The sequence below is a fragment of the Garra rufa genome, chromosome 19 (assembly GCF_049309525.1).
Source record: "Garra rufa chromosome 19, GarRuf1.0, whole genome shotgun sequence".
Classification (NCBI taxonomy): domain Eukaryota; kingdom Metazoa; phylum Chordata; class Actinopteri; order Cypriniformes; family Cyprinidae; genus Garra; species Garra rufa.
Genome location: NC_133379.1, coordinates 37,907,913 through 37,980,001, shown reverse-complemented (window position 1 = coordinate 37,980,001; position 72,089 = coordinate 37,907,913). Strand labels below are relative to the sequence as shown.

Here is a 72,089-nt window from a genome sequence, read left to right as displayed (position 1 = left end):
TAGAAAATTTTAATTAAACAAATATATTTTTTAAAAAATGATAATAATCAAACAATAAAATGACAGTCTTCTGTTTTCCAAAAGCTAGTTTTCCTGAAACTTGAGAAGCTTTATTTCTTGGTTGGATTTTAAAAATGAAGGCTAATGGATTTTAAAAGTGTTTTAATACATTTTGAAAAACTATTTAATTCCCCTGACCTGTAGAGGCAGTACCACCAGGGCCACACAGATCATGACCACCACCAGCAGCTGAGACGGCCAGATCTGCGGCGTCACATCGCCGAAGCCCACCGTAGAGAAGGTCACGATGCAAAAATACAAAGCGTTAAAGAGAGACAGACTCTTCTTACCAGCACGCTCCAAATGCTGGATACCACACGTGCTGAAAGAGACAGAAACACTTCAGTATAGGTGATCAGAGACAGAGAGGAGGAAAGAACAAGCTTTGGATAAAGAGTAGAGGTGGGCGATATAACCATTGACGTAATGAAATCAGAAGAAAAACAGTTTATATTGTGGTTATGCAAGATAAATGGAAGGGATTGCCTTCCACCTTCCTTAGATACTGCTACTGTCAAATACAAGCTGTATAATGTAAATTAATTAAACGGAATAAATTCTAGTAAATTCTAGTAAGTATTAGTATGCCTTAAAAAATAGTAAACCTTAATAACCTTTACTATAAAATGATGTGTGCTGAAAGAGACCATGCATTTTTTTTATTAAAATGATTTCAAATATTAATAAGCAAAATGAAATGTAATTAAATTAAAACTAATTTTTATTTAAAATAACCCAAAAAAACTTGACATAAAAACTAAATTTGAATAATAAAAAAATATTCCAAATATTATTCAACAAAATGTAATTAATTTAAAAAAACGATTTACAAATAAACATAATACTGACAATAAAAAATGTGCTAAAAGAGACAATAAATAAAAAATTAATTTAATATTAATAAACTAAATTTAAATTAATTTTATTAATTTAACAAAAACTATTTAAAATAAAAATAATCTTGCAATAAAACAATGTGCTAAAAGAGACAGTAAATAAAAATGTAATTTTAATAAAAAATTATTTTAAATATTCATAAACAAAACTGAATTAATTTAATTAAAACCTATTTAAAATAAAAATAATATTGGCAATAAAACAGTGCGCTGAAAGAGACAGTAAATAAAAAAACTAAATTTTAATATAAAATAATTTCAAATATTAATAAACAAAATTAAATTAAAACTACTTAAAATAAAAATAATCTTGACAATAAAACAATGTACGGAAAGAGACAGTAAATAAAAAACTAAATTTTAATAAAATATTATTTCAAATATTATTAAAAAAATTTAATGAAATGTAAAAATTTAAAATAAAAATAATCTTGACAATAAAACAATGTGCTGAAAGAGACAGTAAATAAAAAACTAAATTCGAATAAAAAATAATTTCAAATATTAATAAATAATAATAATAATAATAATAATAATAATAATATTGACAATAAAATTGTGTGCAAAATTGAGACAGTAAATAAAATAAATAAAACAAATGTTAATAAACAAATAATTATTAATTATTAGTTATTAATCAAAAATTGTATCAAAAAATAAAAATAACAAAAAACAATTGTTGTTATAAAATGATGTGTGCTGAAAAAGACGTGTGTGAATATAAAAATACATTTCTAATAAAAATAACAAATGTGATTATTAATTAAAAAATACAATTAGATTAAAAAATACAACAATAACAAAAACAAATGGCATGTGCTAAAAAAGGACAGTATACAGAAAAAAATTATGGTAAAAAATAACAATATAGATCAGTAACATGAACTGGTAGTTTGCAAGTTAGCAAATACTCGTTTTCTAAAACTAAAGCAGCTTTATTCTTGTTTGGATTTTAAAAATGAAGGCGATGAGAATTAAACATGTTCAATTACCATATTTTAAATTAAAAAATGTGCCTATTGAGTATCATTGTACACATTTTTGGATATATCGCCCAGCCCTAAACCAGAAGCAAACTATTCTTACCCAGTGAAAACGAGACATAAAAGTGTGCAGATAAGAATGAGGACCTGGTTAAACATGGCCGAGTGTGTTCTCTGAATCGCCCGGTGCAGATCGTTCTGTAACACACATATATGTCTGGTTTCTGTACAGCACTGGATAGACATGGTGTGGATTTAATCAGGAATGGTTAACACTCACTATCATGCTCTCCAGAGCACACTTGGCCAGCCAGCAGTTGAGAAACACCGGGATAAACAGGTTTCTGAGTGGAGGCCAGAAGATCTGACACAGACAAAGAGTCAAAGTGGTCAGAGTTCATAGTCAGATGTAGTCTGGGATTTTGCTCTGAAGTCATTCTTACCGTTATGATGAAAGGGACAGTATTTAGCATCTCCAACAGGAAAGACACCTGAAACATCTGCTCCCAAATATTACCCTGAAAACACAGAAACATTTCAAACATTGTGGTTTTACACTGATGTGCCAAACAAAATGCAGCAACTACTGTAGATACTTCAGGTGTCAGATTTAGAACAAACAAAGTGTGAAAACGCAATAAACATGTTCACACTTTGCATAAATGCACAAACTCACCTTGTAGCTGAGGTACATTAGCAACATGGCCTCCATGAAACTGATAGATGCTACAATCACCTGAGGAAAATAATGTGGAAAAACAAACAGCAAAGAGTGTAATTTCAGCTCAAAGGACATTACACTTATTCATTTAGATGAAAAAGCCAACAATATTTGCAGTACTTAATTTTAAGAGCAAACCCAAGTAGTGCTGCAAATGCTATATAATGTGAAACACAACAGACTGGCGGCACCTGCTGGTCAAAATAGTGTAAATGCAATAAAAAAACTATAATGACAGCTTTAACAGCAAACCAATAACAATGTTGTCATGAAATGTGATCTATTAATCTATTAAATGTGATCTACAAATAATTAAATAGCAGTTTATATAACAGTTCTGAAAAATGTGTGTTTTATTAATATGTAGTCTTTGTTTTAGTGTTATTAAGCAGTACTTGTTAAACTAGGTTGATTAAAAGCAATTCAATATCATTCTCCTTGTTGTATTATACATGCAAAAATATTAAAATTCAATAACTGAATAAAAAATGAACCTACAGTATAAAACTGACCTGAAATCAGACTAAATCACTGCAAAAATAATTATTTGAAATTCTAAATAAAGATTATTGTATATTTTAGTATGTTTTCATAAAAAAAAAACCTGAAATAAATAAATACAATTTCAGTCTTTCTACTTTAAAATGTCATTTTAATTCAATGTGTTACTTGCCATTTCTTTGTAATTTCTTTTGTGAAATTTACTACAGGGTTCGTACAGATACTGTAAATTAAAATTCCAGGACTTTTAAGGACCTTTCAAGCTCTACTTTTCTGTCATCTAAGGTGTAAATGTATTAATCCATTAAAAACATGGTTACTATAGTTTAATAATTAACCATGGTTTTCCTGCACTATAAGTTAAACTTGTTAAATTTGTAGTAAAATTGTGGTTATACAAAAAACATGGTAATACACTTTTACTGTAGTAAATTAACCACGGTTAATTTTCTTAAGGGATTTGTACTTTCTGTATTTTTGTACTTTCTTTTTTAAAACTGTACTGCCTTTTTGGTTTGATGTTTTCTCTGTTTAATGCAAAAAAAAGATTCCAGAACCCACTCTGAAATCCTGATCTTAAAGAAATGATTCATATCAGGATTCAGTGCGCGGATAGCGAATCATTCAATTCACGAAATGATTCACAAACCCGCTCCGAAGTTCCGAATCAAATGATTCGCAAAAGGAGATTTCAAGTCCTGATCTAAATCATATGAATTCCGAACCCGCTCCGAAATCCCAATCTAAACCAAATGATTCTCCATACGCAATTTGAATACCCAGCTTCAAAAAGCTTTTCTTTAGACTCACCTGAATGGCCCAAACTGGTACTTTTCTGTCTACCCAGAATATCAGCTCCCTGGGAGAAAGAGGCAAATTAGACTGAATAAATTTAAGCATGAAATCAACCTCGAATCACATCTGCATAAATAAACCGCAATTTGACGCTGACAGCTTGTCTCACCAGTTGATCTCATTGGACTGCGTGGTGCTGTTGCAGTTGACGCTGTAGAGAGAGGAGGTGTGGGTCGCTTACTGTGACACATCAATCTATAGGGGCATTTTACTGCAGCATAAGAAATGATTCACTAATTTACTTTGAATTTTAAAAACATTCTCTAATACCAGCATTAATGAGCCATGGTAATCATGGTTTATAATACACTTTACACTCACAAACATTAAAGACATTTTTTTCACCTTCAAATAAACAGCAAATGTTTAGTTTTGGGTGAACTGTTCCTTTAAGGCATAGTTCTTACCATGTGTGGCGAACCTGGGCCGGATTGTCCGTCATGACTCTTATGATGTAAAGAACGCATGTCAAAAGCTTCAGGCAGAAGTTAAATATTCGGATCCTTAAACCTGGAGGTGAAAATTCAGTGCATTAACAGGCCATGAAACAGACATAGAGATAACAGGTAAATATCTACAGTTCAGTCTGACTTACTGGATCTTTGGTTTTTGATGAAGAAAAGTTTGAGCCTCTCTTTAAACGTGTTCTCATCCACATAAAACTCCACATGGACCCTGCATAAAGAAAAATAAAAAACAGTCCAATAACCTCAACCAATATCCAGTCAACAAATCACAATGAATGATGTGATATTAGCTACGTTTTTTATCCAAACTTAGAAAAACTGGAATATTGTGAATAAAGGACTATGTGTTCGAGATGTACAAAGTACAAAGTATGACAAAGTATCAGTATAAAATAATACAGCCCCTTTTTTCCCTACATAATAATTACTTGCGCCTCAGAGCATGCTGATGAATGCTGCAATAAACGCTGCTGATGAAACAAATGACAAACAATGTTATCTTGCAATCTCAGGTGTATGCCTGATGTTTGGGAATGCATTTGTGCGAGAAAATTAAACCAAATCATTTAGATTTGGCATTTTAGAATGACAAAAAAACAAAATTTTAGATGGTCTGCAATGGGACTGGTCCACTGGTAAGTCCAGTTACGCAATCAAATGATCTGCTGAGGCAAAGACACATTTTTGTTGCACACTGAGGAACTTATTCAATAAGTGTGTCTCCATGTTTATGTGGATGTTTTCTTACCAGATAACAAAAATGATCCCTCTAATTAAGTTTTTTATGCATATTTTAAGATTTTATGTGCAACCTGCCAGTTCTATCCAACAATTTTATGCAATATTACAAAATGGATGGCTTAACTGTTCCAATAGCTTTTGGGGACACTGTAATAACTTTACTTACGAAGCACGACAAATCATGAGGTCAAAGAGATGGTTTCAACCAACTGTACTAGCAAAATATACGCAGACAAATGGAGAGAAAACAAAAGTGGGAAAAGAAATGTTTGCCTTTTCAGAATCCTTATTTAGTCAGCGTGGGTGAAAGTGTGTATTCATGCATGTGGGTAGCTAAAATACTTTTAGAAAGTTGACAAGTCCTGAGGTGTGACATGCTAAACTGGATCTAAAGCATTTTTTGAATTATTTTATTATTATGCATGCATATATGTGACCCTGGACTACAAAACCAGTCTTGAGTAGCACAAATATGTTTGTAGCAATAGGCAAAAATACACTGTGTGGGTCAAAATTATTGATTTTTCTTTGGATATTAAGTAAAGATAATTTTTCATGAAAATATTTTGTACATTTCCTACCATAAATATAACAAAACTTAATGTTTGATTAGTAATATGCATTGCTAAGAACTTAAATAGGACAACTCTAAAGGATCTTTTTTGCACCTTCAAATTCCAGATCTGAAAATAGTTGTATCTCAACCAAATATTGACTTATCCTATTTAGTTTATTTATTCAGGTTTCAGATGATGTTTAAATCTCAATTTTATAAAATTGACCCTTACGACCGGTTTTGTGGTCCAGGGTCACATATTAGTACTATTTGAGATTAATAAGCAAAAGCTAAATCTGATTAAAATTGTGCAATATGCACACATTTTAACCTAAAATCTTGAAAGCAGATGCATTATGCATCAAACTCTCATTGATTCCAATGCATAAATCATGTTATATAATGTAAATAGAAATGCCGTCATCCCTATATATGCCATTATGTCTGAGTTTTACCATGCATGTGGCTGTAAAACCATTCGGTTTTGATGCATAAAGACTCTTTCGTCTTTCCAGCACTGTGTTTTACTCTGTTTACATAGTTGAGCACTAAGAGCAATTCTCTACATTACAATCCCAGGCATCTTCACCAGAGATGCAATGTGTCTGCCAGTTCCCATGGAGACCACAGGAGCGCTGGTTTTATTTGCCATCATAAAGTGAGACGAAGCCATCAACATTACGACCCCTGGCACACTGTCGTGTCCGAAATATTCCACGTCTCTGCTAGAAAACTCATGGGTGATTGTATTTAACATATAAACACTGCCAAACTAGTAATAAAGAATACTGAAAACTTTGACAACAACTGAAAAGTGAAGACTCATCAGCACCTGAAATACACCACAGCGTTCCAGCATAAGGAAAATGGCAAATAAGCCAGTCTCAGTGAACATCTCCACCTATTCAAACATGCAGAAGACTGCTGTGACTCTTAAGAGACGTCGTATCCTACCTCTGGCCGGCATCGCTACCAAAAGAGTCCAGCCTCCAGTTGACCAGAGCCGGGTTAACCCAGGACGGCACTGCATTTTTCTGTTCCATAACAGAGAAAACCCAGAGGCTTTCTAGACGAGGATGTGCGGCGATCTGAGCTGAGTGGATTGTTATGGAAGTACATAATCTACAGCGGCGCGGTTCAAAATAACCCGCCCACACGCTCTTGATTGCAGGCGCGCAAGCGTGCGCTTCCCTGACAGAGTTCTGCTCGGTCTGTGCTTTCTCTGTCGTCTATGTCTCTGCATTAGAATTTCAATGCACTTTAATTGTTTCTTACTTGTACTAGCATCCCTTTGTCTAATAGGCATGAGTTGGAGTTTTTAACGTGCACAGCAGCTGTTGCAAACCTAGCCTTAAATGCATTGTGTTAATGCACAAAGCTTATTAAACATACATACATACATGTTTTTTTTATATAATGATGAATGATTGTCGTCATAGCAACATGCCTCAAGCGTGTTTGTCTTTGTGATAGCGGAAAGTCACACAAGTGTATGTAGGGCTAACATAATGTGAACTTTGAATGAAGGAGCAACTCAAGCTCCAATTTAAATGTCAGTCAAATGAGCAATTCTTTGGTTTCTTCCAGCTTTCCACCTTGCTGCAATGCCCACCCTCTCTCTGCCTCCTGTTCTCAGGAAATTACAGATAATAACCTGCTCAAGAGGCTATTTCTGTCGATCTGGAGAGATGTGGCCGTGTGCCCACACACACGCACGACGAGACTTTTTCTTAACATTCAAGGGTTGCCAGAATCGAAGAGCCAAGGAAATACATTTTTGCTCTCTTGTTTAGCAGTTCAACACGACTACATTTTAATATGTGACCCTGGACCACAAAAACAGTCATAAGTGTCATTTTTTATTTTATTTGAAGCTTATACATCATCTGACTAAATAAGCTTTCCATTGATGTATGGTTTGTTAGGATTAGGATACAACTATTTGAAAATCTGTAATCTGAGGGTGCAAAAAAATTTAAATACTGAGTAAATCGCCTTTAAAGTTGTCCAAATGAAGTTTAAGCATATTAATAATAAAAAAACAATGTTTTGATATACACTGCCAGTCAAAAGTTTCAGATCAGTAAGATTTTTAATGTATTTTAAAGAAGTTTAAGCTCACAAAATCTGTGTTTATTTGACAAAAATACAGAAAAACATTTTACTATTGTGAAATATTATTATGATGTAAAATAATATTTTTCTATTTTAATATACATTCAAAATCGAATTTATTTCTGTGATCAAAGTTGAATTTTTCAGCATCCTTACTCAGTGTTCAGCATCACTTGATGCTTTGGAAATCATTCTAGTTTCAATTTGCTTAATATTTTTTGGAACCTGTGATACTAAGATTTACATTTTAAATATATGCTGTACGTTATAACTTTTTATTTGTCAAAGAATCCTGAAAAAAAGTATCACAAGTTTCCAAAAAAATATTAAGCTTCACAACTGTTTCCAGCACTGATAATAAATCAGCATATTAGAATGATTTCTGAAGGATCATGTGACACTGAAGTCTGAGAAATGACTGATGAAAATTCAGCTTTGCATCAGAGGAAACAAATATTTTAATGTATATTAAAATATAAACCATTATTTTATTGTAATAACATTTTGCAGTATTATTGTTTTTTTCTGTATTTTTGAATGCAGTCTTGCGTTTAAGAGACTACTTTAAAAAACATTAAGTCTTACTAATCCCAAACTTTTTAATGGCGATGTATTTATGATAGGAAATGTACAAAATCTCTTAATGGACATGAACTTTACTTGACATCCTAATGATTTTTTCGCATAAAAGAATAAAAGAATAATCAATCATTTTGACCCATACAGCGTATTTTTGGCTTTTGCTACAAATATAGCCGTGCTCTTTAAGACTGGATTTGTCATCCAAGCTCACATATTTTTCATGTTGAATGTTGACGCAAAACTCACCACCAAGATGCAACCATTTTCTAGGTGGTTGCTAAGTGAGTTTAGCATGCTGCAGTGCAATTGCTTACTTTACATACAATACAAACACACTCAGTGCATCTGAAATCACATACTAAGCAGGTGTTACATTTGAATTTGAATTTACTTCACAACCGTTCCAAAAAAACTTCTATATAGTATGAACATGGGTATGAATCAGTTTCAGACGTACTACATTTACCATGTTGATATGCTCAAATGTGAGCTACATCTTTAAATGCTTCTCTTACATTCACAAGTACTCTCCATTGGTCATCAAATATGCACTTAGAAGGCCATCCAAATACTTTTCATCTACTATTGTTTTAATACTATGAATTCATTGCGTAATCACATTGGAAAAGTCGTGTGTGGTTAGTTCTTCGTCTGTGTACTTACTTTGGTTAAAAAAGGTAGGGAAAGGACGAAAAATTTCATCTAATTTTCTCCAATTTCACAACATCGTTTTACCATTTTTTGTAAAGGGTGTTTGACTTTCTTTGCACATTGACTTTATAAACACTCTTGGATGACATGGGGGTGAGTAAATTATCAGTAAATTTACATTCTAGAAGTTGACTTCTCCTTTTAACATTATGTTACACCAGTTTTCCAAACTGGGGTTTGTGAATAAATTAGTGGCTAGTGTGTTCAGTTCTGTAAAAAAAACTGGTAGACTTTTCTTATGTATTAAGTGGAAGAGTTTTTTTAGAAAGGAAAATTTAAAGGAATTAACAAAATATTACCATCAAGTCAATACTATTTAACCATGTAGAGTATTACAATTATCTTAAATCTGATTATGAACATTTTAAAATGTAATATAACCATTATGTAATACAACCCGTTACCTGTGTTTTTCCAACCTTCTACCAGTGAAAGTGCACTGGAACGGCAGTCAAACCCGTGACTTCCCACTCATGAACTCGTACTAGATTGAAATACTCCCATTTCCGAGTTCTGACGTAACATAGCCCGCGAAACAACAATATCAGCCCTAATGCGTGCGGTGTTTATGCAAGTGGCACAAGGTGGAAAAATAGAACTTAGGACAATATAACGTTGCAATCAAATTAATAATAATATAAAAATAATAATAATTCATAAATGTGCCCAGGCAATTTGGCGTGACTTGCCTGGAATGCTACAAAGTCGTGAGTCGTGGTTTGAAGTGGTGATTTACCAGTTAAAAAAACCTGCCTGGAACGTAGCATTAGTTACTACCTAGCACTGGTAATAAACATCACTATTCATGTAAGTTACCTGTCATCATGAAATGTCTGGTCTCCTAGCAACAGGTCTCGGAACCGGAAGTAGGTTTGAAGGGATGGAACCACAGAAGCTCCAGCGGTCATCTCGAGGTCCTGCACATTTAAGACCACCCCTCTGCCCCCACATCTTGGACTAACAGAGAGAGAAAAAACGCAGAGACATGGTTTTAAAGAAACTATCTGACATTTTAAAAAAGCAAGCTAGTCTGGTGTCTTCTGAAGAAAAGCCTGAGGTTTTGAGGGCATAATAAAAACAAAAAAATCTGCGATACCACCGACAAAGACAACATTTACCATAATACATGTAAAACAAATATTGTTACTAGAACACGTCCTCACAGGGAATTCGGAATGTTGTTTAAAAGTACTTTAAAACGTTTAAACTTGGTTCTGAAGACATCTGTGCGCGCACTTTACCTCAGGCGCGCGGTGCGCGTGCTCCCGTCATCGTATTCAAATGTGTGGTTGGTGTAGCACGCGCCGCTCATCTTTTCATCTGGCGAGCGGCGCGCGGACGGAAACGTCACTCCCACTGTATCTTCCTCACTAGCCAGAGCTTCAGGCATCGCGCGCTTTATGATTTGAAAAAAAAAATCCGTTATCCAGTCAACGTCAAAATCTCCGCTAAAACTTTCTGAGGTAAAAACTTTTGAGGTAAAATGATGTTATCCAAAAAGCATGGTGAGCAAATATCAGCCTAGTAAGAAACTGACATTCAATCTAGCTTAACTTGAATTTATGATTTTTTAAAAATGAAACCGTGTCGCACACCGGAGTCTCTCAACTTCTACATCAACTAACATTGAGAGGTAAGATCGCCGTGGCATTTTAAAGTGTCAGACACAGCGCCGTGTGCTGGACAGCCTTGAACAACATCTTATTCATCATGAATAATAACTATTACTCTGTAAAAAAAGACATCAAGAGTCTTTTTAGTTGCCAAGGCTACATCTATTCACAGTTACATAGCAACAGAGTTTTAGATTTCATTTCTTAGAAAAGGCAGACTACAGTATTGAATGATGTTTACCGGTATAAGGGTTTCCATAGTCATAGGAATTTTAAAATTGTGATTCCCCCTGCCTGAGAAAGTCACCAAACTTTTATAGGTAATATAATTGAACCTAAAATACTTCATCTGCTTTCTGTTAATGTATTGTCAGGATATGAAAATATTTGGCCAAGATACAACTATTTGAAAATGTGGAATCTGAGTGTGCAAGAAAATCTAACTGAAAAATAGATCATTTTGACCCATACAATGTATTACTTGGCTATTGCTACAAATATACCCGTGTTACTTATGACTGGTTTTGTGGTCCAGGATTACATATTTGTTTTCTTGAGTGGTTTCCATATTTATTTACCACTGTTGGAATAGTATTGTCATGATCTGGGCTGTGGGGCTTCCCTCAGCCACCTGAGGTCGCTGTTCCCTTTCCTTGCTGCACTTCCCTGATTGTTCACTCCTGTCGTGTCATTAGCAGCTCATCATCTCACACCTGTTCACTATTACTCAGACTATGGCTGTATCCGAAATCGCCCCCTATACCCTCATTCACTATTCCCTACATTAGTCCACTCATTCAGTCCACTTGAAGGAGTGAGTGAAAACGAGTGAGTGAATTCGGACACTGAGTGCACCGGAAGGACTGCCGCTTTTGCATAGTATTGCTTACTGTTTAACAATCATTTAAAACGGACAGTTCGAGTAGTTAGATTAAAGGATTTATCTTGAACTATGTCAAGGAGTTTACATATAAACCCTGGTTAAACAATTTAATAATCAATTTACAACGAATTTGTACCTGTGTTGTATGCTGTATTATGCAGTGGACAAGCGAATGGATGGAGGATTCAGCTGCGGGCGCCATCGTCTGGCAAGACGCGGGAATTCAGTCGGCGCGCGACTCTCACAGTGCATTATGGGTTATCTCTAGCTGTTGAGTGTACATCGGTTGTACACTCGTTTTTGCGGTGCATTGTGGGATTGAATGAGTGCACTCGGGAACGTTCACTACGGTTTCGAACACCACTTAAAATGGCTGTCCCCTCAAATAGTGCACTATTTAAGGGTATAGGGGGCGATTTCGGATACAGCCTATAAGAAACTCATTTCCCACCCATCATCGTGTCTGCATTGTCTTCGTATGTGTGTCTCTGGCTCCTGGATCTCCTGATCGTGTTTTCGGTTCTGTTTACTTTCTTTTGGTTCTAGTCGTGTCTGTGCCGTGTTGGCCTTTTGTTTGTTCTGTTTTATTGTGTTTTGTTTCATTAAAATCCTTCCCCTGCATTTGGACCCAGACCTCCTTCGTTTCACGTGACAAGTATACCATAGTATTAACATTTGATCTAAAACTGAAGAACACAGTACAACAACAGTAGCCTACATTTTTTGTGAGGGTGAAATTTTTTTTCAGTTCTTTTATTATCATGTTTATCTGCAGTATATTTCAATCAATACATTTCACACAGTCTTAATCAAAGCCACATGTCCAACTGGATGCTTGAACTTCATACTGCCAAAATGTCTACAAAATGAGAGAGAGAAAAAATAATGACAAAGAAAATGTGAGAGATAGCGAAAAATTGAATATAAATCTTTAAGGTTTTATGGCACACAAATGCAAAAGTAAATAATGACAGAATTTGTATTTTTGGTAAACCCATTCTCTTCATGATGCTTTTAACTGCTACTTTTAACTCATAAACACCCTATTTAATGGGATAGTTCACCGAAATATGAAAATTATGTCACCATTACTCATCAAGTTGAATGAGTTTCTTTCTCCTGTGGAACATAAAAAGATATTATTGATATTTAACAATGCTGGTAACCGAACAGCTGATAGTTCTCATTGACAATGGAAAAAAATACAATGGAAGTCAATAGGACCATCAACATTCTACAAAATATCTTCTTGTGTTCACCAGATGAAAGAAATTCATATAGGTTTAAAACAGCTTTAGAATGAGTAAATTACATAATTTTCATTTTCAGTGCACTGGTAGATTTCATAAGGATTTATATGAGCCACTTTTAAACAATACCTCCAAGAGTTTGTCTCATGATCATAAGCTTCCATGGTTTTAAGGTCACTTACACCATCAGAGCCTCCGATAGCCAAAAGAAAACCATCAAACTGCACTAAAGAGACCTGTGCATATTAAACATAATAATCTCACCACAAAGAGCATTATCAAAGTACTTCAGAATCACTTCACAGTGGCCTTTATTCCTTCAAACCTGAAATCTCTTGTTGTTCATAGCCCTAACTGGGCTCCAGCGTATGGTGTCCGGGTCGTATTTCTCCACAGTACTCAATGACAGACCAAGTTCGTCTCGTCCTCCGGCCACATACAGACAACCAAGAAACACAGCGCATCCTGAAGCTTCCCTCGGGGTGGACATGGTGGGACAGAGCGACCAGTTTCCCTCAAACGGGTCAAAACGCTCCACTAGGGCAGAAGAATAAATTCTTATAGAGGTTTTTTATTTCAAAATCTGCACGTCGGTTTGTGTACCTGAATCCAGCGGCATGTCTCCATCTGTTCCTCCCACAACATAAATCTGACCATTCAGGACAGCGGCTGATGCAGATGCCCTGTTCCTCAGCATTGGTGTCAACTTAGACCAGGAGTTCTTTAAAGGGTCATACCTACTCCACAGAAAACAAGTGATTATGTATTTGAGCTTCACATCTCCCGACATATGTTCTCTGTGATGCAAAAATATGTTTAGACCTCTCTACTGTGTTAATGCAGGTCATTCCATCAAAACCTCCAAGTGTAATGAGACATCCATCCATTTCTAACACACACACCCTTGACCGTGGTGTGGAGAGCGAGGGAATGTCCACAGACCAGGTGTTACTTTCTGGATTATACCTAAAACACACAAACATACTCACTCAGCAATCAGAGTAGCAAAATATTATTTTAACAAAATCCATTCAAATCCATTGTCAAATCTTTCATGCACTTTACAAAGAATGCTATCTGACAGTTTTACAAAATTAGTTTTAGTTGATGTAAACACCCACCTCTCTACGCTGCTCAAACAAGTGACATAATCAGACCCGCCCACAGTATAGATGACTCCACCCAAAGCACACACCCCTGGGTCACTACGTTGATGGAGCATGGGAGCGGTCATTTTCCACTCGTTATTCTGGGGGCAGAACTGCTCAACAGGACAGGATGGGTCATCTTTACTCCAGCCTCCAACTAACACAATGTAATAACATACATCATATGCAAAGAGAAACAACTGAGATCTCATTTGTTATTTCACACTATACTATATATATATATATATATATATATATATATATATATATATATATATATATATATATATATATATATATATACACTGTTTACATTTATAGTTGCTAGTGGCAGCTGACCAAACTTCCTAAAATGTTTAGGCAGGTGTAGAAAAGTCTAAAAGCCACTGACAAAGAGATTGATATAAATACTGACCTATATATATCTTGTCAAAGGGTCTTCCTTTAGATGAGACTTTATTCCTCTTGGAGTGGCTGTTGCTATGGCAGTGACCTTTGGTGCTGTGCAGGTTGGTATTATTTTTGATAACCAAGAGGTCGTCATCTTCTTTAAAGGGTTTGCTGAGCATTCACACACACATATAAAAAAGAAAATTCTGATACAGCATTTATAGACAACACATACGCAAACTCATCACACTTAAAACACGGTCGGCAAACAACAAAACACCCATCTGTTCTGCTGTGAACATGCTGTACAGTACATTACGACACTGATGATGGAGCAGAAGATTGCAGCGTCTCTACTATTGCTTTCACAGGGACTTGAACAAACCTCTAATCAAATCTCTATGTAAACTTCAGCAAATAACTGAATTAAATTGTGCAGTTTGTTGAGGCAATATGTGTAGACAGAACTTACCGTTTTATATAAAACATGAGGACAAATTTACATGGGATCCAAGGGATCAGGAAAGGATCCTCAAACTGGGATTTGAACATGGGATGCTAGTAGCGCAATGGGATCAGGAAAGGATCCTCAAGCCTGGGCTTCAAACTCAAGACACCTGTAGTGCAACGGGATTGGGAAAGGAGCCAGTATTCGAGATTGGGAATCGAAAGGATCCTCAAACTGGGAATCAAACTCGGGATGCCCATAGCACAATAGGATCTAGAAAGGATACTCAGGCCGATATTTGAACTTGGGACACCCGTAGAATAATGGGCTCTGGACAGGATACTTAAAGCAGGGATTTGAATTTGGGATGCCCATAGCACAACAAACTTTGGACACTCGGAAAAGAATCCTCGACCCTAAATTCGAACTCGGGACGTCTGTAGTGCAACAGGATGAATAATCCTTAAACCGGGATTTGAACTCGGGTCGCATGTAGCGCAACTGATTGTGCAAAGGATCCAAGAGCTGGGATTCAAACTCACAATGGTGGCGCGACTGGATCAGAAAAGGATCCTCAAGCCCAGATTCGAAATCAGGAAGTCTGTAGTGCAACAGAATGTGGAAAGGATCCTCGAGCCTGGATTCAAAACCGGGACGTCTGTAATGCAACAGGATAAAGGATCCTTAAGCTAGGATTTATACTCGGGACACCCGTAGGGCAACAGGCTCAGGAAAGGATCCTTAAGCCGGGATTTGAACTCTGGTCTCCTGTAGCCCAACAAAATCTGTGAAGGATCCTCGAGCCCAGATTCGAACTTGGATCATCCATAGCACAATGGCGCAATATGCTGGCATGCTGCCTACAAGGCTATTGTCGCCGATCTTTTTCAAAAATCCTTTCTAAAAGTTGAACTTATTTTAACTGAAAGTGCCACATTCTTAGAACATTGTGTCAAAAGATGAGAGCAACAGTCAAATGTTAAAGTATAGTTGCGAGTGGAATATTGTATGTAATATTTGTTGGCAACAGGAGAAGTGTGAAAGTCACAACAGTTTTAAAATAGCGCTGTCCATTCCATGCACTGACTGAGTAAATCTATGTAGACAAATGCCTACAAACAGCTCTGAACATGGTAGCAACCTGTTAGTTGTTACCCACTACTTTTTGAATCTTCGAAACTTTTGTTAACCAGTTATTCGAAGCCTGCATCAAACTGCCAAAGTCACTTTATTTCAGTAAACAAGGCTTATGTTATGAATTATGCATGAATCTAAGCACTGTTTTTTCCAATTTAAAAAGGATTTTAATATGACATTTGTATAATAAATAAAGGAAATGCAGTTATTAATTCTCTTATATTAGCTTTGTTAGCCAAATGCAGGCTGAATTTTTGTTGCATTCATCTAGCTTTTTAAATAAAAATAATTTTCTGTCTTACACATACATGTCTGGTCCAAACTATTTCTCAATGAGAACAGACCTTTACAGATCAATCTTTTTTGATACACCAACACAGTTGTGAGTCACACATGTGGGTGTAAGTCGAAATGCCCTTGACTCTGTCTGCTTTCACTGCTCATTCTTTTCTGAAGTTCTGCTCTCGCTCTTTCTTCAGAGACGTTTCTGTGCAGTTTTCAGTGCTTTGTTAGGTAAGTGCAGTATTTCTGCACAAAAACAGCTCAGTGGATGGGGGTTGCATGTGTCAGGGGTCAGGGGTTGCCTCAATATAATATATCACCTCCTGTCAACAAACATAGCACCACATCGCACATGTCTGCAGTGTGCACAGAATCCTGTCTTCATGCACACACGAGCTGACAAGAGGAAATAATTGCACTGACAATCAAAACACAATCAAGCCGTGACAACTAGACACTCCTGTCACCCTGAGAACCGACCGCACTGTCATATAACTTAATACCATGAAACCCTGAGTGATAAACCGGTCACCAATTCAACATACTGTTTCCCTATGCCGATGATGAAATCATCACCCTGGCAACCAGTGTTGTTACCATGACAACCCAGAGCCAAAACCGTTTCACAGCCAGTCATCATGGGTTTCTGGCAGATATCACACTCAACCGATGACTTTTAAAACTCATAATTATCAGAGACCAAGACTGACAGAAATGGGAATGCCCTATGGAGTGTGACTAAAAGACTGCAGTAACTAGTTATAAAATCCCACAATCCTTTGTCTGAAAATTGAGACACTTGTTCTTGAATGCAAGGATCACTAAATCCCTCCTCATCAGAAGAATTCAGTTTAATAACCATTTATTTATCTAAGATCTACTGTATAAACCTTTATTAATATTCCAGAAACTATGACAGCTTGTTTCTGCCAAGGAACAGACAAAAAAAGGTACATGCAACATGTTTTTTTCCCCCCTCAGAATTGTGAGTTTATATCTTACAACTAGAAGTTATAGACTTGCAATAAGGCTTTTCTTTATCGCAAGAAACTGCAAGGAAAAATTCTGAATTATGAAATATAACTGCAAGTTAAACTTAAAATTGTAAAAAATTGTAAGATAAGTCATAAATATAAATGTTAGATATAAATTCATAATAGTGAGGAAATTATTCAAGTTCTGATTTATTTCCTCACTATTATGAACTTATATCTAACATTTGTGAATAGTCAAAATTGCAAGAGAAAAGTCTGAATTGTAATATAAAAACTCAAAATTGAGAGAAAAATTCAGACTTGTGAGATATAAAAGTCAAAATTGTGAGGAAAAAAGTCTAATTATCAGATAAAAAAATAAAAATTGCAAAAGTCAAAACTAAAAAAATTCTGAATTGTAACATAAAAACTCGGAATTGCAAAAAAAATTCAAGACTGCAAAAAAATCAAGTTTGAATTGTCAGATAAAAACTGAGAATTGAGAGAAAAAAGTCTGATTTTTGAGATATAAGTGAAAATTGTGAGGAAAAAAGTCTAAATTGTCAGATAAAAACTCAAAATTGCAAGATTTTTTTTTAAAACTGCACAAAATCAAGTTTAAATTGTAAGATAAAAACTCAGAATTGCGAGAAAGTCAGATTTGTGAGATATAAAAGTCAAAATTGTCAGGAAAAAAAGTCTGAATTGTCATAAAAACACAAAATTGCAAGATAAAAAGTAAAAACTGCAAAAAAAAAAATCAAATCTGAATTGTAAGATAAAAACTCAGAATTGAGAGAAAAAGTCAGATTTGTGAGACATAAGTCAAAATTGCAAGAGAAAAGACTGAATGGTTAGATAAAAACTCAAAATTGCAAGAAAAAAGTCTAAATTGTCAGATAAAAAATTGCAAGAAAAAAAACTGCAAATGATATAAACTCTAAAAATTTTTTTTTAAAGTCACAAAAAAAGTCAAACCTTTCTATTTTTTATTTTTATTCCATGTTGGAAATAAACTTCCATAGGAAAGAATTTCCAAAGAATAAGCTTCCATTCATATATATCAACAGTCTAATAAGCAAATATTATTAAATCACAAGTATTAGTATTTTTCAGCAAAATGATCACTTAAAATTAGTTTTCCCTTAATATAACACACTTACTCTTATGCTTGCCAAAAAGAAACAGCAGACAAAGACTGCAAAAGAAATGTACCTCTGTACCATGTGGTCAAATAAATATGTCAGAAAGTGCAAACCATTATTTTTAGACTCAGGGAGAAAAGGTCAAAGCATATCAAAGTTGAAGTGCAGGGACATTTTTTTTTTCTTCAATATAACTCAAAATGTAGTGATTTTATTGAAATTAATTTTAATTGCATTGCACACAAAACAGAATAAATGTAGTATTGTATAACATCACTAAGTGCAGCAAATAAATAATTAAATACATCAGTAGCAACTCATAAGAACACATTTGGCATGCAAATGGGTCTGCTTTCTGCGGCAATGGCAATGTGCCTTCATCAAATGATTAATATCAGACACAGTTGTTGTTTACAATCCTCCTGATACATGTAAAACCAAACCATCCCTAAAAATAAAAGCCCTTTGAATCCATAGAACATAAAATGAATGTTTGAGACTGTTTTCAATCCATTATGTTGTCATTTTCATGACTTTATGAATGTACTCACTTCTCTGATGTCATGATGTTGCTCTTTTTCTTGTCACACTGTGTCACTGATTGCCTTTATTCTCTTGTTCTCTCCAGTACATCATGTACAAGACAAAGCCTCACTCATCTTGAGTGTGTGTGTGTGTGTGTGTGTGTGTGTGTGTGTGTGTGTGTGTGTGTGTGTGTGTGTGTGTGTGTGTGTGTGTGTGTGACTGACAGACAGAGAGAGAGAAGGATTGTTTATGTGTGATATGCAGGTATGCAGGTTAGTGCTGACAGTGAATGATGCACAATGTGTAAACGTGATCGGAGAGGAAGGAAAATAGATCTTCTTCTGACATGTGAATCATCTCACACACACACACACACACACACACACACACACACACACACACACACACACACATGTTGGGTTTACATGTTTTATGGGGACATTCCATAGGCGTAATGGTTTTTATACTGTACAAACCGTACTTTCTATCGCCCTACACCTACCCTACACCTAAACCTAGCCCTCACAGGAGATTGTGCACACTTTTACTTCATCAAAAAAACTCATTGGGCATGATTTATAAGCCTGTTTCCTCATGGGGACCTGAGAAATGTCCCCACAAGGTCAAAATCTACTGGTATTCCTATCCTTGTGGGGACATTTGGTCCCCACAACGTGATGAATACCAGGTACACACACACACACACACACACACACACACACACACACACACAAGACAAATGGTCACACCAGGAACAAAACATAACTCACTCACTGTCACACAAACATATAAATTACCTCACATGCTTTATGACAGGCCTAGTCTTTATTTTTACATGGTGCTCTGGAACAGTGTTATTTTGTTATCGTTAATATACTATAAGAGAGTTTGCTAATATTTTGAATTAGATTTTTTTGCACTTACACTACCAGTCAAAAGTTTTTAAACAGTAAGATTTTTAATGTTTTTAAAGAATTCTCTTCTGCTCATTAAACCTGCATTTGTTTAATCCAAAATACAGTAATATTGTGAAATATTTTTACTATTTGAAATAACTGCTTTCTATTTGAATACATTTTAAAATGTTATTTATTCTTGTGATAAAAAAGCTACATTTTCAGCATTATCACCAGTTTTCAGTGTCACATGATCATACAGAAATCATTCTAATATGCTGATTTGCTTTAAATTTTTATTATTATTATTATTGTCAATATTTAAAACAGTTGGGTACATTTTACTCAGGATTCTTTGATGAATAGAAAGATCATTTATCTGAGAGAAAAAAAAAAAAAAAAAGCTTTTACAACTTTATACACTGTACCATTCAAAAGCTTGGAGCCAGTATTATTATTAATTTTTTTAGGAGGTAAAGAAATTATAGAAATTAATACTTTTATTTAGCAAGGATGCTTTAAATTGATCAAAAGTGTTACAGTTTTTTACAGACGCTAGGACACATTTCACAATACTTAGGTCAATTTTGCAAAACTCTTCACACAGTGAGCACAACAGAAGTCTATGTGGGCAAAACTGGGGATCAATTATCATTGTTTTGGCACAAAATGCGTTCAAGAGTTTATTTTTTGAGCGTCTGTAAAAAACTGTAATTGACAAGAAAATATCTGAGTTACTTTTCCCCCCATTTATTGGTTAAAAGCTTGAGAGAAATTGTAAGATGTTACTTCAGTTCTAGAATAAATGTCAACATGCATTAAAAACTCACTCACTAAAAAAACAGATACAGTATTCTTCAAAATGAATAAAAACTGTGAAATTCAACTCAGAATATGATGCAAACCTGCAATAATTAAATGTTAAATAATACAAATATCTTTTATGTATTTAATCCCATTTTATTAACCGACGTCTTTGCTGTCGACCTTCGATGATCCAATTCATTTATACTAATAAGCAAAAGTTACTAAAGATAATAATTTTTTCCCCTTTTTTTATTGCTAAAGAGTTGACATTTTTTCTTCTGAGGTCTACTGTACAGACGTCAATTTACTTTTCTCTAAGCCTGAGGCTTTTCGTGTGAAAAGGCTTTTATATTTGCAAAAAATAGAACTTTTTATATTAAAAACAAACAAGCAAGCCCTGCCCAGATTTAAAAAGTAACGCAAAAGTAATGTAACGCATTACTTTCCATAAAAGGTAACTAAGTAACGTAATTAGTTACTTTTTTAGGGAGTAACTCAATATTGTAATGTATGACTTTTAAAAGTAACTTTCCCCAACACTGGTCTCAATAGTATATCAAATGCAAATTCTACAACTCATTACTTTCAAATGTTCTGTTAGATCAGGACATAACAGTAGTTTTAAGTGACACGGGCTGAGGATAATATGTGTGTGAGTTGCTCGTAATGTATCCTGACATCATCCATTATTACTGTAGGTGAAGCTGGACATCTTTGCCCAGTGGAGACAGAGCTGTGTTAGGTTACATTACCTGCCCGGTGTCAGCTTACTGCAGAAAAAACGTCCAGGTGAGCAGCACACACACTAGTTCATGGACCAGAAAACTGAATAGGAATTCAAACTGATGTAGAAGTGAAGAAAGAAAGATAAAGGGACATCATGAAGGTAAGTAAATATTTGTTCAATTTCTATCATCATTTCTGTCTGTAATGGCCTGTTTGCACTGTTCTTGAATATTCTGGTCTGTATATCCAGCATATGTTGTGTTTTGGATACTGGACATCAACATGGACAGCTGGTTAACTGCTTAACTAGCAGAACCAGCAAGAATTCTTTGGTCACAGTAGCAGAAATAAAAAAAAATTTGCGAAAGAAATTATAGAAATTAAAACTTTTTATTTAGCAAGGATGCTTCAAATTGTTCAAAAGTGATGATAAAGACATTTATAATGTTACAAAAGATTTCTATTTCAGATAAATGCTGTTCTTCTGAACTTTCTATTTATCAAAGAAGACATAATTATATATATCATGTGACTGGGGTAATTATCCAAAAAAGTCAGCTTTGAAATCACAGGAATAAATTACATTTTAAAATATATTCAGATTCAAAACTGTTATATTAAATATTAAATATATTTCAAAATTTGACTGATTTTGCTGTGCTTTGGATCAAATAAATTCAGGCTTGGTGAGCAGAAGAGACTTCTTTAAAAGACAATAAAATCTTACTGTTAAAAACTTTTGACTAGTAGCGTAAATTAATAAATATATAAATAAATAAATAAGATAACATTGCAACTGATTGTATCAGTGATGGTCATGCATTCTTAGTTGCAACTAATAACAGAAAAAAATAAATATTTTTGTTAAGTTAAAAAGTAATGTAATTGGAAGAACAAAAAATATTTTATTTAATTTATGAACAATTATGAATATTAAAGTAATTATATTTTTATTCCATATATGTATAATGTAAAAGTTTATAACCTGGCTTTGATGAGAAATATAAAGCTGTTGAACATATTTATCAAGCACTAACATTGATAGCCCTAAAATATTAGGACTGTAAATTAAAATAAAGATATTATAAAATAAATACAAAAAAATTTACTGAAAAACTCTAACCAAACTGATACTTAACACTAAGTATTAAACAACAACAAATGCCCTTTAAGTGCTATTTTAGTATCATTGATATTTTATAGTTTTTTTGATAATATTTTGACTGAGATTTTATTTTTGTTTTCTGTTTTTGCTTTAATTTTGTACATTTGTCATTTTTTCCAAGTTGTAGTGTTTTCGCATTTTTTATTGTTAATTTTTTTAAACATCTTTTAAATGCTATTTTTTCAGTTTTAAATTAATTATTATAGTTAGACTAAATGGTGAGAAATATTACACACACTAACAACTAGCTGAAATAAAATAAGTAATTTTTAAATATATTTTATGTCAAGTAATGAAAATATTTTTGTGGTTTTCAAATAGTTGTATCGGCCAAATATTGTCTTATCCTAACAAACCATACATCAATGTAAAGCTTATTTATTCAGCTTTCAGATGATGTATAAATCTCAGTTTAAAAAAAAATGACCCTTATGACTGGTTTTGTCATCCAGGGTCACATATGTTGTTCCTCTCTTTCAGATCTGTTTATTCCGGCTCCAAACTCATCAGTGGTGCTTTCTGTTATGCAACGTCATCTTATTTCACGCGCTACTATTTGGCGGCGACATAGTGGAAGAATTTCTCCTCCAGTCATCTCCTGCCGCCTACTCCGACCGCTTTGTCCTGGAGGTGCGTGAGCGTGCACGCAAACTGGACCTGAGAGAGACCAGGCTCAACACCTCACAGCTCTACCCCATTAACACCGAACCCTGCCTTTATCATCAGGACCTCCTCATCCTCACACTGGTCCTGAGTTCCCCCGGAAACTCGAGCCAGAGGGAGGCAGTGCGAAACTCCTGGGCCAATCAAACGACGGTGCACCGTGTTGCCGTGCGGACTTTGTTTTTCCTCGGCTCCTCCCCGTTGGGGGCGGAGCTTGAGATGGTGAGGGAGGAGTCTGAGCGCTACAATGACATCGTCCAGTTCGAGGGAGGCGTTTCAAGAGGTGACTGGGAGAGAGGACACTGGGAACAAGTTAAAATGGCACTGCGGTGGATACTACTTTTTTGCCCACAAGCTCGATTTGTTGTCCTTTCTGAGGATTCTGTGTATTTAAACCTTCCTGCGCTTACGTCATACCTGCTAGGACTAAGAACGCATCCTGATGATCTTTACCTAGGCAGGGTTATCCATCGAGCCGCACCTGAGCGGGATCCCGACAAACCGCATTATTTGTCCTATCAAGTGTACCCTGAAAAGTACCTTCCAGATTACTGCTCAGGCCCTGCCTTTCTTCTATCTCAAGACGTTGTGAGGAAAGTTTACGTTGCAGCAGAGGATGTTTCGTTGCCCCTCCCCTCCGACGTTCTGATTGGCTTGTGTGCAAGACGGGCGGGTGTGGTGGCCACTCACAGTGCTCGGTTTTCTGGCGACCGACATATTCGCTATAATGCCTGCTGTTACAACTTCCTATTCAGCTCTGCTGGAATGGGGGTGGGGATGATGGGCGTGGCCTGGCGGGATTTAGGGGCGGGGAATGGGCGGAGCTGTGGCATGCTGGAGACTTATTACAGTTTGGTAGTGTGCAAAACAATGACCTACCTGGATAAGCTTTCTTTTCTGAATAACGACAGACCACAGGGGTAGAATGGATAGGGACAGTTACATGTATAAAAGATTGTAAATAGTCAGTTTATCAAAAATGTGACCCTGGACCACAAAACCAGTCATAAGGATCAATTTTTCAAAACTGAGATTTATACATGATCTGATTATTTGTGCTTTGTTAGGATAGGACAATATTTGGCCGAGATGCAACTATTTGAAAATATGGAATCTTAGGGTGCAAACAAATTTAAATATTGAGAAAATCGCCTGTAAAGTTGTCCAAATGAAGTTCTTCATGGAACATGATCTTAATATCGTAATGATTTTTGGCATGAAAGAAAAATAATTTTGACCCATACAATGTATTGTTGACTATTGCTGCAAATATACCCATGCTACTTAAGGCTGGTTTTGTGGTCCAGGGTCATAAATAAGCAAAGTATTCAAATTTAACTGTTCTCATATTTACTGCATTAAGTATTTCTGTTGCTCTAAAAGGCCTTAAAGTCAATATGTCAAATTTAAGTGGTAAGAAATTAATATGTTTATTTAACAAGGATGCATTAAATTGATCAAAAGTGAAAATAAAGACATTTATAAAGTTAAAAATTAAATCGGTTTCAATTATCACGGCTCTTTTGAACTTTCTTGAGGAGCAAATCAGCAGAAATTAGAATGATTTCTTAGGGATCATGTGACACTGAAAACTGAAGTAATGATGCTGAAAATTCAGCTTTGCAACATAGGAATAAATTACATTTTTGCATATGTTCAAATAGAAAACAGTTATTTTGAATTGTAATATTATCTCGTAATTTAACCGTTTTTACTGTATTTGTAATCAAATAAATGGAGCCTTGGCAAGCATTACTGTCAAAACTTTTGAATAGTAGCGTACAAATTACAGAAGTAAATTGTGTTGCAAACTTTATTTTAACTGAGATGAATCATCTGTGTCATACATACAACAGTGTTAGAAGATAAAAAGTGAGAGTGAATTATTTATTGCTTTGTTAACAGAATGTAACAATTCATGAGTCATTAAAAATAAATGATATGCATATTAGAGCTGACAGATACACTCTCGTCTTTCTTACTGAATATGTTCACAAATAAATGCCAAAGATGATATAAGTCAGTATTCATTAAAATGTTGTATTTGAATTTTGCATATATTATCTCATTAGGCATTTCAAAAGAGTCTGTTTGGCCCTCTAGTGTTAAGATGGATGAATTGTTTCCATCAACATATTATGTGATTTACAAAATATCCCTTTTAATTTGGACCAACCAGAAACCACATAAAACCAGATGCCACCATGTTTCAGCAGGATTTTCTAATTGATATGTGTCCCTGGACCACAAAATCAGTCTTAAGTAGCACGGGTGTATTTGGAGCAGTAGACAAAAATACATTGTATATGGGTCAAAATTATCAAATTTATATCAAAAAATCATTAGGATATTAAGTAAAGATCATGTTTCATGAAAATATTTTGTGAACTTCCTACCGTAAATATATCAAACCATACTTTTTTTATTAGTAATATGCATTTCTAAGAACTTTAAAGGCAATTTTCTTAATATTTAGTTTTTTCACCCTCAGATTCCAGATTTTCAAATAGTTGTATCTCGGCACAAACCATACATAAATGGAAAGCTTATTTATTCAGCTTTCAGGTTATGTTTTGTGGTCCAGGGTCACGTATAATGTTTGATATAGAAACAAGTGCTTGTGAAAATGCACGACAAAAAACAGGCGTTTAAGCATTTCAACATTTTTATTACAAAATGAGCACATACAAAAAGGATAATGTACAAGCTTCGAAATTAAACAAAATGAAAACGAAACGAAAACCAAAAACATTTTAGCGATGCCACTTTTAAATTCATCATTAGTAGTAGTAATAAATAAGGTACAAAAATTCCACCAAAAGAGAATTCTAACATTTTACACAGACTTTTTTACTCGACCAGTTACGTACTAGCAGTCACACCAGCAGGAGGCGCTATTGCTTTAATATGAATGATAAATAGTCTATATTCTGCTAGAAAATCCGCTAGTGAAAAAACACCCACAGCACGCGGCACCCCTGTCACTGGCACTTTTAGGACAACATTATTATTAACGTCTTCTTTTTTTTGTTGGTTTTGTTTGTTTTTCAAATGCAAGCAGCAGCAAAAAATCAATCCTCTAATATCATTAGTAGAACATCTGCACTAGTCTTTTTATTTTTATCTATGTAGCTGTATATTTCTATTTAGTCATGTATATATTCAAACCTGAGAAAAACATGCATTTTAAATCTGTTTGTGCTTTATCATACTCTGTTAGTCCTGACCCTGCCATGAGACAGGTAGAAAGAGAGAGAAAGAGACAGAGAAAGAGACTGGCAACATAAACTAGGACGAAAGAGGATTCATACGCCCTGGAGACGCTGAAAAGCGCTGACTGACAATAACAAAGAGTGAGCATAAAACAGAAATAGGCACAAGGAATGAGAAATTGAGAAAAAAGCAGGCTAGTTCCAAAATCTAGTGAGCCTCCTATTTAGAATAGACAGATTACATGCATGTTTAACAGAGAAGTCAATCGCAGAATGCATTGCAACAAGCTCTGTCACAACAATTGGTGGAGAATGCGGGCAAAATATTAACTATAATACATTCAGTACCCAAATATACTGATAAAAATAGTTCCATGCAATTAACAATGGACTATTTTAACAAATATGCATGCATCCTACATATTAAGCTGTGAATAATACAGATTTATGTTTTTTCCTTATATATTTCATGTTTAATTCAATGTGCAACTTGCTTTTTCTTTGTAATTGTAAAATTACTAGCAATTTCTGAGTGAAAATTATTTCTACACCCATTTTTTTAGTGCATCTTAAATTCCGAGTCAGATTTATTGTGCACTTTGTTGCCATCTATGTAGTTTGTTTGAAATCAGTCACTTTAAATGTTTATTTTTAGTTAGTATGCTGCCTTAAAAGGTAACTACCCATTTACGGAGGATCACTAGATTTCAAACACACCCTTAGAAAGCAAAAGTGTAAACATTAACAATTTAAGACTGTTAAAGGAATAAAAAAGAAAGCGTGAGAAAATAAAAAGAAAGCAAGTAGAGGATGTAAACATTAACAGAAACAAAACAGAGAAAGACAAGAGATCATGTAAACATTAACAATGTAAGAAAGACTTCCAGAGAGAGGAGTAGAGAAAGAGAAAGAGAGAAAGATTGTGTTGCAAAGGTCGCCAGAGTGGTTAAAAAATGATGCCAGTGAGAGGGTGGCCTTGGAAAACTAAGAGTGCAAACAGGACAGCGAATCGAAACCCATAATACTCCCACTCCGCTGCCGCGTCTGACCAATCAGCAAGCGGAATGCCAGTAAGGTCACAGCACCAAAGGGAGAAAACACGCACGAACACGACCAACCGCATGCGAAGCATTCCCGCAAACCAACTCAAACATGAGGTAAGAGTTTTAATCATTTTTGTGTTATTTCTAAATAAATAAAATATGATTCCATTGCAAAAAAAAAAAAAAAAACTATACAAAATTAAATACGTACCCACGATATCTACAGTTAGTAATAAATTATGATTGTTAAATACTTAAGGCATTTCAACGGACATAACCCTGTGTAAACGATCAACATGAGCCAGCATCCGCCAATCAGCACACAGACGCTGGGGGGAGGAGCCAATGCGCAGGCAAAAACACAGCTCATTGGCTAAAGCCAATACAGCGTTTTTAAACTGAAATTGACTTTTAGATCAAACTAAGCAAAATTAAACCATTCAAAAAATGGTGGAGAATGCGGGCACAATCATAAATGTATGTTTTTTTCCTCGCAATTCTGAGATTATATATCACAATTCTGAGTTTACATATCTCTTTATGTGCAAGGAATAAACAAGTAAAACAAGTAATTGTGCCTTTTATCTCTCAATTTTAATTATTTCCTGCAAGTGTGATTTTTTCGCAATTCTAAATTTGTAAATTTGAGTTGTGTAAAAAAAAATTAATCTGAATTATGAGATAAAAAGTCGCAATTACTATTTTTATTTATTATCCCGCAGTGGAAACAAGCTTCCATAGTTAACTACATACAGTCAAAAGTTTACATACAACTTGTAGAACCTGCAAAATGTTAATTGTTTTACCAAAATAAGAGGGATTTTACAAAATGCATGTTATTTTTTATTTAGTACTGACCTGAAAAAGATATTTCACATATAAGAGGTTTACATATATTCCACAAGATGTGAAAAATGACCCTGTTCAAAAGTTTACATACACTTGATTCTTAATACTGTGTTGTTACCTGAATGATCCACAGCTGTGTTTGTTTTTTGTTTAGTGATAGTTGTTCATGAGTCCCTTGCTTACCCTAAACAGTTAAACTGCCTGCTGTTTTTCAGAAAAATCCTTCAGGTCCCACAGATTATTTGGTTTTTCAGCATTTTTGTCTATTTGAACCCTTTCCAACAAAGACTATGATTTTGAGATCCATCTTTCCAAACGCTCATTGATGCTTCAGAAGGGAAAAACTGCATTAAAACCTTTTTGAATTTGAAGATCAGGGTAAATGTAACTTATGTTCTTCTGGGGAACATGTCAGTATCTTCATTAGCTTCTGAAGGGTAGTACTAAATGAAAAAAATATGATATTTGGGTAAAATAAGAAAAATGTACACATCCTCCTTCCATTTTCATTTGTTCTCAGTGTGAAAAGATGGATCCCAAAATCATTCAGTCATTGCTGGAAAGGGTTCAAATACACACAAATGCTGAAAAACCAAAGAATCTGGAACTTAGGTAACAACACAGTATTAAGAATCAAGTGCATGTAAACTTTTGAACAGGGTCATTTTTATAAATTCAACTATTATTTTCTCTTGTGGACTATATGCAAACATGCATATATGTGAAATATTTTATTCAGGTCAGTACTAAATAAAAAAATAACATGCATTTTGTATGATCCCTCTTATTTTGGTAAAATAATTAACATTTTGCACATTCTGTAAACGTTTGACTTTAACCGTATGTAGACAGACAGTGAGGGAAACAAGCAAAATTAAACCAGAATTAGGCCAGAAACATACGCATTGCATAATGTGCATTTTTACCTCAGTGCTCAAGGGGGCGCCAGACGTGTTCAAATGCCTGCGCCGTGAAACCGGATGTGCTATTGTTTGTGTAGCTAGCTGTAAACATGTCAACATATTAGCTAACTTGAACTTGCTCAGCAAGATTCTCGACATTTGAGTTGAAAAGCATAAAACCACCTGCGTATGTTTCAGGCCAAACGCACAAAAGTTCTCGACCCGCCTGTTGTGTGCTGTTGGCGGATGGTCCTCTATCACACGACATTCTACATTGTAGTTCTAGCAATACAGCATAGCAACCAGCATAGCAACCACGAGGGGAGACCTGTCACACAAGAACACGGTTGGACACGCACAAGCCCCGCCCCCCTCCAAACACCGCATGTGTTTTAAATACCAATAATAAATACAGTAACCATGGCAGCGCAGCACCAGAGTGAGGCCGGGCACTTCAGCTATGCTCACATGTGCTTTTTTCAGTAGGCATTTAGGGTCAAAGGACATGGCAGGGTCTCTCTCATGCGCGCACACACACGCACGCACGCGCACACACTCGCTACATGAGTCTGATAATGTTATGGATCGTCACAGCTTAAAGGAGCTAATACACATCCATGCATTCGCGCGCACACACGCGTACAAACACACACTTTCAGGTGTACCTTGAAACAACAACCCAAGCACAGATGCATGCAACTACTACTGCGCCTATCTACACGAATCCACCAATCACGACATTCTCCGCCTACTTAGAGTTTTTTTTTTGTAAGACAACAGCTCTCCTCCTGCGGTCTCAGAAATGAGTTGCTGTTTGTTTGTTTTTCGTTGTTGTTGCGTGTTCTTTTTTGGCTTCTCTACATGCACCGTCGTGCACCGCTAACCCATGAAAATATTAACACACATACGCTCACCAAAATGGTGAACAAGCGCACAAACGCACACACGCAAGCTGAAGGAGCTCCAGTGTGTAAGACTAAAGCAGTATTGCAGATCAGAAATACATGGACACCCACAGACACACACACACACACACACTCCAGCAGCTAGATTTGACAGTGTCTTATCCGCCATCGTGTATATATTATAAGCCGTGTGTAAGTGTGTGTGTGTGTATTGTATGCAAGCTGAGGGTCTTTAGTAAAGTTCATGGCTTAAGGAATTGCACAAATACACACACATATGCTACGGACACACACCAGTTCCCTACGGACAGAATCACTTCTTGCGACAGACCCTTTAGTTTCTACCAGCATGTGTGTGTGTGTGTGTGTGTGTGTGTGTGTAAGTGTGTGTGAGTGAGTGTGTAGTGTCAGTTATAGTCATTGGCTCAGTAAAGCGTGTGAGTGTGTGTTTAGTTTTTGTCGGATGGCTCATCATACACGTGTGTAGGTAATATACAGTGCATGTGGATGTATAAGAGCGAATAAGAGCATGTGTGTGTGAGTTATTCGTTAATGCGTGTTATTTCGCTCCTGTGTGTGAGTTTCAGCTCTCGGGGGTGAGCTGTGTTTGGATGTCCACTCTGCAGATGGGACACTTCCTACTGGTGGCCAACCACTGGTCCACACATGCTTGATGGAACAAGTGCATACAGGGTAACCGCCTGAAAACAGAGAGAGAGAGAGAGATAAATGGTTTATTAGGATGAGTTGAGATGCATTTGCATATTGCATTTTGTATATGTGACACTGGTCACATTTGTAGAAATAGCCAAAAACATGTATTTATGATGCCAAATATTATTAGGGTATTAAATAAAGATCATGTTCCATGAAGATATTTTGTAAACTTTCTACTGTAAATATATCAAAATATAATTTTGGATTAGTAATATGCATTGCCAAGAACTTTGGAGAGCTTTAAAGGTGATTTTCTCAATCATTTGATTAGTTTCCAAATTTTCAAATTGTTGCATCTCGGCCAAATATTGTCCTATCCTAACAAATCAAACATCAATTAGAAAGCAATTTTTTTCTGCTTCAAAAAACTGACTTATGACTGCTTTTGTTGTCCAGGGTCACATATGCTCTGTTCGTGTTATGTTTAGTTGTTGGCGTCCTGTATTATATACTTTGCAGTTTTGTTTTTGTTGATTAAAGCTACTGAAAATAGATTTTGTTAATAATGAAATTAACTATAAACATTAAATAAAAAAGTAAGTTAAGGTCAAATTTACACATAAAAAGAATATTCCTTTTCAAGTTGTTTAAAAGGTTTAAAACAACTACTTTAACTAAAACTATGACTAAAACCATTAATTGAACTGAAATAAATCAAATATAAATATTAGATGTAAAACAAATTTATAAACTTTAATACAAATTTTAAATGTTATTATGCCCTATTGAAGTTCTTAAGTTAGTAAAACAGAAATTTTAATTAGTTTTTTTAAAGACGTCTCTTTTGTTCACCAAGCATTTGAATATATTTTAAAAAGTAATTTATTCCTTTTTATTATTATTATTATTATTATTATTATTATTATTATTATTATTATTATTATTTTGTTAAAAACAGCTGTGTAATACTTTTTCATGTTTCTTTAAAGAACGGGAAGTTCAGAAGAACAGCATTTATCTGAAATATAAATCTTTTGTAACATTATAAATGTCTTTATCATCACTTTTGATCAATTTAAAGCATTCTTGCTAAGTAAAAGTATTAATTTCTATAATTTCTTTCCCAAAACAAAATCATACTGACTCCAAGCTTTTGAATGGTATAGTGTATAATGCTACAAAAGCTTTTTATTTCAGATAAATGCTGATATTTGGATCTTTCTATTCATCAAAGAATCCTGTGAAAAAAGTACTAAACTGTTTTAAATATTGATAGTAATAAAAAAAAAAAAAGATGTTTCTTGAACAGCAAATCAGCATATTGGGCTGATTTCTGCTTAAAAAAAACAACAAACAAAAAGAAGACTGAAAAAAATTACTTGACCTAAAATGGAACACTGAATATATAAAATAAATAAATAAATAATTATTAATAAATAAATTTAATTTTATAGAAATCGTACAATAATGATGGTACTTTTTAGCATTTATAATGTAGTTTAAGGATGCAAACTTATATCAGTCTAAATAGTTTGAGGTTAATATTTTGATATTTTAACAAAACACATTTTCATGCAGTTAATTATTATCTCTTTATCAACTCCTGAACCTCCGGGGAAACCCTTTGTTTAAAAGTTTGGGGTCAGTAAAATTTTTGTCAGGATGGATTTTTCAGGATGGATGCATTAAACTGATCAAATGTGACAAAAAAAGATTTATTTTTCAAATAAATGTTGTACATTTCCACAAAATATGAAGCAGCACAACTGATTTCAACATTAATAATAATCAGAAAATCTACATATTAGAATGATTTCTGAAGGATCATGTGACACTGAAGACTGGAGTAATAATGCTGAAAATTCAGCTTTCATCACAGGAATAAATTACATTTTAAAATATATTCACACAGAAAATATTTTTTGAATGGTAATATTTCAAAAATCCAAAGAGACTTCTTTCAAGAACATTTTCAAAATCTTGCTGACACCACACTTTTAAATGGCAGTGTATAGTTTCATCTGTCTGTATTATACACTACCTGACATCTTCTCCATCCTCCAGCATGGAGAGGCAGATGGTGCATTTCTCATCCACATCCGACTCTTCCTCACTTTCACATAACTTTAAATCCAGTGGCTTCCGCTACACACACACACACACACACACAAAGACAAACACAAGTGTGTTAGGAGCAGATAAATCTTGGCTGGACATGAAAATAAAAGTGTGATTGTGAAAAATTGTGTGTATGTACCTTTTTGTATTTGTGCGGGAAGGTGAATCTCTCTATGGTGGTCTGAATGGCCCCTCGGCTGACGCTTCCCAGTCGATCCTCCAACTGTAGCAGCTCCTGAACAGAATCACAGACACAGAGTTATAAATAGAGCAATGCATGAAGATATGTGTGTTAGTGTTCATCTGGCTGTGTGTTTTACCTCATAGCTCTCCCGAACAGCAGATGAGTGTCTGCTGGGACTCAAGCTCTGCAGTGCCAGCAGGTGGAGCTGTGGATACGGATAATTCCTTATCTCATGGACAACCTACAGAAAACAGTGCATACATGACTAAAACAACTGCAGACCACACTTGCACTTAGAAAAAAATAATCTTTTAATGTGTTATTTATGTATATATACACACTCACCACTTGGGTGGAGGAGGTGTTCCTGGGGAGGTGGTGCATTCTGGGAGAGGCCAGGTAATGCTGGTAGGGTTGAGGGATCTGCTGCAGAGGATACTGATGAGGCACACCTGCATCCACACTCAGATCCCTACAAACACACATTGATTTTATTAAGAACAATTTAATAAAAACAAATCAGCTGCAGGGAATTACGTGAGGGATTTATTTTCAACTTTTTGACCATAAAGATCAATCCTAAATGTCAAGGAATTTTTAAAAATGACAATTGTGACTTTTCTCACGATCTGGGGAAAAAAAAGTCAGACGTGCAAGATTTTAACTCACAGTTGCGAGAAAAATGTCAGACAATAAAAAAAGTTGCAATAACAATTATGTTTACAGTCAGAATTCCAAGAAAAAGGCCAAAATTTTAAGATGTAAACTAAGAATTCTAAGAGAAAAAAGTTTAAATTGCAAGATGTAAACTGAAAATTCAGAGAGGAAAAAAGTCTAAATTGCAAGATGTAAACTGAGAATTCCGAGAGGAAAAAAGTCTAAACTGTAAGATGTAAACTCAGAATTCCGAGAGGAAAAAAGTCTAAACTGTGAGATGTAAACTCAGAATTCCGAGAGGAAAAAAAGTCTAAATTGCGAGATGTAAACTTAGAATTCCGACAGGAAAAAAGTCTAAATTGCGAGATGTAAACTGAGAATTCCGAGAGGAAAAAAAGTCTAAATTGCAAGATGTAAACTTAGAATTCCGAGAGGAAAAAAGTCTAAATTGCGAGATGTAAACTCAGAATTCCGAGAGGAAAAAAGTCTAAATTGCGAGATGTAAACTCAGAATTCCGAGAGGAAAAGTCTAAATTGCGAGATGTAAACTCAGAATTCCGAGAGGAAAAAAAAGTCTAAATTGCGAGATGTAAACTCAGAATTCCGAGGAAAAAAGTCTAAATTGCGAGATGTAAACTCAGAATTCCAAGAGGAAAAAAGTCTAAATTGCGAGATGTAAACTCAGAACTCTGAGAGGAAAAAAGTCTAAACTGTAAGATGTAAACTCAGAATTCCGAGGAAAAAAGTCTAAATTGCGAGATGTAAACTCAGAATTCCGAGAGGAAAAAAAAGTCTAAATTGCGAGATGTAAACTCAGAATTCCGAGGAAAAAAGTCTAAATTGCGAGATGTAAACTCAGAATTCCGAGAGGAAAAAAAAGTCTAAATTGCGAGATGTAAACTCAGAATTCCGAGAGGAAAAAAAAGTCTAAATTGCGAGATGTAAACTCAGAATTCCGAGGAAAAAAGTCTAAATTGCGAGATGTAAACTCAGAATTCCGAGAGGAAAAAAGTCTAAATTGCGAGATGTAAACTCAGAATTCTGAGAGGAAAAAAGTCTAAACTGTAAGATGTAAACTCAGAATTCCGAGAGGAAAAAAGTCTAAATTGCGAGATGTAAACTCAGAATTCCGAGAGGAAAAAAAAGTCTAAATTGCGAGATGTAAACTCAGAATTCCAAGAGGAAAAAAGTCTAAATTGCGAGATGTAAACTCAGAATTCTGAGAGGAAAAAAGTCTAAACTGTAAGATGTAAACTCAGAATTCCGAGAGTAAAAAAGTCTAAATTGCGAGATGTAAACTCAGAATTCCGAGGAAAAAAGTCTAAATTGCGAGATGTAAACTCAGAATTCCAAGAGGAAAAAAGTCTAAATTGCGAGATGTAAACTCAGAACTCTGAGAGGAAAAAAGTCTAAACTGTAAGATGTAAACTCAGAATTCCGAGGAAAAAAGTCTAAATTGCGAGATGTAAACTCAGAATTCCGAGAGGAAAAAAAAGTCTAAATTGCGAGATGTAAACTCAGAATTCCGAGGAAAAAAGTCTAAATTGCGAGATGTAAACTCAGAATTCCGAGAGGAAAAAAAAGTCTAAATTGCGAGATGTAAACTCAGAATTCCGAGAGGAAAAAAAAGTCTAAATTGCGAGATGTAAACTCAGAATTCCGAGGAAAAAAGTCTAAATTGCGAGATGTAAACTCAGAATTCCGAGAGGAAAAAAGTCTAAATTGCGAGATGTAAACTCAGAATTCTGAGAGGAAAAAAGTCTAAACTGTAAGATGTAAACTCAGAATTCCGAGAGGAAAAAAGTCTAAATTGCGAGATGTAAACTCAGAATTCCGAGAGGAAAAAAAAGTCTAAATTGCGAGATGTAAACTCAGAATTCCAAGAGGAAAAAAGTCTAAATTGCGAGATGTAAACTCAGAATTCTGAGAGGAAAAAAGTCTAAACTGTAAGATGTAAACTCAGAATTCCGAGAGTAAAAAAGTCTAAATTGCAAGATGTAAACTCAGAATTCTGGGAGAAAAATATAAGTAAAACTTGCAACATGTAAACTTAGAATTCTGAGAAAATGAGTATTAATTGTGAGCTGTAAACTGAATTCTGAGAGAAAAAAAATCCTGGATGCAAACTTTTTTCTTTCAGAATTATGATTTTACAGCTCGCAATTTATTCTTTTTTTTTCTTGAAACTCTTGGTTTACATCTCTCAATTCAGAATTTTTCTTACAGGATTCTGAGTTTACATCTTGCAATTTAGACTTTTTTTTACTCTCTCAAAATTTAAAGATGCAATTTGAGAATTTCCTACGGTGGCCGACAGAGGCCAACGCGCTGCAAACTTAAGAAAACACATGCAAACAGAAAAAACGACAACAAATTAAGAAAACATCTTCATCCGTTTGACAACACAGGCGCTGCAAATCCTCGCAACGCAAACACAAATACGGAAACGCGCTGCCAATTCTCACAACACAACCAAACTCAGAAACGCGCTGCAAACACACGAGGGCGCTGCAAACTAACAAACGCGCTGCATACAGATCGGTCCACAACGGAAATGTTTCAGGGGGACCTCAAAAAGTGACGAACCTATCTGGGACCTGATTATTTGTTCAGTGGCTGTTGGTCAGAGCAGAGGTGTTATCGGTGAACTATCACCTTTTAGTGATAGTATAGTATCATTTAAAGGTGATAGTGATATAAATAATCAGGTAATATAGTGATATAAATAATAAGGTCCCAGATGAGTTCGTCACTTTTTGAGGTCCCCCTGAAACATTTCCGTTGTGGACCGATCTATATGCAGCGCGTTTGTTAGTTTGCAGCACCTTCGTGTGTTCGCAGCATGTTACTGAGTTTGGTTGTGTTGTGAGAATTTGCAGCGTGTTTCCGTATTTGTGTTTGCGTTGCGAGGATTTGCAGCGCCTGTGTTGTCAAACGGATGAAGATGTTTTCTTAATTTGTTGTCGTTTTTTCTGTTTGCATGTGTTTTCTTGTTTGCAGCGCGTTGGCCTCTGTCGGCCACCGTAATTTCCAGAGAAAAAGTCTAAATTGCAAAATTATTAGAATCCTGGAAAAGTCTGAATTGTGAGATTTAAACATAGAATTCCAAGGGGGGAAAAAAATAAAAAAATTGTGAGCTGTAAACTCAGAATTCTGACGGAAAAGGTCAAAATTGTGAGATTCATACTAAGAATTCTGAAAAAAGTCAGAATTGTGAGATGTAAATTTAGAATTCAGAGAAAAAAAGTAACAATACACGTAAAGAGTTTAAAGCTCACAATTGTTAATATTTTTCTCTCAGAATTCAAAGATGCAAACTGAAAATTTCCAGAAAAAAAAGAAGTCTGAACTGCAAGATGTAAACTTAGAATGAAGAGAGAAAAGGTCAAAATTGTGAGATTTAAACTATGAATTATGAAAAAAGTCAGAATTGTAAGGTGTAAACTCAGAATTCTGAGATAAAAAGTAACAATTGTGAGCTGTAAACTCTGAATTCAGAGAGGGAAAAAAGTCTAAATTGTAAGATGTAAACTCAGAATTCCGAGAGGAAAAAAGTCTAAATTGCAAGATGTAAACTGAGAATTCCGAGAGGAAAAAAGTCTAAATTGCAAGATGTAAACTCAGAATTCCGAGAGGAAAAAAAGTCTAAATTGCAAGATGTAAACTCAGAATTCTGAGAGGAAAAAAGTCTAAATTGCAAGATGTAAACTGAGAATTCCGAGGAAAAAAGTCTAAATTGCAGGATGTAAACTCATAATTCCGAGAGGAAAAAAGTCTAAATTGTAAGATGTAAACTCAGAATTCCGAGAGGAAAAAAGTCTAAATTGCAGGATGTAAACTCATAATTCCGAGAGGAAAAAAGTCTAAATTGCAAGATGTAAACTGAGAATTCCGAGGAAAAAAGTCTAAATTGCAAGATCTAAACTCATAATTCTGAGAGAAAAAGAAACAAAACAAAACAAAAACAAACAAACAAACAATAAAAATCACAAGATGTAATTAAGAATTCTAAAAAAAAAATCTGAATTGTGAGATGTAAACTTAGAATTCTGAGGGAAAAAATGCAAACTTGCAACATGAAAACCTGGAATTCTGAGGAAAAAGGTCAAAACTGTGAGATTTAAACTCAGAATTCTTGCAATTGTAAGGAAATTACAATTATAAGCAAAATTACCTATTTGATGCTGGAAATGAGCCTCGATATGCTGCTGCTTTGTTTGCATGTGCGTTTGCAGAACTCACCAGTCAGTGCCTTCTGCCAGGTATCTGGGCTGCTGTGGGATTGGCTGAGGGACGTGGAGGGGCGGAGCATATTCATATCCTGGGCGTAACCGATGCGTGTTCAGTGGGACTCGCTCCTGTGTGCGTCTATAGAGATGCAACATCAATTGTTTTGTGTGTTTCTCCTTATTGTGTATTTTATCTTACAGAAAGATGACATTTTTGCACAAGTGTATGTGTGCACATGTGTGTTTTGTACCTGCGCTGCAGTAGCTGTTGCTGGATGAGGTATTGCTGCTGTAAGGCCTGAGGTAGGAAAGGGGGCGGGACTTCCTGGTACTGAGGCGGGGCGAGGGGAGGGGGCGGGAACTCAGCAGGCAGCGGTGTTGCCGTAGCAGCCAGGTGAAAATGCCGGCAGGAGGTAGCATGACTATGCTGGTGCCTGCTAAAATGTGCTCCTGTACGGGACAAGCAATCAGACAAAGTCCACACAACCCATCAGAGATCAATGACAACACGTCAAAAAGACTGTCCAGAATAGCATACTCTGTGCAACATGCAAAATAACTGGATGCCATTCACCTAACATGATGAGGTTATGTGGCAGTCATTGACTTTTTAAACTGTATATTAAGTTTCACGTATTCAGCCTTATTCATGAAACAAGCATGCATTTTTTAAATAGTTAAATAATAAATTTTAGCCATCAATAAAACATGAAAATAATTAATATAAAAGATATATAAAACAAAAAATAATGGTATTGTTAAAGCATAAAAACTAAAATAGATAACAGTAAATATTTCTAAAAGCTAAATTTACAATTCTAAATGTAACATTTAAATGTAACATATTCAAATTCAACATGTACATTTTTTACAGTAGATGTAATATCTGGAGTTACTATGGCAATTTACCACGGTAAATGTTTGTAAGTGATGCAGTGTATTATCTTAGCAGCGAGACATAAAGCAGAACCAGAAGTCGTTCTGATGGATGTCCTGCATTAGAAAATATTACCTGTTCTTTATTTAACTGAAGCCAGGTGACGATTCTTACGCCGTGACACCTGCTGGATCTAACGTCGCGCGTTACGGCAGGTAGGACTCGTTCTTTATCTGGATTACCATGGATCTAACTGATCCCATTCACTCAGGATTAGCCGTGTTTTCTTTGAGGGGAGATATACTGGACCTAACTGTGTCAGGCTGGAGAACTCGTTTAAGATGAAATGTATCCATCTTATTTTTAACGTAAGAGCAAGAACGGCCAATTAATTTGAAATGCGAGACTTCCGCTGTCATGTTTATAAATCAGAATTACGGCTTTCAATGTAATAGTTATGAGTTTAGAAGTCAAAATTGACAAATTCTAATTATGAGATAAAAATGTTTAATTATGACATATGACATGATAATGTTATGACATACCAAGTCAAAGTTATGACATAGAAAGTCATAATTAGGAGAAAATTCGAAATTATGACATATTAAGTCAAAATTATAAGACAAAAACAATTATGAGATAAAAAGTCAAAGTTATGACATACCAGGTCAAAATTATGACCTAGCAAGTCATAAGTCAAAATTGTGACAAAAAAAAAGGAAAATAATGGTTTTAGAGGTTGAAATTGATTTTAAAAGTCAAAGTCATGACTTAATTATGATTATCACGATAATGAGATGAGTCAAAATTATGACATACCCAGTCGAAATTTTACATAAATTCTAATTATGGGATAAAAGCTGAAATTTTGACACAGTAAGACACGCTTTGTCAAAAGTTTTGTCATTTTGACACACTAAGTCAAAATTATGAGATAAAAAGAATGTTATGGCATAACAAGTCAAAGTTATGACCTAGCAAAACAAAATTATGAGACAAAAACAATTACGAGATAAAATGTCAAAGTTATGTCATACAAAGTCAAAATTATGACCCAGAAAATCATAATTACACATCAAAATTGTGAAACAAATAGTAGAAATGATGACTTTAGAGGTCGAAATTGACTTTAAAAGTCAAAGTCATGACTTAATTATGATTATCATGATTATGAGAAATTATGACAGTCATGACATAAGTTGAAATCCTCAGTTCAATTTTTAATCATAAAAATCAGTTGAGATAAAAAGTTGAAATTGACATTCTAAATCAAAATGATTTATTTATTGATTTTTTTAGTATCTCATAAACTTAGAATTTCAACTTAGTATGTCATAATTTTAAACTTTTGATCTCATAATGATGTCTTTTTATTGCATAATTCATTTTATTCAAAAACCATAAAATTACTTTTCATCTCATAATTACTACTTGTCCATTTTTAATTAGTAATTTATCATTTTGAAAACTTTTATTAAAAATTTAAACTTAGTATGTCATAATTTCTAGATTTAAACTTAGACCTAATTATTAAATAGTTGAAATTATGACACACTAAGTCAAAATTATGAAATCAAAAGTTCATGTAATGACATAAAGTCAAAGTTATGACCTAGCAAGTCATAATTATGAGAAAAGTCAAAATTATGACATACTAGGTTAAAACCATGAAATAAAACATCAATTATGAGACAAAAACATAATTATGAGATAAAAAGTCAAAGTTATGACATACTAAGTCGAAGTTATGACCTAGCAAGTCATAATTATGAGATAAAAAGCAAAAAGTATGACATACTAAATCAAAATTATGAACTAGAAAGTTAAAATTAGAGACAAAAACAATTATGACATACTGAGTTAAAGATATGGCCTCGCAAGTCATAATTATGAGATAAAAAGTCAAAATTATGACATACTAAATCAAAACTATGAAATAAAAAGGCAACATTATGAGACAAAAACATAATTATTAGATAAAAAGTCAAAGTTATGAAATACTAAATCAAAATTATGAACTAAAAAGTAAAAATTATGAGACAAAAACATAACTATGAGATAAAAAGTCAAAGTTATGACATACCGAGTCAAAGTTATGGCCTAGCAAGTCATAATTATGAGATAAAAAGTCAAAATTCTGACATACTAAATCAAAATTATGAAATAAAAAGGCAAAATTATGAGACAAAAATATTATGAGATAAAAAGTCAAAGTTATGACATACCAAGTCAATTACAAGTCAAAATTATGACATAAAAAGTAGAAATTATGACTTCAGAGGTTGAAATTAACTTTAAAAGTCAAAAGGATGAGATACTAAGTCAATTATGAGATAAAAACATTTGTTTGCCTGTAATTTTAACTGTTTATCTCATAATTATGCATTTTATAGCATAATTTAGATTTCATTATTATAAAAAATGACTTTTTAAACTCATAATTTCTACTTGTCCATTTCGACTTAGTATGTCATAATATTGATTTATCTCATAATTATGATTTAGTACGTCGTAATTGACATTTCAACTTAACTATGACTTTTAAACTCAAAATTTTGACTTTCCCAAAGTATTTTTTTCCTTACATGGCAGAAATTGGCTTCCATACAAAAACAGTCTGTTATGCGGCTTGATATTGCAATCTGGTATTTATCATCACACAATTTCTAATAAAGGTATTAACCCTTGTGCGTTAAAAAAAAAAAAGTTACACATAGGTGCAAAATGGACAAAAATGTCCACGTCCAAAAACTGTCATAAAAATATGATTTATTAATATTGTTTGCCACTTTCACTGATGTCGATTTTTTAACCAGCATCTGTTCTTCTATCCATAGATACCAAACATTCATTAATTTTCAGAATTTTAACCCTTTAAATGCTGGTTTGTTTACATAATGCCACAGGTGTTTTTTTAATGAAAAAATGAAAAATAGTAGTTAATTTCCATATACTAAATAAGCACAATTTTTTTCTTTGCTTATTAGCTTCTTGGGTGTGTCAGTGAAGAACAACAACATTCATTTCGAGGCATATATATATATATATATATAAAAAAACGAACACTTCTGGCCATTATGGACAAAAAAGGCCATGTCAAAAAACTGTCATAGAAATGCTATATATTAATTTTTTTTCCCACTTTCACTGACTGTTGTTTTTTATCAGCATCTCTTCTATTCATAATTACCAAACGTTCATTCATTTTCAGAATTGTAATGCTTTAAAAGCTGGTTTCTTTACATAATGCTGACTGTCAGTGGGCAACACTAGCTCCAGAGCTTCCTCTGCTGAGTAACGTCTCTTCATCTCGCAAGCAATGAAATGACCAAGCCCTCAAGCACCAAATATGTCTAGGTTTTGCTTTGTGAACACCTGTCTGGGCTGTGCGAACACTCAAACTTTGTATAAAATCTACCAGACTCCACAATCAGCATTTTCTTGTGGTGAAAACAAAAACCATGTGTTTAGGGGCTTCTGAACTTCTACATCAAATTCAAGCTCACCTTTTATCTCTGTACAAAAACAATAACAAATGAAAAAGTGCAATCAAGGATTAAAAGGTGTGTTTGGGTGAAAAAGAAAAATCCTCAAAGCTCATTAACCTTCTTTGACCTTATTCCTAGTTTTCACATGGTTTTCAAGGGTGCGACTCATACACATGGAGTGGGATTTTTAATTGCCAGTACAATATAATTTCTTTCAAACTAATTACACCCATAAAATTTTCAGTAAACACATGCAAACCACACTCTGACATCCTTACCAACATACCCACACAATTATAGCTGCATTATTTTTCCAATTGACTCTATAATAGACTATAATATGCATAAGCAGAAAACACAAAAAAGTGAGTATTTCTTTTATATGCCAAATTTGAAAAAACGGCACAATCTAGTAAAAAAAAATGGTAAAAATTAAAAATTTTAAGCCTTGCCGATAGAATGAATGCCTATTAGCAAATATTGCATCATTTTATAGTCAAATGGCCCTGGGTTAAAAAAAATGCAGTTTCAATGTGGACATTTTTGTCCTTAAGGTATTTTTTGTACGGAGGGTAAAATAGATTTTTTGAAAGAAATGAGGGTGAAATATTAAAATTTCAATAAAAATACACACCTGAGCCAAGATTTATGCAGTTGGCATTAACACAGACACACTTAAAACAAAAAACAAAACTGAAATGGACAAAATGTCCATAAGGTCGCACAACGGTTAAGTAATGAAATCATTTATCATCACGCTGTGTAGTGCAAACTGCTGTACCGTTTACTGCACTTTGTTATTTTTCCAACTTTTTTTGTCTAGCTTATAGTGGCTAATAAAGCGGAAGTCTTGCTCATTCATTTCACAGAAAATAACTTGGTTCCATATTGCAAAATAAGGTGTATTGGCCCCAATGACAGGTGTTTATGAGAGTGGCCACAGCTGATTCAGCAGTCACACGGATTCAGTGACGGACATAACACAGACAGATGGAGGGGTGGGGGGTTTCAGGGACACACAGAGGGGGAGGGATTGATGGGATTGAGGAGGGGGAGGGGAAGGAGAGAGAAATGGAGGGGGAGGAAAGGACTGTTTGACAGCTGCTCCTCAAAGTTCTATTTCAGCCGTTCAGCTGTCCGGCTTTCTCTCTCTCACACACACATTGGGATTCCATGTTTTATGGAGACTTTCCACATGCATAATGATTTTTACACTGTTCAAACTGTATATGTGACCCTGGTCATGTAGCACGGGTATATTTGTAGCAATAACCAAAAATACATTGTTTAAACTAAAATTAGCAAATTTTATGCCAAAAAATCATTAGGATAATAGGTAAAGATCATGTTCCATGAACATATTTTGTAAATTTCTTACTGTAAATATATCAAAACCTAATTTTTGATTAGTGATATGAAGAACTTCATTTGGACAACTTTAAACTTTTTTTTTTTTTTTTTTTGCACACTCCAGATTGCAGATTTTCAAAAGTTGTGTCTCGGCCAAATGTTGTCCTATCCTAACAAACCATACATCAATGGAAAGCTTATTTATTCAGCTTTCAGAAAAAAAATATGATTGGTTTTGTAGTCCTGGGTCACATATTCTATCTGCTAACCCTAAACATGACCCTCACAGAAAACCTGCTGGATCTTTTGTATGATTTTGAAGATGATTTTCTTATGGGGACCAAAAAGATTAAAACATTTAGGGTATTTTGATCTTTGTGGGAATATTTTCCCCCCAAAATGTAGGGAACATGTGAACCACACACTGTAAGTTTAAAAATTAACTAGTTCCTAACATTTTTCTGCTTTAGTGACGCCATAAAACCTTTATAAAATGTTATTAATCAGATTTTTGAAAAAACTTGAATGTGTTGTTTTGCAGTCAGATATCTGTTAAACTGTAAAATTGCAATTAAATGTACAGAAAACTAGAATGGCTATACATGCACTACTGTTCAAAAGTTTAGGGTCTGTAAGATTTTTAAAAAGTTTCTCAAAGAAGTCTCTTATACTCACCAAGACTGCATTTATTCAAATCAAAAAATACAGTAAAATCAGTCAAAATTGTGAACTATAATTATAACTTAAAATAACTGTTTTCTAAATGAATTTAACTTCAAATTAAATTTATTCTTTTGACATAAATCTGAATTTTCAGCATAATTACTCCAGTCTTCAGTATCACATAATCCTTCAGAAATCATTCTAATATGCTGATTTGCTGCTTATTAAACATTTTACATTAAGTTTTCAAGATGAACAGCATTTATTTAAAGTAAAAAAATCTGTAATTTATGATCAATTTAGTGCATCCTTGCTGAATAAAAATATAATTTTCTTTGAAAATATATTTTATTGTACCTAAACTTTTGAACAGTACTGTAAATACATTCACATGCATACAGCTGGTCTAGCATCACATTTCTTTAAAATTTCTTGTATCCTATCTTAAAATACAGAAAGTTAACCCTCCTTAAGTACTGAAGTTCGTTCCACAGAAATGCAATGTAAATTATATATAACAGATAAAGTATATACATCTGCATTTCTGAACTGTAGAATAAAGAGTGTAACATTATTGGTCAATGTAAATGGCAAAAAAACATGAATCTGACCTGTGGCTTAAAGGAATAGTTTACCCAAAAATTAAAACGATGCCATCATGTTGTTCTAAACCCACAAAAAAAAAAAAGAAAAAAAAAAGAAGATATTTTGGGTCTAAACTACTTTGGACCCCATTGACTTTCATTAATATATTTCCATTGCAACTTTAATACACTTTAAAGTCTTTATTTAGAATTTTCAGCATTGCTCATTTCTAGCTGTATTTTGTAGGAAACTTGGTTTCAAACTGCATTTTTTTTTTCTGAGGTGAACGTGAGGACGAAATCATGTTGGAAAAGGTCATGAGAAAGATTTAATAATGCTCTGAAGTCTCTGGCCTTGTGGGGTACAAGAAAACGCGCTCGTGTTTGGAGGAGAAGATGGAATTTTCCGAGTGCAAAAGTGCAGAAACTGTTGATACGGAATCGTTATAGTCTCATTTCACGGCGCCTTTGGAGAACAGAACAGAGGAGAAACCGGCGATTTTCTCAGCAGGAAATATTCCCCAGGGCTCCAGAAATTCAAGCAAAACTCTCAGTTCAGCAGAAACGTACGGAGCGTGCAGTTCACGCGCTCTGAATTCTAATGATCCTGTTCCTCCACTTCCCTCACAAACCAAGGCTAAAATATTGATCAGTGAATAATCATCATCCACGTTGTGAGTCTCTAGCAAACCATGAACTCCTATATCTGAGATTATGAAATTCATTGACTGAAAACCGTCTGACCTCCATCATTAGAAATAAAGGTCATCACCTGAAGGTCAAGCAGCAGAGCTTAATGAATTGAGATTAAACCTCATTCAGATGCGTTTTATCCTGCCCTCATGGCACCTTTAACCTTAAATACATTCTATCCCATGATCCTTTTAACTAATTACTAATCTACATTTATTTGGACCGTTTTACCCTGAATGTTCTAGAACCATAAGCTTTTTGCATAATTAATATCATGCAAATTATCTGAACAGATCAATTTTCTGTGTGTTAGGATTACTCCACTACCAAAATAACAATTTCCTGATAATTTACTCACCCCAATGTCATCCAAGATGTTTGCAAAAAAATTAAGTTTAAGGAAAACATGTCAGGACTTTTCTGCATATAGTGGACTTCAATGGTGCTCAACAAATTAAAGGTTAAAAATGCAGCTTCAAAAGGCTCCAAACGATGCCACCCGAGGAATAAGCGTCTCATCTAGTGAAATGATCAGCCTATTTCTCGAAAAATGTATCATTTTTATACTTTTTAACCTCAAAGGTTCATCTCATTTAGCTCTTGCGATGTGCATGCATACTATGTGAACTTCGGTTCAAGACAGTTAGGGTATGTTGAAAAACTCCCATCTTATTTTCCCCTCCAACTTCAAAATCACCCTACATCACTGCAGAAGTGCCACAAAGTGAATGTGCAAAGAAGATCAATCTCCCTTCACAAAAAAAAGGTAAAACAGCGATGTAGGACGATTTTAAAGTTGAAGTAGGAAAATGAAATTGGAGTTATACACTAACCGTCTTGAACCGGAGATCAAAGAGAATGCATGTGCATCGCAGAGCTAGACAAGACTGGCATTTGTGGTTAAAAAAAAATAAATAAAGTGTATAAATATTAACAAAATTACCAATCATTTCACTCGATAAGACACTTATTTCTTGCCTGGGATTGTTTGGAGCCCTTTAAAGCAGCATTTGTAACCTTCAATCTGTTGAGCACCATTGAAGTCCACTATATGGAGAAAAATCCTGGAATGTTTTCCTCAAAAACAACAACTTAATTTCTTTGTGACTGAAGACAGACAGACATGAATATCTTGGATAACATGAAGGGTGACTAAATTATCAGGAAATTTTTATTCTTTAAGAGACGATACAAGTTTATGATTGATCATTCGTTCAAACCATTAAACATTACATTACATCATTAGATTTAGCTAACGTTAATTATATTAAATCTTAGGTACCATTCGACCACCTTAAATTTCATAATTTGATGTATTTGACCATTCAAAAGTTTTGGGTTGGTAAGAAGTCTCTTCTGCTTACCAAGTCTGCATTTATTTGGTGAAAAATGCATTAAAAATTCATATATTGTAAAATGTAATTAATTCCTGTGATGCAAAGATGAATTTTCAACATCATTACTCCATGATTCTTCAGAAGTCATTGGTGATTTACTGCTCAAAACATAAAGCATTGATTATTATTATTAAAAGCAGTCATGCTGCTTCATATTTTTCTGAAAACTATTTTTTTTTTAGGATTTATTGTTGAAAAACAGTTTCAAAACAGCATTTTTTTTTGAAATAAAAATCTTTTGTAACACAAATGTGACCCTGGACCACAAAACCAGTCATAAGCAGAAAGAGTAGATTTGTAGTAATAGCTAAAAATACATCGTATTCAAGTCAAAATTATAGTTTTTTTTTTTTTCTGTTGTCAAAAATCATTAGGATATTAAGTAAAGATTATGTTCCATGAAGATATTTTGCAAATTTCCTACCATAAATATCAAAACTTGATTATTGATTAGTAATGTGCATTGTTAAGCACTTCATTTGGACAACTATAAAGTATTTAGATTTTTTTCACTCTCAGATATCCAATTAGTTGTATCTCCACCAAATATTGTCATATCCTAACAAACCATATCTCAATGGAAAGCTTATTTATTCAGCTTTCAGATGTATAAACCTCAAAAATTTGACCCTTATGACTGGTTTGTGGTCCAGGGTCACAAATGTCTTCAAAAAAAAAAAGTCACTTTTGATCAATTTAATGCATCCTAGCTGAATAAAAGTATTCATTTCTTAAAAGAAATATGATGAAAATCTCACTGACTTTTGAACGGCAATGTATTTCCAAAATCGAAAAGATTTTTCTGTGAAAAATTGACTTCATGTTGATTTTACACATAGATTTTTACTCAAAACTCGTTTCTCCAGAAGAAACTATGAGAACGAAGGAGAGATACGCTAATGCAAGAGGTCAGATAGTGAGATGCAGATGAATGTGAGACTTGAAGTGACTACTTTGCCTCCATATTTGTGAGTGCACATTCCCATGATTCACTCTGGCAAGTGGGAGGAGCTGAGAGATGACTCGAGGGAGGGGCCAAAGAGGCCTTAGAGTGGAGTGGGAGGGGTTTGAGGGAACGACACATGAAAATCAGCAGAGAGCACACTGAGGGTTAGGGGAAAATCTACAGTCTTTATTGAAAAATATTAGTATGAGTGGAATTGTGTGATCATAATAATAATAATAATAGTAATAATAATAATAATAATAATTCCATGCAAATAAAGAGCGAAGGCAAGGCCCAACCATGCTCCATAAAGTTAAACATAACAGAAGCAGCATCCAATGGGAAGATGTGTATGCTACAACACGTCAGTACAGCAGGACATGTCTACACAAAGATACATTGGAGTTTGCTGTTCAATGTTCCAAAACAATCAAAAAAATCAAGAGGAAAATAATAAACATGGTCATGCATTACAGCCTAGTACAGGAACAGAAGGCAGAGAGAAAACCACAACCAAAGAAATAGAGACATTTCGATACTAGGAGGACTTCTACAGTGCAGTTCTAGTGATCCCTGTAAAGTGGATGACATTGGTGCTCGCACAGCGCTAGGCTGATGCTGGCATAGCAGCGTGGGGAAATCAAATGGATGAGGGTCGGTTTGAGTGGCGGGCGGTGGGCTGTGCCAGTCAAGAGCTCTATACTACCGCTTAGATACTTGTTCTGGTTTCTTCAGGCTCATTTTATTACCTCCCAACTGAAGACAGATGGCTTTTCCTAGCGAAAAATAAACATTTGCTGAAAATGTCCTCACCCTCAGGACATCCAAGATGTAGATGAGTTTGTTTGGAGAAATACAGCATTGCATCACTTGCTCACCAACAAATCCTCTGCAGTGAATGGGTGCCGTCAGAATGAGTCTCCAAAGTGCTGATAAAAAAAAAAATCACAGTAAGCCACAAGTAATCCACACCACTCCAGTCAATCGGTTAACATCTTGAGAAGCCAAAAGATGTGTGTTTGTAAGAAACAAATCAAGACGTGTTTGATTTAAAACAATGCTTTGGCCAAAATACAAGTCCATAATCCATAATAATGCTTCCTCCAGTGAAAAAGCCCATTCCTTGTTGTCCTCACATCAAAATTTAAATTGTACATTTACTTAGTTGAAGTCCAAAGTTGCAGAATCTGCAAAATGTTAATGACTTTACCAAAATAAGAGGGATCATACTAAAATGAAATGGTTAAACTGCCTGCTGTTCTTCAGAAAAGTCCTTCAGGTCCTACAAATTCTTTGGTTTTTCAGCATTTTTGTGTATTTGAACCCTTTCCATCAATGACTGGATGATTTTGAGATCCATCTGTTCACAACTGAGGAACTCATATGCAACTATTACAGAAGGTTCAAACACTCACTGACGCTTCAGAAGGAAACAATGCATTAAGAGCCTTTTTGAATGTGAAGATTAGGGTTTATTTGACTTATTTTGTCTTCTGGAGAACATTTAAGTATCTTCTGTAGCTTCTGAAGGGCAGTACTAAATGAATAAAATATATTTAGTCAAATAAGTAAATTATTTGCATACATAATTTTTCCTTTCTGAAGCATCAGTTAGTGTTTGAACCTTCTGTAATAGTTGCATATGAGTCCCTCAGTTGTCCTCAGTGTGAAAAGATGGATCTCAAAATCATATAGTCATTGTTGGAAAGGGTTCAAATACACAAAAATGCTGAAAAACCAAAGAATTTGTGGGACCTGAAGGACTTTTCTGAAGAACAGTTTAACTGTTCAGGACCAACAAGGGACTCATTAACAACTATTACTAAAAAAAAAAAAAAAAAAAAAAAAAAAAAAACCCTGCTGTGGATCATTCAGGTAACAGCACAGCATTAGGAATCAAGTGTATGTAAACTTTTGAACAGGGTAATTTTTTATAAATTCAATAATTATTTTCTCTTGTGGACTATATGTAAACATCTTTCATGTGAAATATATTCAGCTCAGTACAAAAAAAAAAGTAACGTGCATTTTGTATGATCCCTTTTATTTTGGCAAAATAATTAACATTTTGCAGATTCTGCAAGGTGCATGAAAACCTTTGACTTCACACTGCATTTGTTCAGAACAGTTTTGGACTGCTTCCACATGTAAACAATGTTAGATCTGTGCATATTTCTCTCCTGATTCAGACAAGATGTCTTTTTCACTGAAGTAAGCAATATTATGGATAGAAGACTCTTTAAAGACAAAATATGATGGATTTGTTTCTTACAAACATGCAGTTTTTGGTTTTTCAAGATGTTAACTGATGAAATAGAGTGGTGTGGATTACTGTGATGTTTTTATCAGCTGTTCGGACTCTCATTCTGACGGCACCCATAGACTCCATAGGATCCACTGGTGAGCAAGTGATGAAATGCTACATTTCTCCAAATCTGAAGAAGAAACAAACTCATTTACATCTTGGATGGCCTGAGGGAGAGTACTTTTATATATATATTTTTTTATCAAATTTTCATTTGTGGTAGAAGTATTGCTTTAGCTATCAAATAGTCATGAAAAACAGCTTAATATTTCACACGTGACAAGTATGCTCTTCTAAAAAGTGCTTTATGACAACCATAACAGTCTTGAAATAGCAGCATTTCTATGGTTTCCATGTGTGAGTCTTTAAAGATTAATAAAGCTCAGTATCTACTTCCTTTGAAGATAATACTGTGGGGAAAAAAGTGCTATATACACTTGACTTTATATATTAAGCCACTCACTCTTCCGTCATTCCATACCCATATGCTGTTATTTTTCCATGCAACTCAAAACAAGACTTCTCATATCTTTGCAACAGCTGTCTTGCTTGAACAGCCATCTTAGTGACTAAAAGCTCACTTACATTCAGCTGTAAGAACCACTTGCATTTTTGGCCTGCAAAACCACTGAATGCAAATGAGATTTTTAAAAAATAAGTGAATAATAACTTAAATGTTATATTTCTCAAATAAGTAGTGCTTTGAAATGATTAATCATGATTAATCGTATGCAATATAAAAGTTTTTGTTCACATAATATATATGTGTATATTTATTATGTATATATAAATATGCATACAGTATATATTTATACTATAACTCATATAAATAAATGTTTTAATATAAATATTTAAATATATATGTGCACGTGTGTATTTATATAAGCTATATATATATATAGACAGTACCGAAGATATATTATGCAAACAAAAACTTATTTTGGATGCGATTAATCGCGGTTGATTGTTTGACAGCACTACTTGTACAGTAAGACATCATCAACTTGAAATATGTGCATGAGTCATTTAATCCAGGGTTATTAATGTTAACAAACTATTAAAACCATTTTTGTTAGTTGAAAAAGCTGAAATCAAATCAAATATTAATATTAGATGAAAAACATACACTATATTAAAATGAGAAATGTTGCTTTGGCAAATAACTGAAATTAAGTTTAGAAGCACTAAAATGACATCAAATTAAATCTAAATAGCAATATTCTAATATTTTATAAAATAATTGTTTTAAAAGCAAATTCAAAATATTAAAATTTTTTAGTGCTGGACAATGATTAATCTTATCCAAAATAAGTTTCTTTATAATATGCGTGTACTGTGAGTATTTATTATGTATATATAAAGTGAAAATATGTTATTATATTATATGTATACATGTATATAAATATTTAAAATATAAAGATACAATTTTTCTTAAATCTATACACATTTTCTAATAAATATACACAGTACACGTATATATTATGAACACTTTTTGTGCAATTTTGAATGCAATTAATGGTCGCCCAGCACTACAAAGATTATAAATGTATTTAAATGATTTTTTTCCCATGTTTTCCACAAAACATATAACAGCATATGGACCTTGAACGACACAAAGGAGAGTAAATATTGAAAGATATTCCTTTTATGCAAACTATTCCTTTAAGATGGTATAGATTTCATTTGATTAAATCATTAACGGGTCCCCCTAGGGAGGCGAACCCCACAGAGTGAGTGAGATATTATCGATCCCAACTGTACATACATAATTAGAAAAGAAAAATGAACGTCAAGCTTCTCCGGTAAGTTTCCGAGCGCAAACCCCACCGGCACAGCGCACCTTCCCCAAAGACAAGACAGAGACAGTGTTTAGGGGTCGATCAAGCCCGGCTATGATCGAGTGAGAGGCCAATGCATCCACTTGACAGAAATTTACAGCAAAAATGTTGGTCTATCCACACTGAGAATGGGACAAATCACAATGACAGTCGTAAAAAAGCTAAATGCTACAATGAGTTGTTATTTTTTTTGTCAAAGCAACAATGACCATTTAAAAAAATAAGAAGACAAGAGGATTCTTCTAGAGAAGAGAGAGTGTTATTCTGCAGTCGGTTACACAGGAGAGGATATACTGGATGAGTGAGAGTTTGTTTGTAATGTCGTCTTCAGATGGAAAGAGAGGGAATGAGAAGAGGGAGTCACAACACAGCTAGATGCAGGGCAGGCAGAGGCTATAGCACAGCAGCGGCGGGTGATCGTTAGATACACAATGGAAGGGAACAGAGCTCTGAAAAAAATGCGGTATGTAGAATCAGCCCCCAGACTATGGAACAAGGAAAAAAATAGAAACAAATACAAGCACAATCAATGAAACCGTCGGTGCTACAGCATGGCTACAAAATGCACCTACAATTATTACTATTATTACTGCACAATTGCACACATACATCAATGCATTCGGTTGTCTGTTGGTGCTAACGTGTGACAGTTAAATGCATATACCATATTACACATTTTTATACACGTATTTCACGTCGCATATTTGTTTTTCTGATAATATTTAATTGCACACATTTTATATACATATTTCAGGTATTGATGCATTTGTTTCTCTACATATTAAGTACAGATGCTGGTGCAGCATGGCGACAAAATGCATCTCAAATGACTATATTATTATTACTATTGCACAAATATTTTGATGCATTGCTTGTCTGCTGGTTACAGTAAAATGCATATACTACTATATTTAATTGCACACATTTTATATATGCATTTCTTGTATCAATGCATTAGTTTTTTTGCTGGTGCCAGTAATACTAATATATTAAAATTGCACTATTTCAATACATATTTCTGATACTGATGCATTTGTTTTTCTGCTGGTGCTAAAGGGTGACAGTAAAATTTATATATTATATTTAATTGCACACATTTTAAACAAATGCTGGTGCAGCATGGCTATAAAATGCACCTCAAGTGTAGTTAATATAGTTAGTAATATATATAGTAGTTATATATAGTTAAATGCATACAGTACTATATTTAATTTCACACATTTTATATACATATTTCAGGTATCAATGCATTTGTTTTTCTCCTGGTGATAGTAAAAATCATATACTATTATATTATTTAATTGCCAACATTTTAATTTCAGATGCAGGTGCAGCATGGCTAGAAAATTACTGTATTATTATTACTATTGCACAAATATATTGATGCATTGCTCTTCTGCTGGTTATAGTAAAATGAATATATACTACTATATTTAATTGCACACATTTTATATACATATTTCAGGTATCGACGCATTTGTTTTTTTTCCTGGTGACTGTATAAATCATATATTATATTAATGGCACAAATTTTATATGCATATTTTTCATGTTTGTGCATTTCTTTAATTTCTAGCATATTTCTTTTATATATGCATTTCTTGTGTCAATGCATTTTTTTTGCTAGTGACAGTAAACATTTACTAATATTAAAATTGCATGCATTTTAAAAACATTTCTAATACTGATGCATTTGTTTTTATGCAGGTGTTAATGGGTGACAGTAAAATTTATATATTATATTATTTAACTGCACATATTTTAAATACAAATGGTGGTGCAGCATGGCTAAAAAAACCTCAAACTACTATACTATTATTATTGCACAAATATATTGATGCATTGCTCTTCATCTGGTTACAGTAAAATGCATATATTACTATATTTAATTAAAAACATTTTATATACACATTAATGCATTTGCATTATCAATGCACATGTTTTTTGCTGCTGCTAATGGGTGACAGTAAATTGCATATATTATTATACTATTTAATTGCACACATTTTAAATACAGATGCTGGTGCAGCATGGCTACAAAATGCACTTTAAATTATAACTATATTATCATTATTATTATTGCACATATATCAATGCATCGCTCTTCTGCTGGTTACAGTAAAATGTATATACTACCATATTTAATTAAACATTTTATATACAGATTCTGGTGTAGCAGAGCTACAAAATGCATCTCCTATTACTATTTTTGTTATTTATTATTGCACAAATGCAAACACATATTAAGGCATTTGTTTTTCTGCTGGTGACAGTACAACGCATATACTACTATATTATTTATTTGCACATATTTTAAATATAGATGCTGGTGCAACATTGATGCTTATTGGAAATGCATCTAATATTAAGATTATCATTATATAATTTTACATTTACAAATGCATCTTTTCTGTTGTTGTCAACAAAATGCATTAAAATTGCACATTTTACAAATGCATCTAGTAGAGCATGGCTATAAAATGCATAACATGGAACAATTATGATGTAACCGGCTAAAAATTGTGCATTCCTGCAATTATTATTATTGACGTGCACAGATACTGTACATGGGTGCACCTTTTTTCCAGTCCAGACATGGCTGGCTAAGGTGGGATTTAACATCCAGGTGTTTTTTTCCTCCATTACAGCAGCATTAAAAACACATTTCGAGCTGCACTCGATGATTTGATATTAAAACGCTGCAATTTCTCATGCATTCGTCTTGTAAAGGCTGAAATTGTAAGCAGGTTCAGCTGAGGATATTTCGTGGCACTGCAGCTGCCCATCAGCACCCTGACTGCTGAAGCCATGTTTAATTATTCATAAACAAAACCGCACACGGCGGAACGGATGTGAGGGAATTTAACGGATCGTAACGCGTTATCTACACCGCAACGAGCCAAAAACGCTGGCAAAGCTGTCGACGCTGCAAACGCGCGACTTTGTAGCTTTATAACATAAAGGTTCGGGTTCGTCGCAACAACGCGCTGAAAGCTTGTAACAAGAAGTTTGACGCGCCCCAATGAGAAGCAGTACACAAGACAAATATATGTATATGCGTAACGTTAGCGTTATCTCTATATTAAACACATATGGCTTCTGACACAAAGGATGACGCGAGAGAACGTGGTACGCGTTACGCGTTTTCAAAATTGTTACCCAATAGCGAATTATCCATTATGATTTAAACACTCTCCATCTGGTGTATATATATAATGGGTGTTTTATTAAATGTTACGCCATGGAGCAAATCGCTCCGTGTTTGTGTAGCAAAATACGCGACGCTCCGCCAGGCCAGCAGCCTTTGATCACATCTGCGCGTTCAACGAAGTGACCGAACGCACACGAAAAAAGACGCGACAGTAAAGAAGCCGCAATTACCTCTACTTCTGACCGAACCGAAGACGGGAAGAACCAGATATCCGACGTGCACTAACACCATCCTGGCTCCTTTGTTGCTGTGCTGCCCATGGACACCTTCGCCTTCCAATACGAGACCATTCAAAATGCAGCCCAGACGCCAGCTGCCCGCACACAAAGAGAATGGCAGCCAATCAGCGAGCCCTCCGCCGCTTCCTGTGGCTCCGGCCTCGGCCAATCAGAGCGCTCGGCACGGCGGCGAGTCTTTTGTGAATTAGCTGTAGGGGGGAGGTTGACGTACTGGACGCGGCGGAAACGCGCAGCTAGCAAAACGCGTCAAGATTTGTGAACTATGACGTCAGCGTGCGAATACGTTTTGGAAAATGTATAAATAAATATATAAATACAGAAACTGCAGTGGAAAGTTAGTCGAGGTTATGTAAGCAGTCTGTTTTTTTTTTTTGTTAAAGGAACATTAAGTTGTGTTCTGTTCACAGTTACTGTGACATACTGTTCTTTACCATAAAATAAATAAATACATATATAAATACATACATGAATAACTAAAACACACAACCAGTCAAAAGTTTTTTTAATTTAAATTTTTTTTTAAATCTTCTGCTCAACAAGACTGCATATATTTGATCTAAAGTACAGCAAAAACAGTAATATTGTGACTTTTTTATATTTAAAATAACAGCTTTCTATTAGAGTATATTTTACAATTTATTTCATTCCTGTGATCAAAGCTATAAACTATAATGCGAAATATTATTTTAAGTTAAATTAACTGTGTTCTATTTCAATATATTCTAAAATGTAATTTATTCCTGTGATGCAAAGCTGAATTTTCAGCACCATTACTCCAATATTCAGAGTCACACGATCCTTCAGAAATCATTCTAATATGCTGATTTTCTGTTCAAGAAAACAGAGTGCATTTTCTTCAGTATTTATTGATGAATAGAAAGATCCAAAGATCAACATTAATTTAAAAATAACTTTTGTAACATTATACACTATATCACTCAAAAGCTTGGAATCTGTATCATTTTTATTATTTTTTGGGAATTAAATGATAAAAAACAATACTTTTATTTAGCAAGGATGCTTTAAATTGATCAAAAGTGATGATAAATACATTTGCAATGTTACAAAAGATATCAATTTCAGATAAATGCTGAAAAATTCCACTCAGTTGTTTTCAACATAATAAGAAGAATAAATGTTTTTGTGCAGCAAATCAACATATTTGAATGATTTCTGAGGGAACAAGTGACTGGAGTAATGATGCTAAAAATTCAGCTTTGAAATCGCAGGAATAAATGACATTGTAAAATATATTCAAACAGAAAACAGTTGTTTTAAATAAAAAAAATATTTCAAAAAACTGTTTTTGCTGTACTTTGGATCAAATAAATGCTGCTTGGTGAGCAAAAGAGACTTAAAAAACCTGGCAGAAAATAAAAAGCCAGAAAACTGACTGAATGACTTACACTTAAGTATTCTAGAGACCTTTGGCCAAACTACTAAAAATTATGTCTAGTTTTAACTCAGAGAAGAACCTAATATGAAGAGTAATCTAAAAAGTCTTTTTCAACTATAAAGAACCATTTGTAGAACAGAAAGATTCCACAGATGTTAAAGGTTCTTCATGGAACCACAAATTCTAGTAAAGAACCTTTATTTTCAATATAAAAGTATCATGAACTTTTTAACACTTTATGCAGTAACTTGTATTGAAAATATATATGATATTTTCAGATTTGATGTTTCTATATGTTTAGGCCAACAGAAACATGGCAAACCTGTTGTTTTGTGTTTTTAAAAATCTTTTTTTGAAAGAGAACATGAGCGAATCACAGACAGACAGACACAGCCTGTTGGCCATAAAGGGGGTTGGTTGCTTTGAAAGACTATACACTCCATATGTCAGTCCTTACCCGTCCTGAACCCCTTCCCCCAAACGCACACACACTGTGATTATCTCTGCTCCTTCTGTTCATACTTCTCACCACGACCCCTGTGAAGACCCTCGGCCCTTCTCTCTGCTCCTCCAATTATAAAGTAACACATTTCATTCAACATCACTTACACTGCTTGTTATGAAGAAACCTTTTTCTTAGTCACTGTACTTCAAAGTGTGTTACTTGACTTCTGCCGTATAACACTCTATTGTTTAATTAAAAGACCTTGACATCACATTGACCCATTTGCAAATCGAAACTGCAGTTTGATGTGATCAGGATTTAATGATATAATATAGCCGTCAATGTCCTGTTTATGTGAGTGAAGTGACCAAATCTCTCTAAATAAACTGTTCATTATTTACCAAAATAAGAGGGATCATACAAAATGCATGTTATTTTTTATTTACTACTGACCTGAATAAGATTTTTCACATAAAATACATTTACATATAGTCCACAAGAGAAAATAATAGTTGAATTTATCAAAATGACCCTGTTCAAAAGTTTACATACACTTGATTCTGAATACTGTGTTGTTACCTGAATGATCCACAGCTGTTTTTTTGTTTAGTGATTGTTGTTCATGAGTCCTTTGTTTGTCCTAAACAGTTAAACTACCTGCTGTTCTTCAGAAAAATCTTTCAAGTCCCACAATTTCTTTGGTTTGCCAGCATGTTTGTGTATTTGAACCCTTTCCAACAATGACTGTATGATTTTGAGATCCATCTTTTCACACTGAGGACAACTGAGGGACTCATATGCAACTATTACAGAAGGTTCAAACGTTCATTGATGCTTCATAAGGAAACACAATGCATTAAGAGCTGGGGAATGAAACAGAATGAACAGAATGGAGATGTGAAACATTTTTCTGATTTTGCCTAAATGTCATATATGTATTTTTTTTCTTTAAAAGCTACAGATGCTACTTACATGTTCCCAGAAGACAAAATAAGTTAAATTTACCCTGTTCGTCAAATAAAATAAAAAAATTCACCCCCCGGCTCCTAATGCATTGTGTTTCCTTCTGAAGCATCAGTAAGTGTTTGAACCTTCTTTAATAGTTGCATATGAGTCCCTCAGCTGTCCTCAGTGTGAAAAGGTGGATCTCAAAATCATCCAGTCATTGTTGGAAAGGGTTCAAATACACAAAAATGCTGAAAAACCAAAGAATTTGTGGGACCTGAAGGATTTTTCTGAAGAACAGCAGGCAGTTTAACTGTTCAGGACAAACAAGGGACTCATGAACAACTATCGCTAAACTAAAAAACACCGCTGTGGATCATTCAGGTAACAACACAGTATTAAGAATCAAGGAGACGTAAACTTATATGAAATATCTTATTCAGGTCATTACTAAATAAACAATAACATGCATTTTGTATGATCCTTTTTATTTTAGTAAAATAACTAACATTTTATAGATTCTGAAAGGGGGGTGTAAACTTTTGACCTCAACTGTACATTATTACAGCAAAAACAAACATCTAATAACTAAAAGTCAATGAAAATAGCAACATTGCATCATCTAAATAGAATATAAAAGCTTTTAGAAGCTGTATGATGTCATAATGAACAAAATCAAGCATGATAATTCTAATAGAATTAACTAAATAAAGTTTAAAATAGTTTACCTTGATATCACGCTAATAAAAAGGGTGGATATACACTATTATTACATTTTTAAAAAGAAAATTAATACTTTTAGTCAGCAAGGATGCATTAAATTGATCAAAAGTGACAGTAAAGACGCTTAGAAATGCTTTCAATTCATCAAGTAATTCTGAAAAAGTCCATCATGGTTGAAACCAGCATAATCAGCATATTAGAATGATTTCTGAAGGATCATGTGACACTGAGGACTGGAGTAACGATGCTGAGAATTCAGATTCGATCTCAGGAATAAATAACATTTTACAAAACATTCAAATAGAAAACGGGTATTTCAAATTGCAAAAATACTTCAGAATTTTACTGCATTTTTAAACAAATAAATGCAGCCTTGGTGAGCACAAGAGACACCTTTTCAAAAACATTAAAAATACCTTCATGTTTTTGGCCCATAAAGTCATTCAGATTGAATTAAGTCTGCTAGAAATAGCAGAGTTGAGTTCATACCATAAAACTTTTTCTGATGTAAAGCCAGCAGACCGAGCTCTCATTAGCATACAGCTGCGGCTGTCTGCATGAGGGAAACTCCTATTTCTTTGTCATTAGGGATGAACAGAGCCACTTGTGGCAGCTGCCTAGCTGTGACCCCCAGAGGTCAAAGGTCGCCGGCTGCTTTCCCACACTGGAGTCTGTGGTATACAAAGTTTGGCTGTTCAATGTTACACTCAATCATTCACAAGTTTAACACAACTCATTTTAATAATAAAAACAGACAGACGCACACACGTTTACTCTTTAAATATCTCTATTTATTTATCTTAAAATAGTTTTATTTATTCTACATAAATGTTCAAAGGAAGAAAGATTCGCGGAAGCAAAAAAATATGAACACTCTTGCTGTTAATTTAAAATACTGTCGAAATGAAATGAACAGAAGTAGAGTAACATGATTAAATTAAAGGGCAAGTGTTTTTCAAATGCAGCGGAGACCTAATAAACAACCCAAACCCCTTGTGTCACGTGACTCAGGTTAAGCCACATATAGTAGCACTGTCTCTCTGTTTTCTGGATGTTGGATTATTGCTGTTTTAGGATGTTTAAAATGGTATCAAATTACAAAACTTTCCAGCAGGAAACACAAGACGTGATTGGAGAACATACACAGGTGAGGAGGAGGATGTCGTCATCATAATGGAGGCTTGAGAAGTTCAATTGCAGCAGAACAATGCTGTGAAATCTGAAACGTAGCATTTAGAAATGCTTAACTAATAAATAAAGAGCCGGATATGCTGGTGTGATTGTTTGACAACGGCAGGAATAGCTCAAATGTCATCTTTTACTCACTTTCATGCAGTTCCAAACCTGTACGACTCCATTCGTGGAAGAGAAAAAGACATATACCTTGCAGAATCTGCAAAATGTTAACTATTTTACCAGAATATGCAAAATGCATGTTATTTTTTATTTAGTACTGAAATTAACAAAATACTTTACATAAAAGATGTATACATATAGTCCACAAGAGAAAATAATTGTTAATGAGTTTCTTTTTTGTCCTGTACGGTTAAACTGCCTGCAGTTCTTAAGAAAAAATCTTTCAGCTCCCACAGATACTTTGGTTTTCAGCATTTGTGTGTATTTCCAACAATGACTGGATGATTTTGAGATCCATCCTTTCACACTGAGGACAACTGAGGGACTCATATGCAACTATTACAGCAGGTTCAAACACTCACTGATGCTTCAGAAGGAAACATTTTGCATTAAGAGCCGAGGTTGAAAACCTTTGAACGTATTTTTTTTTTCCATTTAGTGCTGCCCTTTAGAAGCTACAAAAGAAAGTTAAATTTTTCCTAGAAACAAAAAATCTGTTAAATTTTACATTTTAACTCTGATCTTCAAATTGATGCATAATTTATTTTTCTTCTGGAGCATCGGTGAGTGTTTGGACCTTCTGTAATAGTTGCATTTGAGTCCTCAGTGTGAAAAACATCTCAAAATCATTTGTTGGAGTCATTGTTGGAAAGGGTTCAAATACACAAAAATGCTGAAAAAAACAAAAAAAAAAAAACTTGTGGGACCTGAAGGATTTTTCTAAAGAACAGCTGGCAGTTTAACTGTTCAGGACAAACAAGGGACTTGTGGAAAAAAAAAAACTTGGCTGTGGATCATTCAGGTAACAACACAGTATTAAGAACAAAGTGTATGTAAACTTTTGAACAAGGAGATTTTTATAAATTCAACTACATGTAAAAGCATTTTATGTGAAATATCTTATTCAGGTCAGTACTAACAAAAAAATAACATGTATTTTGTATGATCCCTCTTATTTTAGTCAAATAATTAACATTTTGCAGATTCTGCAAGGTGTATGTAAACTTTTGACTTCAACTGTATGTAACAAAATACACTTCAGTGTTTGTAAGAGGAATAAATAGGTTTAAAGAAGCCTTTGTGCTCACCAAGGCTGCATTTATTTAATTAAAAAAACTGTAAAATTGTGAAATATTATTACAATTTAAAAGAACTTTTCTACTTTCATGTATATATTAAAATGTAATTTATTCCTGTGATGCAAAGTTGAATTTTCAGCATCATTACTCCAGTCTTTAGCAAAGATTTAGCAAATTCTGCTAAAAATTTTCTGTGTTCCACACAAAAAGTCAGTCGTACAGGTTTAGAGCGACATGAGGGTGAATAAATGCAAATTATTTTAATTTCTGGGGAACTTTCCCTTTAAATCTTCAGCTCCGAATGCATCTCTTTCATCCTGGAGGGTGTAGGACCGTCTCCACAGGAAGAGCTGATGAGACACATTCTGGGTGTGCTAGTGTCCACAGTCACTAGTGACAGATGTGCCCACTTTTAACTCTGAAAGGACTTCCTTTCCTTCACAAAAGCAGCCTGAACATGAGACAGCAGCTGGGATCCAGCAACTGCCTTCACTACTAAGTCTGAGAGCTTGAGATTTTTACAAAACATAAATAATCTCAGATGACATGAGAGCAAGTAAGAGATGATCACTTTTAATTTTTGGATGTAATATCCCTTTAAATTTCTCTGCTACTATCCGTTTTCCTGCGTTCGAACTTCGTTTTCCCTTTTTCAGTAAGCTGTAATTCACCTCCTGTGATTGACAGTGGCAAGGGTCCAATCAAACTCTTAGAGGGGCGGGTCACAGTTTAAGGCGGGGCTAAGGGAGCCAAAATGGCCACCAGCACAGCTTCAAAACCTGCCTCTGAAATGTCCTGCAGGGTTCGAGGGCGATACACAAGCTGAATGAAGCAGAATAATTCACATTCAGGTAGTGAGTGCTCCTCACACACAGTGGTCTGACAAGTGACAATCGTGAGAAAGAAAACAAACAAAACAAAAAAGAAAACTCAGAAACCATCTGATGGTATACAGACTGAATATATTGCCAAGACTCAAACTTAAAGGGACGGTGTACCCAATTTTGCCATTATTTAATCACCTTGATGTAATTATAAACCTGCATGACTTTTCTTCCAGAGGAGATGTTTTGGAAAATGTAACACTGCTCTTTTCCATATAATGAAAGTGACTTTCAATCTTCAGTAAATTAGTCTGTATGACTAATTAAGACCTTAAAAGCAGGAAGTAAGTCATATGGGTTTGAAAAGACATGGTGAATAAACAATGACAGTTTTCATTTACTGGATGAACTATCCCTTTAATATGCACAGTTTTCAAGATGCATTCATATTGCTCTTTGAACAAATGATACATATATGTAACATCAAGTAAAACACAGCAAATATCATATCAATAAATAGCTTCAGTGGTGTTTGGGATAGCATGATGCGACCATAGAAACGTATATAAAACAAAGTTGTGGTTAAACTGCTTAAAAAGTCTATATGCAAATTAGACCCCGTTTAGAAAACAAAAATCCGTTTTTCTTTCTCAACACACATTGATTGTATTCACAAGTAGGTACACCATGGTTTAAAAGTTTGGAATTATTAATATTCTTTTTTGTAAAGACGTTTCTTATACTCACCAAGGCTGCTTTTATTTGATTAAAAATATAGTAAAATTAGTAATATTGTAAAATATTATTTTAAGTTATAATAATGTTCTATTTGAATATATTATAACATGTCAAAGCTGAATTTTCACCATCATTACTCAAATCTTCAGTGCCACTTGATCCTTCAGAAAGCATTCTAATATGATGATTTGCTGCTCAAGAAATATTAACAGTTATTAAAAGTCTTTAAAAGTGATGATAAAGAGATTTAATGAATTTAATGCATCCTTCCTGAATGAAAATATTATATCAGCATATTAGAATGATTTCCGAAGATTCATGTTACATTAAGGACTGGAGTAATGATGCTGAAAATTAAGCTTTGCATCATAGAAATAAATTACATTTTTCTATATATTTACCAGGGTTCATCAGACACTGTAAAATGAAATTCCAGGACTTTCAAAGACTTTTTGCTTTTCAAGGACTTCAGTCAGAGAGCTCACTTATCAAACAATGTCTTGTCTTTCAATTTCTAAAATAAAGACAAATAGATAAATACAAATATACTAATAAAAAACGCAAAAATAAAGAGAAGCACATGCAAAGCATTACTACTAACGTATACTAATCTTTTACTAGTAAAACCAGTTTATTTTCTTAAGGGATTTGTTTTTGTGTATACTTTCTTTCCCTTTTCTTTATTTTGTTTTTGCAACTGTACTGCCTTAATGGGTTTGATGTTTTCAAAAAAAAAAAAAAAAAAAAACAACCGCGAAATCCTGATATGAAACAAATGATTTGCAAACCCGCACCACAGTCCCGATATAAAGCCTCGTTCAGACTGTCAGCCCAATTCCGGTTTTATGCATATCCGGATGGAATCCGTTTTGAAGAACTGACTGTCCACACAGTTGTATCCCAACTGTTCATATCCGATTTGTGTCTATACGCACTCTTTAGTTTCACGGAATGTGCAGTGGTTTCTATGGCAATGCCGTTGTGTTGTTATGCCAACGCTAAAAACAACAACAATAACAGCAATACAGTTTGCAATATAGATGCTTTCTTGCAATATGACAACGTTGCTGTCGCGTTGGATTATATTTCGTCTTCTAAAGCAGCGGCAGAAACGCAGGAAGCTGGTATGTGCAACTTTATTCTGTGCTGCTGTCTCCGCTGGTCTCAAATCTCAAAGAGGTGCGTATACTAGCCGTCTTTTCCCGCTTCATTTGCAGTTCGCAACACAAGCTTGTTTCTGAAAAGACTTTTATGTTTTCCACAAAAACGTCTGACGTGTTTATGTGTTACGTGCCATGAAATTGTGAAAAATCATTGCCAAATCTGATCTGACCGGTCAGACTGAAACCGATTTCCAGAAACCCGATTTGAATAGGATTCCAAACCACATACGAATGTAGCTCGAAACGCATTTGACCAAATCGGATTTCATGTAGTTCGCTGCTGTTCAGACTACCTAAATATGATCGGATTTCAATTGGATTTGCATTCAAATCGGATTTGGGCTGACAGTCTGAACGAGGCTTTAATCAAACGATTCGCGATATGCAAAGTTACGATCTGAATCAAATGATTCGCGATCCACGCTCTGACGTTACGATCTAAATAATGATTCGCGTAACATCATTTCAGATCAGGACTCGGATAGTATCATGAAATCGCGCAATGATTTACTAACCCGTTCCATTTTAAATCAAATGATTGGCGATTTGAATTTCCGATCTGAAACAAACGATTCGCGATTCGAAAAAGTGAATCATTTTGCAACGTAGTGGTTTAACGGATTCGGAGTTTCGAAAAGCTCCATTTCACCCATCACTACGTACTTTTTAAAATCGTTACTAGCGACATTGAAATTCGAAAATGAATGGTTCCGATTTGATCTGGATTTTGCAAGTGAATCGCTTGAAATGAATGACCGAAGTCACGCGTTTGAATCATTTGGAACGGTTCCAGCGAAAATGACTCACTCAGTTGATTCGGTTCATCTTTTCGCATCTTCAGTCATGTTTACATAATCTACTACAACTGGCTTAGCTTGCTAGTTTACATCAACTGAAATAAGCAAGGTATGGTTAAGGTATGATGTTTTTTTGAATTAAGTGAAAAGATGTGCTTATTGACAAAATTAAACACTTTTTCGATATAGATATTACCTTTAAATAATCCAAGCACTTTTCAAGTACCTCTTCAGGAATATTTATATTTTCAAGGGCTTTCCAGGCCTTACATTTCAAAAAGTCAAATTTAAGTACTTTAAGCACCTTGTAAAACCTTGATTTACATATAAAAGTTATTTTTATGTTATGTAATATTTCACTACATTTTTCATCAAATAAAAGCAGTCTTTATAAGCTTTCAAAAACCAAAAAAATCATAATGATTCCAAACTTTTGACACAAGTGTATCTGAATAAGATGTTCCGTTGGCATAATAAAAGCAAGGGCCCGTTTCTATTACAATGCGAGATGTATGTAATGAACATGCTCTGAAAACTTCTAATGCTCAGGATACACACACACCCGCACGCACGCAAACGTATTGTGAAAGCAGTATCAGGTGAGGAACACTCCAAGGCTTTTCTCCCCACACAGCAGAGCAGCATCAAATGATTGACAGTGAACACACACGATCTCACCAACGCAGAGCAGTGGGGCGTTCGCTCCGCTGAGAGTAAGACCAGCAGGTTTGCGTTTTTAGGTCTCAGCTAACAGCTCTTCAGCAGCTTTACAGGAAGTTACATCACAAAAACAAGGGCCGGGGCGGATGAGCAAGCGACTCCTGAGGCCGACAGCAGGATCATGTAAGTGTGGCTGTTCTTTCAGGGGGGCGAAGTGACTCAAAAGAAGAGAAGATGTTGAAATCTGAGGATCTGAGAAAGTGAAGCAGCCCTGATTTGTCTAATGAAATGACTGAGGTTTGATGAGCGAGTGAACTTTTTCGGCTGAATCTCACGAAAACACCCATGAAATCGAAAGAAAAGACTAGAAACTATATTTTGCATAAAGTTCTCATTGCTGTAGTGCATTCATGCATTTGAAATTGCAATTCATTATTCGTAATAATTAATCTGATTTCATTCATAGTGATTTACCCCATTACAGAAAAAAACATAGATAAGGATTATATGAATATTTATAATAAAAATAGTAAAATATTTTTTATTTAAATCAGTACAACATTTTAAATATTTGATCAAATTATAATATTTTTAAAAAATAATAATAGTCTTAATTTAAAAATCTTAATAGTACTTGGTTGTTTTTCTCATCACACATTGGTTTGGTTTAAAGGTTTGTATTTTTTTTTTTTAAAGAAGTTTCTTCTGCTCACCAAGGCTGCATTTATTTGATTAAAAATGTTTAAAAAATCAGTAATATTGTGAAATATTATTCTAATTTAAAATAACTGTTTTCTATGATAATATATGTTAAAATATAATTTATTCCTGTGATGCAAATCTGAATTTTCAGCATCATTACTCCAGTCTTTAGAATCACACGTTCCTTCAGAAATCATTCTAATATGCTGATTTGCTGTCTGAAATAATCAGAAATAAAAACAGCCTTTAAATATGTTTACTTTCAATCAATTTAATGCATCCTTATTGAATAAAAATATTATAGCAGCATATTAGAATGATTTCTGAACTATCATGTGATACTGAAGACTGGAGTAATGATGCTGAAAATTCAGCTTTGCATCACAGGAATAAATTACATTTTACAATAAATTTATATAGAAGATAGTTATTTTAAATTGTAATATTATTTCACACTATTACAGATTTTACTGTATTTTTTTTATCAAACAAAAGCAGCCTTAATGAGCATAAGAGACTCTTTCAAAAAGAGTTCACGGCTAAATATTAATTATTGATTTCGGAGTAAAACATAACCAGTTTTTGTGAGATTCGCTCGTTTACATTCAGTATTAATTTCTATAAGGAAGCCCCACATTTTATTTTTAGGATGCCCTGACTTTATCATGGGAGAACTTGGTACAGTATTTGCTCATTAACCATCACCACCCGATAAAATCTGCTGTCATTTACTCACGTTGTGGTCTCACAGTAGCAAATAATGAATCAGGAAGTGTATCAGAAGCAAACGTTGAGTGTTTTTCGTTTAATAAAAGCATCATTTGCTGTTCTTAGATTCAACAGTCATTATGGTTTGAGTCACTCGGCCCACCGGTCACATGTATATGAGTGTGTTTCTAAGCGTGTGTGTATGTGTGTGTGTGTGTGTGTGTGTGTGTGAGTGTTTGATCACAGCAGGTATCTGTGCCGGTCTTCATCCAGTGTCAGATCCACCACCTCAGGAGGAGGAACCCAGCCGGACTGCGCCGAGACGGACGTCCACTGAGCCGGAGCTCTCTGCTTCCAGGAAGAAAGCGACTGGATCACTCCACCGCGAGGAAACCTTGAGACAACGCTGGAAATAACATTACACAAGTCACAAAATATCATCAAAATTCAAAGTAACTCTAAAAATGTAAATAAACAGGGTTTCTGCTGGTCTTAATGTCACTTTAATCCCCCCTTCCAGATATAAAGGCTTTAAAAAGCATTAAATATTGAGCTGAAAGTCGCAAATTCTTGGGATCAAATGCATATAGTGCTAAAAATGAATTTCTCACTATTTAAATCAAGATAGATTTACTTGAGATACAAAATGAAGATATGAAATCTTGTTTTCTGAGAAACTGAACAAAATTATGACTTTAAAAGTGACTTTATGCTTAAAAGCAGCACGTGTGTGATAATGGGGTATGAAAACTTGTTTTCTCTTTGAATTAAGTTGATTTTTCTAAGCCCACTGGCATATATATTTTTTTTACTACAAGAGCAAATATTTGCTCTTGATTTAAGCAACTGAATTTTTCTCATTTTTTCAAAAGATTTCTTGTGTCATTATTTATTTCAAGTAAGTAAATCTTGATTTAAGGATGTTTGGATATTTGTATTGGAAAACAACAAAAAAACTGTAACTTATAGTCAATTGAATGCATCCTTATTGAATAAAAATAGTATAGCAGAATTTTAGAATGATTTCTGAACTATCATGTGATACTGAAGACTGGAGTAGAGCTGAAAATTCAGCTTTGGTCTACAGGAATAAATGACATTTTACAATATATATATATATATATATATATAGAAGATAATTATTTTAAATAGTAATATTATTTCACCCTATTACTGATTTTACTGTATTTTTTATCAAATAAAAGCTGCCTTAAAGAGCATTAGAGACTCTCTTAAAAAAACAAACAAACAAACAAAAAAAACAGTACTTGCTTGTTCACGGCTAAATATAAACTATTGATTTTGGAGTAAAATATAACCAGTTTTTGTGAGATTCACCTGTTTACATTTAGCATTTATTTCTATAAGAAAGCCCCATATTTTATTTTTAGGATGACCTGACTTTATCATGGGAGGTCACTTTTAAAGTCATAATTTTGTTCAGTTTCTCAGAAAACAAGATTTCATATCTTCATTTTGTATCTCAAGTAAATCATAGGGGTTTAGATAATTGTCTTGGAAAACAAGAAAAAAAAGCTAAGATATTTATTTTTTGCAGTGCATGTAACATTTAATGCCATGGCTTTGTAAAATGAAGACTGTCTGATCTGTTTTAATACATTTTAAGACCTGCAAAAACCCTGTAAATGCTGCCAAATTTTCGCTGTTAGTTGATGATACCCAATGTATTATAAACTAACAAATGCTAATAAATTGATTCCTATTGTAAAGTACTAAAATAAAAATAAATCCTATTTAATTTCAACTGAAATCACTTATATTAAAAATGCCTTTGGAAGGGTTACTTTAAAATCATAACATTATACAATAATGCAAAGAGCACATATACAAATGGCTAGAATAAAATCATTCCAATTAGCTGACAGTTTTGTTTTGTTGCATATACAGTCATGCCTGAAATTATTCATACCCCTGGCGAATTCTGACTTAGTTACTTTTATTAGACCAGCAAGGTTTTTTTTTTTTTTTTTTTTTTACCGGAAATGACACGGGCTTGTGGCATGTCCAAAATTATTCATACCCTTTTCAAACTGTCACAGTCTATGGGGAAATCCAAAGTTCTATACCATTCCAAATAGTCCAAGCTGTTCTAAAGCATCCTAATTATATGCAGTTGAAGAAGTCAAATGTTCAAATGTATATACACCTTGCAGAATCTGCAAAAGTTAACTATTTTACCAAAATAAGAGGGATCATACAAAATGCATGTTATTTATTTTTTTATTTGGTACTGACCTGAATAAGACATCTTAATACTGTGTTGTTAATTGAATGATCCACAGCTGTTTTTTTTTTTTTTTGGTTTAGTTCACGGGTCCCTTGTCTGTCCTAAACAGTTAAACTGCCGCTGTTTTTCAGCTCCCAAAACTCCTTCAATTCTTTGGTTTTTCAGCATTTTTTTGTATTTGAACCCTTTCCACCAATGACTGTATGATTTTGAGATCCACCTTTCCACACTGCGGACAACTGAGAGACTCATACATAACTATTACAGAAGGTTTAAACACCCAATGATGCTTTAGAAGGAAAAACAATGCACTGAGAGCCAAGGGTTCTTATTTTGCCTAAATTATCTTTTTATTTTTTTATTTAGTACTGCCCTTCAGAAGCTACAGAAGATACATGTTTCCCAGAAGACAAAATTAAATGTGCCCTGATCTTCAAATTCAAAAAGTTTTCACCCCGAGCTCTTAATGCATTGTGGTTCCTTCTGAAGCATCAGTTCGCATTTGATGTTTACATGTAGTTAAACTGCCATTTTACAATTTTTGCAAATTATTGTTTAGGACCAAAATATGATGTACAAGTTATTGCTTAACTATTTAGCATATGAATACTACTAAATGACCGCTAATTGATGAGGATCGTCTCACCTGGCGTTCTCTTGAACTCCAACAATCTCCACTTCACTGTCTGTGGACGCCAGACTCACCTGAGATGGCTGGACTTCTACTGCACCTACAGAAAAAAACACTGCATTCAGCAAATCTAGGAAAAATAACTTTCATTTCAACATTTACTGCCTTTCTCAGAATGAAGTATGAGAGAAAATGATGCAACAGCAGGAATTAAAAACATATACACAAAAACAAAACACAAACGTCCAAACAGCACCTGTCAAACTGTCTATATTTCACTACGGAACAGAAAATAACCTGTGGTTGAGGCCAGAACAAATTAATCTCAGTAAATGTGAGGTAAATCAGTGAGGAAATAATGGCTGCATCACAATTGTGACCCTGGACCACAAAACCAGTCATAAGGTTAAATTTGACAAAACTGAGATGTATAGATATATGAAAGTTCAATAAATAAGCTTTCTGTTGATGTATAGTTTGTTAGGATAGGACAATATTTGGCCGAGATACATCTATTTAAAAATCTGCAATCTAAGGGTGCAAAAAAAATCAAAATACTGAGAAAATCACCTTTAAAGTTGTCCAAATTAAGTTCTTAACAATGCATATTACTAATCAAAAATTACATTTTGTTAGGTTTACAGTAGGAATTTTACAAAAAATCTTAATCTAACATGATCTTTACTTAATTTCCTAGATTTTTGACATAAAAGAAAATTTAATAATTTTGACCCATACAATGTATTTTTGGCTATTGCTACAAATATACCCCAGCGACTTAAGACTGGTTTTGTGGTCCAGGGTCACAATTTGCACACTAAACGTGCTCAAACACACCATTTAAATGACAAAACATGACTGGTTGTAGCACTAATTAAGGTGCTGTATTGAGGCCTGACTGAGTTTGCAAAAAGTCCTTTTGTTCATAATTAAAGTTCAGTCTGTTGATTAAAGGTGCCACAGAATGAAAAACTTTTTTTCCTTTGGCATAGCTAAATAATAACAGTTCTGTCCATGGACATGCCATACCATGAGTCGTAAACACCATCGTTTCCTCCTCCTTATATAAATCTGGTGTTTGCAAAAGACCACCGAAAAATAGGCCAATCCTAACATAACAGTGACTATGACGTAAAGTCTCGCAATCATTAATAGTTATGCCCTCAAGTTCTGCAGGTAGGCTATTTTGAAAAAACAAAGTGAGGACAACAGCGAAAATGGAAGATAATGGGAATAAATGTTATGTTCCAGGTTGTGCAGGAGATGTTAAGTGCAGGGATGGTTGGTGTCTGTAACTTACTCAGAAAGGCAAGGAAAACAAATAAGATGCTCTAATTGATTAAGGCGAGACACTAAAGGGACACGGTTAGCTTTTTGCCAGCGGTAGTCTGTTACATTGCAGCACATGAGATTTCACTTGCCAGATAAACAGAGTAAGGAGAGATGACTGCGCAGATGATGGCGAATGATTTACAGATCCTAAGCATCACTGACAAGCATCTAAACTTGTCAAATATGTGGTAAGTACTGCCGCTGTAGTATAGCTTTACACAGAGCACGGTAATTGCAAATCAAAAGTGAAAGTAAAATGACTGTGCATTTAGATCGGCAGTTTCAATGACCCGCATATTAATAGTGGCTCGGGCTCCTTGATGAAATGTACAGGTCCTTCTCAAAAAATTAGCATATTGTGATAAAGTTCATTATTTTCTGTAATGTACTGATAAACATTAGACTTTCATATATTTTATGATTCATTACACACAACTGAAGTAGTTCAAGCCTTTTATTGTTTCAATATTGATGATTTTGGCATACAGCTCATGAAAACCCAAAATTCCTATCTCAAAAAGTTAGCATATTTCATCCGACCAATAAAAGAAAAGTGTTTTTAATACAAAAAAGGTCAACCTTCAAATAATTATGTTCAGTTATGCACTCAATACTTGGTCGGGAATCCTTTTGCAGAAATGACTGCTTCAATGCGGCGTGGCATGGAGGCAATCAGCCTGTGGCACTGCTGAGGTGTTATGGAGGCCCAGGATGCTTCGATAGCGGCCTTAAGCTCATCCAGAGTGTTGGGTCTT

At 34.4% G+C, this 72,089-nt stretch overlaps 4 protein-coding genes across 4 annotated transcripts in view; 1 reads left to right on the top strand and 3 right to left on the bottom strand.

The window, feature by feature from the left end:
• Window positions 1–6,862, bottom strand: part of kcnt1a (potassium sodium-activated channel subfamily T member 1a) — a 29,506-nt gene extending 22,644 nt beyond the window's left edge. The window contains exons 1-10 of the mRNA XM_073824690.1: window positions 6,735–6,862; window positions 4,612–4,691; window positions 4,424–4,526; window positions 4,126–4,167; window positions 3,972–4,020; window positions 2,616–2,675; window positions 2,383–2,457; window positions 2,220–2,303; window positions 2,043–2,137; window positions 199–382 (exon numbers count right to left, since the gene is read on the bottom strand). Coding sequence (XP_073680791.1) covers window positions 199–382; window positions 2,043–2,137; window positions 2,220–2,303; window positions 2,383–2,457; window positions 2,616–2,675; window positions 3,972–4,020; window positions 4,126–4,167; window positions 4,424–4,526; window positions 4,612–4,691; window positions 6,735–6,823 — 861 coding nt within the window. The 5' untranslated portion in view covers window positions 6,824–6,862. The remainder of the gene's footprint in view (window positions 1–198; window positions 383–2,042; window positions 2,138–2,219; window positions 2,304–2,382; window positions 2,458–2,615; window positions 2,676–3,971; window positions 4,021–4,125; window positions 4,168–4,423; window positions 4,527–4,611; window positions 4,692–6,734) is intronic.
• Window positions 6,863–21,566: 14,704 nt separating this feature from the next.
• Window positions 21,567–24,164, top strand: LOC141292095 (beta-1,3-galactosyltransferase 9). The gene is made up of 2 exons (XM_073824055.1): window positions 21,567–21,572; window positions 23,058–24,164. The coding sequence occupies exons 1-2, from the start codon at window positions 21,567–21,569 to the stop codon at window positions 24,162–24,164; spliced, it is 1,113 nt and encodes a 370-aa protein (XP_073680156.1).
• A 1,723-nt stretch (window positions 24,165–25,887) lies between these two features.
• Window positions 25,888–55,620, bottom strand: ark2ca (arkadia (RNF111) C-terminal like ring finger ubiquitin ligase 2Ca). Its single transcript, XM_073824646.1, has 8 exons — window positions 55,519–55,620; window positions 38,248–38,446; window positions 38,010–38,135; window positions 33,456–33,582; window positions 33,247–33,351; window positions 33,066–33,161; window positions 32,850–32,953; window positions 25,888–30,852 (listed from the first exon to the last, which is right to left on the bottom strand). Exons 1-8 carry the CDS (start codon window positions 55,577–55,579, stop codon window positions 30,735–30,737), a joined length of 936 nt encoding a protein of 311 aa, XP_073680747.1. The 5' UTR covers window positions 55,580–55,620; the 3' UTR covers window positions 25,888–30,734.
• A 7,125-nt stretch (window positions 55,621–62,745) lies between these two features.
• The window catches only part of ark2n (arkadia (rnf111) N-terminal like PKA signaling regulator 2n), a 36,451-nt gene continuing 27,107 nt past the window's right edge, over window positions 62,746–72,089 (bottom strand). Inside the window, exons 4-5 of the mRNA XM_073824572.1 lie at window positions 70,018–70,102; window positions 62,746–67,529 (exon numbers count right to left, since the gene is read on the bottom strand). Coding sequence (XP_073680673.1) covers window positions 67,364–67,529; window positions 70,018–70,102 — 251 coding nt within the window. The 3' untranslated portion in view covers window positions 62,746–67,363. The remainder of the gene's footprint in view (window positions 67,530–70,017; window positions 70,103–72,089) is intronic.

Bases quoted from the DNA above. Each gene is read 5' to 3' on its own strand.
- ark2ca (XM_073824646.1), bottom strand. From the start codon at position 55,579: ATGGTGTTAGTGCACGTCGGATATCTGGTTCTTCCCGTCTTCGGTTCG. The intron at 38,136-38,247 runs GTACAAAACACA...GCATCTCTATAG, and splicing joins CAACAGCTACTGCAGCGCAG to ACGCACACAGGAGCGAGTCC. The intron at 33,352-33,455 runs GTGAGTGTGTAT...TGTTTTCTGTAG, and splicing joins ACACCTCCTCCACCCAAGTG to GTTGTCCATGAGATAAGGAA.